This window comes from Zingiber officinale, chromosome 4B (genome assembly GCF_018446385.1).
Source record: "Zingiber officinale cultivar Zhangliang chromosome 4B, Zo_v1.1, whole genome shotgun sequence".
NCBI classification, from domain to species: domain Eukaryota; kingdom Viridiplantae; phylum Streptophyta; class Magnoliopsida; order Zingiberales; family Zingiberaceae; genus Zingiber; species Zingiber officinale.
In genome coordinates this window covers 100198860-100258464 of record NC_055993.1, presented here as the reverse complement: position 1 = coordinate 100258464, position 59605 = coordinate 100198860, and the positions used below count along the sequence as shown (strand labels likewise).

The following is a 59605-nucleotide window of genomic DNA, read 5'->3' as shown; positions in this document are numbered from 1 at the left end:
TGACAAGTTATTATGATTCTCTGACACTGTTGTCTCCGGGGTATATCTCGATCAAATTTATTAACCGGCTGACTGCATAGCCTCCCATCTTCAAGCCACGTGGTCATCTATTATGTGATGTTGGAGATCTGATACAACAGTAATATGAAGCTAAGTCTCTTAGGTTTGATCGATTATATGTTCGACCGACCATTATTAACTGGCCGATTGTAGAGTTGCTCGTCTTTAAGCCACTTAGCCATGTATTATGTGATGTTAGAGATCTAATGCGACAGCAATATGAAGTTAAGTCCCTTAGGACCGGTCGATTATATGGCCAACTGGCCATTATTAATCGACCGACTGTAGAGCCGCTTGTCTTTAAGCCACTTGGTCATGTATTATGTGATGTTAGAGATCTTATGCGACAGTAATATGAAGCTAAGTCCCTTAGGTTTGGTCGATTATATGGCTGACCAGCCATATATCAAGGTACTTGCTCCTAAAGTGATAACCTGAGTTCTGGAAGCCTGACCATGTGCACAATGAGAATTGCCTTGTACATTTATATTTTGTACATATGAGATCTTAGTGGGTGCACAATGAGAATTGCCTTGTACATTTATATTTTGTACATATGAGATCTTAGTGGGTGCACAATGAGAATTGCTGAGTTCTATAAATCCGATCGATTTTATTACCAATCGACTGTTGGATCAAACTAACATACTGCAGGCATACTAAGTGGGAAGCTGGATCTCTTGCATTCGGCCTGTTATATGGCCGACCGCACCTATGGTAGACTGGCTATCCCTTAAACCCGATTGGCCCATGGCCGATCGAATATATATATAATAGATGTTTTAGCATAGGCATTGAGCATTTGTGTCCCTTAGGTACGACTAGTTACTAGGTCGGCCACTCCGTACTAAGGGCCTTAATTAGCACTGGGCGAGGGATAAAGCTCCGTTGAGAGTGACCATTTGACTGTTACATTTCCTTTATTTTGACCGTCATCTCATCTTGATTTAGACTACCACATCATAAATATCTTGGATCCACTCGTAATATCCCGTATCACATGTGAGTTTTTACTTGCTATTAAAAAAAAAACACAAGAGAGAAGAAAATCAATTTGCTTGTGGCCAGCAAATGCATGTGATTGCAATTGTTAATTAATAATCTAATGACTTGTTTTCTTTCTAAGGACTCGTGATAACAAGGTTTCTGTTGAGCAGTATACTTAAGCCAATTTTGTTCTTTAGTTAATCATATAAACTGAAGTTTAGATATTTGCTGTAATCTAAAGTTGGATTTTGCTAATGCTTTTGAGTTTTGGGACAGTTTAGGCAACATCTAACAGATTAAAGAAAGGCTAGATTTATTGGGTGTCTGGTGGATTATCAAAACTGAGTTGTTAAGAAAGGTGTAGTACATATGTTAAAAGTGAGTGTTTACATGGATATAAGTTTGAGAGGCACTTTAAACCCATCAAATTACTTCATCTAATAATTTTTCGATCAAAAAAATATTTATTAATTTTATTTTAAAAAAATAATAATAAAGTAATTTACTGATAAAAGTGAACTGAGTTTTTAAGGACTTGATTAAGAAAATAAGTCAACTAAATCAAAGTTTTAGCACACTCAATTTGAGATTATTTTGATTTAGGGAAATGAGAGAAGCTGGATTTGAACATTTTCCAGTCTATTTGATAAATTGCCCTAATGAAGAAATCAACTCATAAGAAAACAAGGGGAAAAAAAACAAACTGTTTTCAACGAGATTATTCGATCAACCACAATGTTTCTGAAGCTTCCAAGTTTAATCATGTGTCCCCTGTGTCCTCTTACCGATCAAACACATAATACGAATGACACTTCATTTATTTTGTTAAAGTCAAAATGGAAGTTCAAACTTTGCACCAGTAATAATATGCAACCTTATTGATGAACCCATAAACACACTCCGTACTGAAACTAAGCAAACCGAAAGTGCACCCTCCATATGATCAGCTCCCAATTCTACTTTGTCATGATCTTGCGCGCCGTCTTGCTGCTCTCTCCAACTTTATCCTCCTTCTGCCAAAATCCTTCATCATCGCAAGGCCACTTATGAAGCAACTCACAATTGAATTTTTCCACGCGCTGGAGCTTCGGAAACGAAGAATGCAGAGAGCTCCATGAATCCTCCAACTTCTTGAGGTACCTCACCCGCAGCACGGTCGCTGACCAAGTTTTTCCCTCTAGTGTAAGGCTCGTCAGCATGCTCCCACCCCTCAAGTATAGCTTCTCCAATTTCTTCAACTTCTCAGGATCGATCCACTCCGGGAGTCTCTCTTTATTGAAGCACCGGAGGTCCAACTTCTCCAGATTAGGAGGGAGAACCTGCATCGGCATTGATCCCGCCGGAGTCGTTGTTCCCCTCGTCGTTTGTACCCTCTTCGCTTGATGATCTTTTGAATCGGCCACATCACGAGTCGGAGCGACAGCAGTTTGCTTGCTCTGAGAAGCTTCTGCTCGGATTTCCCTTTTGGTGGCTTCTTGAACTGAAGGTTGACCTGCGCCGCCGGCTGCGGCGGCCACCGGCTGAGATTCCTTTTGGACGACTCCCCATGTTATAATTAGTGTGGTGACCTTCTCCAGTGTGCCAATTGCTTTCAACTCTTCGTTCCTGAACTCACGACCCGTGTTGATGCTGAGCTTCCGCAGTTTGGCCAACTTCCCCAAATCTCCGAGTTGACAATGGTTCCTGTTGGTGTAATCGCCGACGACGAAGCCCTTGAGCACTTCAAGCTCCGACAGGGAAGAGAGCGTCTTCGGAATATGGTCGAGTAAGTAGCACTCTGACACGTCGAGGAACTGCAGCCTCTTGATGCTGCCGATATCCGGTGGCAGCTTCTCAAGGTTATGGCAGGCCCGGAGGTCGAGCGTCAGTAGCTTGGTGAGCTTCTCGGTGGAGTCCGGCAGCTTCTCCACCCGAGAGATGCCCCTGAAGCTGAGGTACTTCAAATTCCGGCAGTTTCCTAACCCGGCCAAGAATTCATTGTCACGGACCTCAATATGCTGCTTCTTGTCCTCCTCTGTTTGCTCCCGCCACCTCCCCAGATGCATCGTCGTCATCTCTGTCTTGTTAACAAGCCAATCCGGCGGGAGCTCGATGTATCTGTTAAAAGAATATAAACATCATCATCAAATCTAGCTCGTCGTCATCTCAAAATGATTTAAGGTTTAAATTAAGAGGATGCTACTGTTTGCTGATGTTGTAGACAGTGCGCAAGCTCCGATCTGCCTCCTCGTCGGTGGCCTTGAACAGCTGGTGTTTCCTGGACAGGCAAAAGCGGTGGCTCCTGGTGTAGTCTTCACTGGGATGGCCCGACTCGTCGTACTCAAGGAAGGCATTGGTGTTTGCGACGTCGATCAAAAGCCGGCGGATCCAGGTCTGGATCTGGCAGTAATGGTCCTTGTCGCAATGTAGCTTCTTGATTGGGATGATAAAGCCCTTGGCAATGAGTTGATCGAAGCAGCGCTTGCCGTCTTCGATGTTCTTGATGATGTCCTCGCCCATCCACCAGTGGAAGAGCAGCCGCTTCTTGATCACAGCGTTGGGGGGGAAGACAGAGATGGTGAAGAGGCACTTCTTGAGTTGCTGCTCGAGGCAGTCGACCACGAGCTTGAGGTGCCCCCACGCTGAGCTCTTCTGGATCTCTCGCTCCGCGAACGACAGCTCCTCCGGCGGCTCCTCCTCCTCCGGCACGACCTTCTGCGGATCTTTCTCAGCGACTTCTACTTTGAGCGCTTTGTTGAGGGCCTTATCGATGCTTTCGAGATTGCGCTCCAGAAACTTGGGATCTAATGATTTGCTGTCTGTGCTCATGATCTCATCGATGCAACGGGCAACTTGACCAAGTTCCTCCATGGCTTTGTTTTCCTTGGACGTGTCTTTGTCGAGCATGCTCTTCAGCTTCACCATTTCATTCCTAATATTCTTAAATTTGTCATTGAAATCTTCCGGCAGAGAGCCGCGGGCTACGGCTACGCCGTCTAAGCGCATCAGCAACCGTGAGATTATTTCGACGCTGCTTCCACTGCAGGGCCACATGCTGAGTTCTTGGTGATGAACAATTGTGGAAAGTGAGGAACTATCACCCACATATATATAGCCCTAAGCATGGTGCCTCCCCTGATCTGCAAGTAAAGAATATCAAAAACAAAGAGAATGGGTAAAGAATAAAGAAAAAGGAAAAAAGTAAATGAAAAGAAGAGAAGCTGTAAATCAAAGGGGAAAGATTGCTTGCCGTGCAGGTTTTCACTGAGCTTCTATGAACCAATTAGGAATTTGCTTGAAGAATATCATTGACAGAGCATCATCGCTGCTAACTTTGTGCATCAACATAGGGTTGGAAATATGTTTAACATGACACAACACGAAGTATGAAAAGAATTTAAGAATATTCAAAATATATGTCTCATAGAATTAGACAAAGTGGAACAATATAGAAAAGAGTTTATGAAAACTAAATAAGTAATTATTAAGCTTAAGCAACGTTAATTTAACTAGCATTGAACCAAATAAGTGATGCGGCGAATGATGTAGGGCTCTCGAAATCAAGTGAAAGTCCAGGAGATCAATTGACGTGGTGGTCAAAGTCAAAGAGGAGTCAATACTCGAAGCTAGCATAGTCGATCACCTCGACCTAGCAATTAGCCGACCGGACCCTTGGGTCGGTCGCATCCCGAGTCCCTCAGTATTGGTGAAGCCCCGAGCTAAGTCAGTACCATCCAGAGCCAAGTCCTCTTCATATCGTGGGGATAGCATGGTTAATCAATTCGGCCGAGTGGTTTAGCCGATGGGACCTATGATTCAATCAGACATACTGGGCACTTGGTCCAACTAGACTCTTTGACCCAGCAGAGAGGCCGAGCGAAGATCGAGTCTCTGATAGTATTCCTTAGATCCGACCTGGTCGCTCCTACAAGCGACATCTGATCGGATAACAGAATAGACTTGGTCGGTTTGCCGACTAAGCATATTAAGGACCCCTAACCCAGCGGCCTAACATTCTTTCTTATCGTTTTGTGTGACAACTGCCAAAGAATCAAGGAAATATCTCTTATGCCAACTGTACACTAGAAATTTCTACTCTGCGAAACGTAGAGATTGCGAGTTCATTTTAATAAAAGTGTTAGAGCACCTTTATGGTCTGTCCTTTTTTGGTAGTGCATCGAGATTCATGCATAGAGGAATGGTACCACTATAAAAGAGGATGATACTATTTTTTGGCAGTGCTTTCCACTCAATCGGTCACTGACTTAAGCATGTGGAGGTTTCTCGAGTCCTGATCTACTTGGACTCTCGATTGGTCCTTGAAGAGAGTAATGTAACCGGCAAGAGGAAGGTTGGGATGATTGTGACCGATCCGGATTATGATATGATGGGGGGGATGTTGCAGGTGAGGGCTGTGAAGCGCATCTGGTCCACTTCACCGTCATTAAAATTAAAGGTGGCGGAGGTGTTCCAGAGCCCATGGGTAGCAACAGGAGGAGCTGAGGCCCTGGAAAAAGAAGAAAGTTGAATGAAGGACGAAAGAAAACAAACTTACGAGAAAAACAAAGAGCTTGAGAATCGTCAACGATAACAGAAGGAGCAAAGAGGAAGACGACAATGAGAAAAATGTGAAAACAATAAGGGTTGCATCAACATGTAAACCTTACAAACCCTAGCGGTGGCATCCAAGAGTCGTCCGATCAAGGGAATAGAAGAGAGAAATTTAATCTAGATCGTTGAATTTGAACGTCATATGTCACATCAAATCCCAATAGTCATCTGTTACATTATATATTCTTTTCATAGGTGTGCGACGCGTGGTAGCAAGCTATGGGTTGCATTTATGAGGGATGGGAGACAATAAACAGAATTATGATAAAAAGGCATGCTCATCATGCTTAACATTAATGATAAGTGACGTGTCCGATTTCTACGGTGTCAAAGTGATGTCATCTTGAGCCAAGCAACAGTACAAGGACTGAGCATTCAATCGGGAAACAAGAAACAAGGAACCATAGAAACATCAACAGCTAAGTGTAACATTCACTTAAGTTAAGCGGCAGAACAAAGACTGAAAGTCCGATCGGAGGACAAGAGACACAAACAATACTAGTGTCTAGTTAGTCAGGATCTACAGCCTCCTTTGACTAGACTTGAAGGGAGGCTTGTGATTCGATGAATGATATAGGTGTTAGGGAATGCCAATGTGGTGCGTGCTAAAACACGTTTCAAAAACATACGCAGCGGAAATAAAAACATAATTCCTAATTATGACAACACACACACACCACACGCAAGCAAGGATATAACACAGATAGACATGATCACATAATTAAAATTTTATGATAAATTTACGCTAGGTATACCTAACGTTTCATTAACGAACCTTGTAGAGAATGTTTACTAGCCTCGCAAGGCAAGCCTCCTTCGGAATCAACGTGCAAGCGACTGATTGATAAGGAGTGGAATTGGAATCAACTAAGTGACACTAGAAAGCCTCGCCTCTATTCATATCCATGCCGAGCTATCGTTAAGACAATGTCAGAAGTCACGAGTTCCATCTTTGCAAAAGGTACTAGCCTTGTGTACGAAGACGGAGCGATCTGAGAGAACTCCCACAGTATGATTTGGAGAGCGGTGCGACACTGAAATCATCGACACTCGATTCGTTGGTATCGAAATCATCAGTATTGAATTTTTCAGCACCGAATTTGTCAACACCAAATTTGTCGGCACTAAATTCGGTGGCTAGAGATGGCTGGCGGTAACTCTTGGATGACAAGAGCTTGGGCAATGGCTAGAGAGAGGGAGAGGGAGAAGAGGATGAAAAGAAACCCTAATCAAATTAGAGTTTTTTCTCAAAAATAAAATCACTACTCTTTTATCCTCATAGAGGGTATTTATATACTTCTACATGACTTGGGGAGCAAGTCATCTCCCAAACCCAATAAGTAAAGTCATCGCAATCCATTATCATTAAGATTAAGTTTGGTTCACAACCAAACCATCTTGGTTCATAATTAAACCAAACACTTTTAATTTATTATTAAGCCTAGTTGTTTTATAAGTAAACCAAATTCTTTTTGGTTTATTATCAAACCAATATCTCCTACAATAGTCATGGCATATTCTCGCTTCTGTTCTGACAAATATCTTTCCATATTTGTTCTTTCCGTTTGGTCTAACCAAACTCTATCTCTCTCTTCATTTAAGAATTTAATTCTTAAACTCGTTTTAAGTCTCTAAGATAAACTCGTAGTGCATGTGACCTTAGAGGTTCCTGGTTATATTGGTTGTCCATAATTAACCATCAATTATGAAATGATCATGAGTGACACCTACTAATATATTATGATCCCCAATTAATCAAAAAAATACAGTTGATTCCAGAACCACTTCTTAACCCTTCAGTAGCTACAGTGAGTCGTGTCTCATTCCTTTTACTCGTCTTATATCCACTTGGTTCAAGACATGATCTATTTGTCAGTCCTCACTAGGCTGATTATGTCACACACAGGCCAAATAATACTTCCTTGTCATGCGGATTCAAATTACTCATACATGTGTCCAAGACTCCTGTACTTTGACATATGATGCTTTGGCCAAAGACTTTGAGTAATAATCTTGACAAGTGACCATAGGGTATACTGTTGGATCGTAAAGACACTAGAGGAAGGTGAATAGCCTATGTTACTTTTTCGAAAGTCAAGATTACGTAGTGGAAAAGAAACACAAAAATATAAATGCTAATACAAGTAGTTTTACTTGGTTCGGAGCCTTCGACGACTTATACTCCAAGGCCTGCACTCATTAAGTGCTTTCATTGGCAATCCATTAATAGTTTGAATAATATAGTAATGAAGTACAAGTAAACTATAAAAGGTTACCGACAACAAAGAAAGTAAGGAGAACTTGATCGCCGGTTGTCGGAGGAGCATTACAGCTTCGTAGGAGCTTTTTTGAAGCAGTCCGTTGGAACGAAAGTTGTAGCACTTGTTGTTGTGAAGCTGCTAGTTGAAGGCTGTTTTTATAGCCCCATCCGGGTGCCTGGATCGTGCTGACATGGCGAGCTCTTGTCAAAACTTCATTCACAAAGTTTATCCACCTCCAGGCTCCCGAATCCTCTCCGGGTGCTCGAACCGTTGCGTGGGTCACCCAATCGTCGCGCTCTAACTCGGCTTCTGGATGAACTTTTCTGGTTCGGGCGCCTAGAGCACCTTTGGGCACCCGGACCACTCGGATGCCTGGCTAGGCACTCATCTGGGCGAAATTGGTCCGAGCACCCAGACCAACTCCGGGCTCCCAGAGTCTGGGTGCCCAGATGCCTTCCAAGCACCCGGACCACTTTTTTTTAGTCTCTTCTTTCCTGCAAAAAAGAGTTAGTCTAGGCAACAAAAATATGTTTATTTTGTAAAATAAAGTTAGCACAATACAATAAGATAGTAGTAGTAATTGTTGGAACCCCAAGATTATTTTGGTGTGATCAACAAGTTAAGTTAGGTCCTGTTTGTTTCTAACATTGTGTCTAAGTGTGCAGGAGCTTAGGAACACAGGTAGTCGAGCGGAAGACGCAGCTAGCGAGAAGGACGACAGTCCGAGGGACGAGGTGCTGCGGAAGAGTACCCCGGTGGACGAGAAGAAAGCGTGCGGTGGTTCTGAGGGACGAAAGCCGGAGCGGAAGATAGCTCGAGGAGCAAGAGACGCAGCTAGCGAGAAGGTCCGCATGTGGTGCGACCGAGGGACGAAGACTGCGGATGAGTACGCTGGTGGACGGGAAGGAAACACGCAACGATTCCGAGGGACGAGAAGCCGGAGCGGAAGGCTGCTCGAGAAGACCAGAAGTTGGGTTCGGGTGAGCCCTTTTCCGGATGGCAGAGATCACCCAAGCGAGCGGATCCGGAGGAGAAGAACCGGACCGAGGCGGGACTGAACCAGAGAAGAAGTCCTGGACAAAAAAGTCAACAACTGTTGACTTTGGGCTCCGGGGTGCCCGGAACCCTCTGGGGCGCCCTGAGCAGTAAAATTGACCAGATCGAGTTTTGACTCGATCTGAACGTTGGGGGATAAGTTTTATCCCCCCCAGGGCACCGGAACCCTTCCAGGCGCCCCGACCAAGGCTATAAATATAGCCTTGGTCCAGAAGCTTTTCAATGAACTCTAAATTGTAATTCCAAACACTTGTGCGCTTCTGTTCTAGTTTAGCTTCTGTTTTCTGCGCTACATTGCTGTACGAGGCTTCTCCGCCTGAAGGAGATTTTTAGTGAGCTTAATCTTCCTTGGATTAACAACCACATCAGTTGTAACCAAGTAAACCTTTTGTGCCTCGCTTTTTCTTTACGCTTTTAATTTATTTGCTTACTTTATATATACAAGTGTTAGTTTAAAGAGTTCGAGAAGGGTTTGTCTTTTTCTGTTTGCAGGATATCAAACAACCCCCTCCTAGCAGGCCGCAATGGTCCTACAAGTGGTATCAGAGCCGAGTATGCCTCAGAAGGACTAACCGCCGTCTGAAACAACAAAACAATGGTCGGAGCTAGCGACTACCCACCAGCATTCGAGGGGGAGCTTGCTTCTTGGAAGCAACAAATGATGGTATTTCTTAACTCTGATATTGGTATTTCTCTAATAATGAAAACAGGTTATGAAGCACCAAAGACAACGAATGGAGAAGAACTCGATCTACGCCTATGGAACAAGAAGCAACGTGACGAGTCAATGTCAAACGGTCGGGCAGAGTTTCACATTTTAACCGCAATACCAAACGAAGACTTTGATAGAGTTGGCCAATACAACAGCGCAAAAGAACTTTGGGAAAAGTTCTTAAAACTCTACGAAGAACCGATTGAAGCCGTCCCCTCAATAGACATCGAGCCGTCATCAGAAGAATTTGAGACGGAAGAAATTACCGAGACAACCCCAACAGCCGAAGTACATCCTGAGATCGATGAAGGGGGAGAATCTTCGGAAGAAATTAATTCAACAGGGGAGAACCAACGGCCAACGAGGTAAGTAAGGTACGGTCTCTACCTTCTGAACAACCGGTTAATTTAATAGAAAAATTGCCTGAAGATTTTTGTGATTTAAAAATTGAATTACCGAAAAAGTTTTTTGAATTAGAAAATCAATTGTCAAATTTGTCTTGCAAATTAGAAATATTATCAAAAGAAATTTGTAAATTTAAAAATATTTTGACAAAAGAATTATGCAAATTAGAAGAATTTTTCGAATTACAAATTTCTCTCTCGAAAGAATTTTGCGATTAAGAAATTGAGCCATCGAAAAGGTGTTTCAAATTAAGAAATCTGTTAATAGATTCCTATAAATTAGAATTTTTGTTGTTAAAAAATTCTTGCAAATTATAAAATATTCTTTCGAATGAATTTTGCACATTGCTGAAAGAATTTTTTATATTGTCGAAAAATTTTATCAAGTTAGAATCTATGCTATTTGAATATTTTTGTGAAGTTGCAATTCAAAAAATAATAGAAATTAACATGATACAAATTATTGCATGTTTAATATCTGTGGCTTTAAATTTGAAAAAGTGTAATTTGAGAAGTTATGAAAAATTGAAATGGAAATTTAAAACTTGTTGATATAAGTATCAGTATAAAATAAATAAATAAATGCATAGAAATTTTTTTTTATGCTATCAATTTTCTTAAATTTTCTTGCATAAATTTTTGGGCTTAGAAAGATTTATTTTTGGTGAAAACTTAGAAATTTTTCAAAAGTCATTCTTTGACATAGAAATTTTTTTCTTTAACTTGGAAATATTTTTTTCTCTGAAAAACATTGAAATAGATTTCTATAATTTTTCTAAGTGTCAAACCCTTAAATTATTTTTCTTGAAACCCCATTTTTATTGTGATCAAAGGGGGAGAAGGGAAAGTATAAGTCTAGGGGGAGGTAGAAAATTGAAAATTAAAATTTGAAATGTTTGAAATTTATTTTTTTCTATCATGTTGCATGTTATTGCAATAAATTGTTTAATTTCATATCTATTTTTGACCCTAGCTTAACTTAGGTTGATCACACCAAAAAGGGGGAGATTGTTGGAACCCTAAGATTGTTTTGGTGTGATCAACAAGTTAAGTTAGATCCTGTTTGTTTCTAACCTTGTGTCTAAGTGTGCAGGAGCTTAGGAACACAGGTAGTCGAGCGGAAGACGCAGCTAGCGAGAAGGACGACAGTCCGAAGGATGAGGTGCTGCGGAAGAGTACCCCGGTGGACGAGAAGGAAGCGTGCGGTGGTTCCGAGGGACGAAAGCCGGAGCGGAAGATTGCTCGAGGAGCAAGAGACGCAGCTAGAGAGAAGGTCGGCACGTGGTGCGACCGAGGGACGAAGACTGCGGATGAGTACGCTGGTGGACGGGAAGGAAACACGCAACGATTCCGAGGGACGAGAAGCCAGAGCGGAAGGCTGCTCGAGAAGACCGGAAGTTGGGTTCGGGTGAGCCCTTTTCCGGATGGCAGAGATCACCCAAGCGAGCGGATCCTGAGGAGAAGAACCGGACCGAGGTGGGACTGAACCAGAGAAGAAGTCCCGGACAAAAAAGTCAACAACTGTTGACTTTGGGCTCCGGGGCGCCCGGAGCAGTAAAATTGACCAGATCGAGTTTTGACTCGATCTGAATGTTGGGGGATAAGTTTTATCCCCCCAGGGCGCCCGGAATCCTTCCAGGCACCCCGACCAAGGCTATAAATATAGCCTTGGTCAAGAAGCTTTCCAATGAACTCTAAATTGTAATTCCAAACACTTGTGCGCTTCTGTTCTAGTTTAGCTTCTGTTTTCTGCGCTACATTGCTGTACGAGGCTTCTCCGCCTAAAGGAGATTTTTAGTGAGCTTAATCTTCCTTGGATTAACAACCACATCGGTTGTAACCAAGTAAACCTTTTGTGCCTCGCTTTTTCTTTATGCTTTTAATTTATTTGCTTACTTTATATATGCAAGTGTTAGTTTAAAGAGTTCGAAGAGGGTTTGTCTTTTTGTGTTTGCAGGATATCAAACAACCCCCTCCTAGCCGGCCGCAATAGTCCTACAGTAATTAGATCATGTCTCCTCGAGACCAGGATCTAGTCAACGTCTCGGCTTATATTTCCCAAATGGACTTAAGTTGGATCAATGTCTACTATTCTCTTAACCGGGAACGTGTTCTCACTGGATCTCTCCTCTAGTAGCTTACCTTTTACTTACTAATTGTAGTCGCTTGACTTACCTTTGAGCCACCAGGTCTTCTCGCCAGTTGTCAGGTCCGCAGACCCAACTACACTTCGGTCAGTTATCAGGTCTCACAGACCTAATCAGACTTCAGCCGGTTGTCAAGTCCCACAGACCCAATCGGATTTCAGTCGATTGTTAGGTCTCGTGGACCTAACTGGATTTTCCACCAAATATTGGATCACTCCTTGACATATCTAGATTTTATACTAGCTATCGGGCCCCATAGACCTAAATGGATTTCAGCCTAGTGTCAAGTCCTCCAGATCCATCAACTCCTGCACACTTAGTAAAGCAATTAGACTGCAAACACTCTAATTTTAATTCACTTGTCATTCATTAGCGTAACTTGCACCAACAATCTCCCCCTTTTTGATGCAATGACAACCTGGTTTAAAGTTAGAAAAAAATAATATTGAAAGACGATTTGCTAAATGCAAACAAATGACTTAAGTTAGTTTTGAATTTGATTTACTTGATAAGTTTTTGCTTGTTCTTTTTCTATATTAACCCTTACCTCCCCTTGGCATTCATAAAAAAAAAAATAAGGTAAAAGACATGCATAATATGGGATAGGTAATACAAGACATTAATGCAGAAATATAGCTGAAAGTATATACTTTGTATGTATAGGACTTAGGGAGAAATTTGAACAAAAGTTCAACTTAGCATAACAAAAAATTGTAAATATTTTTTTAGAGCATTTTTTATGTAAAGCTTTGTCAAAATTGTGTTCCAAGTAAAGCTTTGTCAAAGAATTTTCCAAGTAAACCTCTTCAAAAAATTTTAATTAATTTTTTTCAAAAATTTCTAAGTAAATTTTTTCAAAGATAAATAAGAATTTTTAAAAATAATTGTAATAAAAAAAATTTCTAAGTAAATATTTTGCAAAGGAATGATATTGTAGTAAATATTTTCAAATAATTTTCTAAGTAAAGATTTTCATAGTAAAAAAAATTTGCTAAGCAAGATTGTTAAAGTTAATTTTAAAGAAAAAATTTCTATGCAAGATTTTTAAAATAATTTTTTTAAAAAAATCTAATAAATATTTTCAAAGTAATTTTAAATAAAAATTTTCCTAAGAAAAATTCTTTCAAACAAATTTTTAGGTAAATGTTTTCAAAAAACTTTTAGTAAATGTTTTTAAAAAAATTTTAAGTAAGACAGATTTTCACAATAATTTAAGAGTAAGGATTCAAAATAATTTTTCAAGTTTTTTTAAAAAATTATTTAACTTTTCAAAAAACATTTTAAATTATGCATTTTTCAAAGCAAATAATTTTCCAAGATGTTTTCTAGGAAAAGTTTTTTCAAGAAAAATTTCTCTAAGTAAACATTTTAGAGTTTTTGACAATTGATTTGAAATTAGATCCTCCCCTGAATCTGTTATCTTTATCTTAAAATAATCATTCAACTATCAATATTCTTAGTACATATCTAATCGTTAGTTACTAACTATCTATTAGAAAATAGTAGTATTTACTTTGTTAGTCAAGTTAAGCAAAATTTAATCCAACTTATTATTTATTAAAAAGGATTGCTTAACTTGATCAATATATTATTGTATTTATAGTCCAAATTTATTTTGATGCACTGATATAAGCATATAAATCACAGGCAAAAGACTTACGCATCTCACTCCATTCTACGTTTTGAATCCACAATCAAGGTAGACCTAGTGTGTTTGTGAGATGCTCATCCCTGAGATCTATAGGATCATGCTTTCTATGGGTTCAATCTAAACTAAAGCCAAGATGATTTTTGTAACACTAGAGAAATGAAAAATTTTAGAAAATACAAGTAAATAATTTTTCTAGAATTTGAAAATTACTTGAATACGTATCCTCCCTTTAACCTAAGCTTTAACCTAAGGTCTTAATTTTTTTTAAAAAAAACTTACTTATTATGATTTTACTGTATTTACAAATGTGATAAATTTTAAAATAATTAATTACTAAGTTAAAATATTTATTTTATATTCATTAGTATTATTTTAATTAAGCTTGATTATTTAACTAGTATTACTTTTGTTATAAGTCATTTTGAATAAATAAATTATTAAATAAGTTTTAAATTTAAGTTAATTAAATTTCAATTGATTTTTTTAATTAAGATTTAAGTTTTAATTTAGTTTAATTTTAATTTAATTTAATATAATTTAATTTAATTTAATTTTAATTTTAATTTATTTTGATGTTTATTTTAATTATAATTTAATTTTAATTTTAATTTATTGCTTAATTTTAATTTAAGTTTAAGTTTTAATTTAATTTTAATTTAATTTAATTTTAAGTTTATTTTTAATTAATGTTAATTTTAATTTAATTTATCTTTTAATTTGAATTTAAGTTTAATTTTAATTTTATTTTAAGTTTAGTTTTTATTTATTTTTAAATTTTAATTTATTTTAAATTTATTTTAAGTTTATCCTTATTCATTTCACTCATTCTAAGTTTTCAGACAAAGATATGCTTTTATTTTAATTTTAGGGTTTTGGTTTAACTAATATTAGATTCAAGTTTAGTTTTAGGCTCAACAAGAAGACATTCTTTGGCTAAACGTTTAAGCTGTGGTGAGTCACCTAGGTATCATTAGAGTAATCACGCCTTCAAAATTTTTTAAATAGTCCTGCCCACTGAACTTGGTATAAAACTTTCGTCTAACCTGCTAAGATTAGTAAGAGATAGCTTCAGTTACTTCCAATAAGTCAAATGTACTAGGTCGAAGTCATATCTTTCTAGACATACATAGACAGAGTTTTCCTAACCTACTATCATCCAAAACTTCTCCAATACTGTTTGTCAAGTTAAACTTGTATCCTTGTTAACCTAGACCTAATTACCTAACCTGATTAATTATTATTTTGGAAGTGTCAACTAATTTGGAGGCTTACCCAGAATTATTAAACTTTGGGTTTATGTTTTAGGTTTATGTCGATTAGTTTTATAGTTGTAATAAACTTGATTGTAACTTGTGTTTAAATTAAATTTGTAGTTATTTGATTTAAATTTAGTTTTTTTATTTGAGTTTGATTCGTTTGATCTCATTTTACATTTTAGGTTTGGGTTGTTGGTGCAACATCCCTCAGGTCAAGGTTGACCTGGTTAACCAAGCTGAGTCTTGGTTTGGGTTTGGATGTTTGACAATAAGATATTGATCGAAGAAGAGTCAAGTAGGTCAAGGTTGACCGGATACTTGACTGGGAAGTCCTAGTGAGTGAAGCTAGGCAGAAGGAAATCCTGGTGAGTGAAGCCAGGTGAAAGTCCTAGTGAGTGAAGCTAGGCAGAAGGAAATCCTGGTGAGTGAAGCCAGGTGAAAGTCCTAGTGAGTGAAGCTAGGCAGAAGGAAATCCTGGTGAGTGAAGCCAGGTGAAAGTCCTAGTGAGTGAAGCTAGGCAGAAGGAAATCCTGGTGAGTGAAGCCAGGTGAAAGTCCTAGTGAGTGAAGCTAGGCAGATAGAAAACCCTAGTGAGTGAAGCTAGGTGAAAGTCCTAGTGAGTGAAGCTAGGCAGATGAAAAACCCTAGTGAGTGAAGCTAGGTGAAAGTCCTGGTGAGTGAAGCCAGACAAAGGAAATCCAGATGGATCAAGGATGATCGGACATCTGGTGTTTGGAAGTCCAAGTAGGTCAAAGGATTGGCTGGATACTTGGCAAGGAAGGAAATTCAGATGGATCAAGGTTGACCAGACATCTGGTGGAAGTCCAAGTAGGTCAATGGAGTGACCGGATACTTGGCACGACGAGTAAAAGTCCAAGTGGGTCAAAGGGATTGACCGGACACTTGGTGGGGAGTCCTAGCAGGTCAAGGGAGTGACCAGATGCTAGGCATGATGTACCAACAGGTCAAGGTTGACCGGATGTTGGTTAGGGAGGTTTGGGACTTGGTTTTGGGCAAAAACCAAGTGCTGGATCGATCCGTGGATCGATCCAGGATCTGGATCGATCAGTGGATCGATCCAGGTTCTTCCCAGCGAACAGAGAGCTTCTGGATCGATCCGTGGATCGATCCAGAGGTCCTGATCGATCAGCCGATCGATCGGGACGATGCTGCTTCGCGCGATAAGCGCTGGATCGATCCGTGGATCGATCCAAAGCCTCCCCGATCGATTCAGAACATTTGAATCGATCGGGTTCCGACCGTTGGCGTCGATTTAAGCTGCAGGCGTGCGATGGCTGCGGCATCCCTTTACCGATTCATTCCAGCTCTTCACCAGCTTCTCCACAGCTCTCTACAAGCACGTGATCGCCAGTTCTTGAAGGTTCTTGGAGGCTTTCCAAGTCAAGAGGCGGATCCATTGCAAGAGGAAGAAGTTAGGGTTAGGGTTTTCACTGCATTTCTTGTAAGCTTTTACTTAATCTTTACTACCCTTTCTTCTTCTTGTACTGAGAGTCTTGTAGGGCTTCTCCGCCCTCGGTAGTTACCGAAAAGGAGTGTTTCATAGTGGAGGGTGCGTGCGTGGTGTGGATCCTTGGATTAGTCACCTCCTTTGGAGGTGGATACCAAGTAAAATCCTAGTGTTAGCGTGGTTGTATTTGTTTCTGTATTTTCCGCTGCATATCCTTGAAGAAACAAGCCACGCCGAGCGACGAGCACGCGACGAGCTATTCACCCCCCCTCTAGCTACTTTTGGTCCTAACAAGTGGTATCAGAGCAAGGCTGCTCTTCACCGAAATCATCGCCGGAAGGGTCAAGCATCACAAGAAAAGCTAGAGGGTAAAGAAGTTGGAGCAAATTCTTCAAGTTCAAGATTTTATCAAGCTCAACTTCAAGATGCAATTCCAAGATGGACTTGGATTTGACACAAGGGTGGCTCCACCATACACATCCACAAGCTTCGATTCTTGGAAATCAAGAATCGAAACCTTTCTTATGATGGAGATAGAGCAATGGTTTGCTCTAATGGAAGGCTTCGAAGCTCCAACAAACTCCAAGGGCAAGCTTCTCAAGAAAAGCAAATGGAGCTCGGAGAAAATCCAAAGGTGCGAGGCCAATGACAAAGTGACCAAGCTTTTGGTCAATTTATTGCCAAGCACCATCCTTGCAAATTGGGGAATTTGAAGATGCAAAGGACTTATGGAGCAAATTGGCTAAGCTTCATGAAGAGATCCCTCCACTGTACAAGAGCAGGAGAATCCCGAGAGGGTGACTCTTTGGAGCAAGACCAAGAGGAGGATTCCGAGGTTGAGAGATGCTCAACCTCCGAAGAAGAAATCCAAGAAGAAGCTTCATCCTCAAGGGAATGCAACGAAGGGAACAAGGAGGGAGCATACTCCTTGTTTCATATTCAAGATGATGAAGCCTCCACCTCTAGGATTGAGGGGGAGCAATCCTTGGTGACACCGGATCAAGAAGAAGGAGAAGCTTCTACATCCGGGTCAAGAGAAGAAGAGGAGGAAGAAGCTTCTACCTCCACAAGTCAAGAAAAATCAAATGGAGGAGAATCAAGGTCCGATCAAGAGGAAGCTTCTACCTCCGGATCCAAAGAAAAGATGCCACCCCTACAAGCAAAGGTATAAATATTTCAATTAATAATAAAAATCATATTATATGCTTTGAATGTAGGGAACATGGGCACTACAAGAGCAAGTGCCCTAAATTAGCCAAGAAGAAGGGCCAAGTGGCACAAAAGGGCAAGGTGAAGCCCAAGGAGACCATCCCCAACACAAAGAAGAGCAAGGAGCATATTATATGCTTCTCTTGCAATCAAAAGGGGCATTATCGTAGTCAATGCCCCAAGGGGAAGAAGAGGGTCAAGGCTCAAGGAGGCACTAGTCAAGGGGAGCCTCCAAGGTAAAGAAGAAGGTAACATTTATTGAGCCTACTCCTTTACATTATGGTAAAAAGCATGATAGGTCTAACTTTTATCATTTTAATGCAATTTACCATAAGAATAGAAAGCATGAGGGCTTTAAGGAAAAGCATGTGGCCCTACATGCTAAGACTATCACTCCTAGGGTTAGGAATGTAGGTAAAAGTCTAGGCAATAACTCTAAGGATTTTAGATACAAGCCTAGAAACCAAAATGCTCATGGACTTAATGAAAAACCAAATTCTAAGGATTTAATGATAGAAAATCAAGTCTTGAGATCAAGACTTGATAAAATGGAAAAGACCCTAAAAAGGATGGAAAATATCCTAAAAGGGCAAAATGAGCAAAACCTAGGGCTAGGAAAGTCAAAGCCATCAAATAGCCATAGAGGTTTGGGATACAAACCAAAGGCTAAGAAGGATGTGCCTAGTTATCATAGGGTTCCATATAGTTATGGAACAAACCCTAGGTTTGGTGGTCAAGTCAAGAATACTAGGGAAGTCATCCCTAAGAGTATTTTTGCAACCAAAGTGACTAAGACTTCTAAGAAGTCTAAGAAAGTCACTAACAAGGTCACAAGGGAGGCTATCCCTAGGGTTGACCTAGAAAATGTGACCAAGGCTTCTAAGAAGTCCAACAAGGTCACTAGGAAGGTATCTAGGGAAGTTATCCCTAGTGAGTACCTAGAGCATCCAAGGAGCACCAATAGGGTTTGGGTTCCTAGGAGCATCTTCTCTACCCCATAAATGGGTTAGAGAGTGTCAACTCCAATTAGAAGGGTAGTTAACCCAACTTTGAGGAAATTGACACTCAAGGAGCATTTTCAAGGTTTTGTTAACCTTTGAAAATGAAATGGAACTATTATTTACTCCTTGAAAGAGTAAAATGTGCCTAGTGGTGAAAATTTGATTTTAATCTTAAAAGGCACATATTGGGAAATTCATAAGAGCTACCAAGTTGGGATTTTGGTATGTTCTTAGGAAATTTAAGGCAATCCGGGCCTTAACTTTAAAGTGCTACTCTTGTGGAAAAATGAAATATGCCAACATTTGAGGAATATGCTTAATTTCAATTGGCATAAATTAATCAAGGGAATTAGAAATGCCAATTTAGGTTTTGGCGTTTTCGTGACGCACTTAAGGGCAATCTAGGTTTAAGTTGTAAGTTTAGCTAAGGTTTTAAGGATACTTAGATAGTTAATCTAGGTATATTTTATTTATGCTAAATCTTGCCATGATTGTTTGCCCATCATATGCCATGACATCATGTCTACTTTTGCATTCATGACTTATTATGAAAAATACAAAAATACCATGTCATGACATTCATACATCATGTAGTTATAGGATATTTTCTTTTGAAAATTATTTCCTGTTGATGTATGCCATAATATTATCATGCATTAAGTTTAATTCCTTGTAATCAAGGACAAAAGGCATTTAACAACACTTATTAACAAGTGACATCCTAGGTGGGTGTCTAATATCTCCAAAATGCCTAGATAGTATGCATGATCCCTAGATTAGGGCAAAACCAATCTCTACATCTCACAAAGACCTATAAGATGACTTGTATGTGTTTTAGTGCACATTAGATACAAGTGAGATGTTAGGATGATGAACAAAAACTCAAGATGTTGATTTAGTGCATTCTTTTGAGTTTTAGTTTCATCAAAACACATAGATATGTGTTTTCCCATCATTGGGAAAGCTAATGTACAAGTCATGTGCATTAAGCCCAAGGAATATGGTGGGATATTGGTTTTGAAAAAGTTTTCAAAATGACTTTGGAAAACCTTGGTGAAGGCTATCTTTTGATAGTAATCACCATTGGATAGTTAGACACAAACTTGAAGAAAACACTAAAGTTTTTGCAAGTTTTCAAGTTTGTGTCAATCTTTGAAAATATGATGTATTTTCATAGAAAACTATTTTTCCTTGATAATATATGCCCTAAACAATGTCTACACGAAATTTCATAATTTTTGGATTTTTGTAGAATTTTCTAGGGGTTTCTGAAGTTGACTGAAATGGAATTTCAGCAACTATCAGAGCTCCGATCGATCCATGGATCGATTGGAGTGCCTGAATCGATCCATGGATCGATTCAGAAGGCAAATCTCGTGAGCAGTAGCTCGCTGGATCGATCAGCCGATCAATCCAGGTAGTCTGAATCGATCAGTGGATCGATTCAGAAAGGTTCAATCGATTGGAACCTAACTTCAATCGATCCAAGTTGCTGATTTTGGCTGGGAAAGCCTGATTTCAGCACTTTGAACCTATTTTAGTCTAGGTAACCATTCCAAACCCTTAAAATACATTTGTATACATAAAAAGGGTGTTTTCGTGTTGAAAACAAGGATGGAATGGTTAAGGAAGACTTCATTGAAGTTTAGGTTGAGGTTTGTTTCAAATTTTGAACATTTGAACCTCAAAACTTCTAAATCTGGGTTTCCTAAAGGTTTAGGGATTCCAAGTCATTGTTGGTGCAATGACAGAAGTTACCACCATGTCTTTAGGGGGAGGGACTCTTTAAAGACATGAAAAGTTATTTTTTTTGAACCTTGGAAGGTGGTTAACCTTCTGTTTGAAAATGCTCAAGGTTGAGCGATTAAACTTTAATGGGGAGTGGATATCCTCATTGTTCAAGTGTTTTTAAAGGATAATGCTCAAGGATGGGCATTTACCTACATTGGGGGAGAATGTAGGGTGAGGATAATGAAGGGTATGGGACCTTCAGTATCGTGTTGATCACAATAAGTGATGTTGTGAACAACGATGTGCAACTCTTCAGGGGGAGAGTTTTTCAACAATGGATTTGTTGAAGTGTGCCCAAAATTGGAGCATCGGTTGATGTGTGTCCAAAGATGGGTTGATGTGTTTTATTAGTAAGGGGTTGATGTGTGCCAATAGGGGGAGAATGAAAGGGCTTGTGAAAGGGAGTAAGTTAGGCTTTCATTACCTAGAGGGAGTTTGCCCTCTTAGGGGGAGAATGAAGAGCTTAACTTATGCTTTCATTACCTTGTGGCATGAAGAAATCGGCTATGGGATTAGCCTAACTTACATGTGGTATTGTAAGCGTGATTGTAGTATTGTCAAACATCAAAAAGGGGGAGATTGTTGGTGCAACATCCCTCAGGTCAAGGTTGACCTGGTTAACCAAGCTGAGTCTTGGTTTGGGTTTGGATGTTTGACAATAAGATATTGATCGAAGAAGAGTCAAGTAGGTCAAGGTTGACCGGATACTTGACTGGGAAGTCCTAGTGAGTGAAGCTAGGCAGAAGGAAATCCTGGTGAGTGAAGCCAGGTGAAAGTCCTAGTGAGTGAAGCTAGGCAGAAGGAAATCCTGGTGAGTGAAGCCAGGTGAAAGTCCTAGTGAGTGAAGCTAGGCAGAAGGAAATCCTGGTGAGTGAAGCCAGGTGAAAGTCCTAGTGAGTGAAGCTAGGCAGAAGGAAATCCTGGTGAGTGAAGCCAGGTGAAAGTCCTAGTGAGTGAAGCTAGGCAGATGGAAAACCCTAGTGAGTGAAGCTAGGTGAAAGTCCTAGTGAGTGAAGCTAGGCAGATGGAAAACCCTAGTGAGTGAAGCTAGGTGAAAGTCCTGGTGAGTGAAGCCAGACAAAGGAAATCCAGATGGATCAAGGATGATCGGACATCTGGTGTTTGGAAGTCCAAGTAGGTCAAAGGATTGGCTGGATACTTGGCAAGGAAGGAAATTCAGATGGATCAAGGTTGACCAAACATCTGGTGAAAGTCCAAGTAGGTCAATGGAGTGACCGGATACTTGGCACGATGAGTAAAAGTCCAAGTGGGTCAAAGGGATTGACCGGACACTTGGTGGGGAGTCCTAGCAGGTCAAGGGAGTGACCAGATGCTAGGCATGATGTACCAACAGGTCAAGGTTGACCGGATGTTGGTTAGGGAGGTTTGGGACTTGGTTTTGGGCAAAAACCAAGTGCTGGATCGATCCGTGGATCGATCCAGGATCTGGATCGATCAGTGGATCGATCCAGGTTCTTCCCAGCGAACAGAGAGCTTCTGGATCGATCCGTGGATCGATCCAGAGGTCCTGATCGATCAGCCGATCGATTGGGACGATGCTGCTTCGCGCGATAAGCGCTGGATCAATCCGTGGATCGATCCAAAGCCTCCCCGATCGATTCAGAACATTTGAATCGATCGGGTTCCGACCGTTGGCGTCGATTTAAGCTGCAGGCGTGCGATGGCTGCGGCATCCCTTTACCGATTCATTCCAGCTCTTCACCAGCTTCTCCACAGCTCTCTACAAGCACGTGATCGCCAGTTCTTGAAGGTTCTTGGAGGCTTTCCAAGTCAAGAGGCGGATCCATTGCAAGAGGAAGAAGTTAGGGTTAGGGTTTTCACTGCATTTCTTGTAAGCTTTTACTTAATCTTTACTACCCTTTCTTCTTCTTGTACTGAGAGTCTTGTAGGGCTTCTCCGCCCTCGGTAGTTACCGAAAAGGAGTGTTTCATAGTGGAGGGTGCGTGCGTGGTGTGGATCCTTGGATTAGTCACCTCCTTTGGAGGTGGATACCAAGTAAAATCCTAGTGTTAGCGTGGTTGTATTTGTTTCTGTATTTTCCGCTGCATATCCTTGAAGAAACAAGCCACGCCGAGCGACGAGCACGCGACGAGCTATTCACCCCCCCTCTAGCTACTTTTGGTCCTAACATGGGTTTGAATTAATAGGTTTAGATGGATTTGGTTTTAGGTAATGAATTTCATTTTTAGGTACATAAAATTGATTGATTCGTACTTGCTTGGTTAAACAAGCTTTCGGAACCCAAGCTTTGGTTTGTTTTGAATTTTGACTTATTAATGAGATAAAAGTTTTATTTGTCGAGCTAGACTTATAACCAAGCCCGGGCATATTGTATATAGCTTTTTGTGATTTAAGGATTAAGTCTAAATTCTTTGATCTTGCGATGAAGGTTTCTAATAATCCTTTAAGTTTATCAATTTCACCTTTTAAAATTATATTTTCCTCCTCAAGTTTTATAGCTTGATTTAGATTTCTATTTCTAATTTGAGTATTAATTTGTTCTTTGAGGTATTGATTTTCCTCAAGAAGTGTTGTAGTTTATTTTTCAAATCTAATTAATTTTTTATTAAGACATGCAATTATTTTAAAGAATTTAGCAGTTAAGATAAATGATACCTCATTCAAACCTTCGAAAATGAGTGCGGACTCGTGGCTTGATTCATATTCAAACTTGTCATCTTGTTCCGCCTCACTTTCTGATTCCAGTCCCGATGCTATCAACACGAGATAATTGTGATGCTTCCGATTTTCGATATTCGATTCTTCGAAAGATGCCTCATTCCATGTCACCTTTTCTCCTTCCTGCATTTTTTATGTTAAGTAACTTTTTGAGAGGTGAATCCTTCTCGGTTACCTTTGCATCGTTTGTTCCTTCGTGTAACTTGATGAGTTTATCCCAAAGTTCCTTTACATTTTCGTGCGGGACAACGCAGTACAGTTCCTCCTTCGTGAGTTTGCACTAGATCATGTTCAATGCCTTGAAGTCAGTTTGCGCCTTCTTTTTCGTCTCTAAATTCTAATTTTCTGGGTCCATCGGAGTTCCAGAGTTGTTGTCGATCGGATGTTTTTATCCTTTGTGTATGTTGGACCATTGGTCGAAGTTTATCTTCAAGTATACCTCCATCTGATTTTTCCAATACGGGAAGTTATCTTCGTTGAAGAGGGAGGGGGGGGGGGGGCAGACAATGTTGTACTCTCGTTTTGGGCCACTAATTTCTGAAAGAGAAACTTTGAAATGTTGCCAAGACTTGGTTTGGGGTAAGTAGTGTGGGAGAAAAGAAATACTTGTTTGGTGTTGCACTAATTCAAGATATTGTAGAAAGAGACGAGAAAACTTGTCCAAAGTGATAATTGTACCAATTTGGGCTTTATCCAAAAGCTCAAAACTGAAAAGAAAGATTAAATAAAAGTTTGAAAGTCATCCCCTGCTTGATTGGTGGTTACACTAATTCAGAGCCAACTTGGCTCTGATGCCACTTATTGGATCGTAAAGATGCTAAAGGGGGGAGTGAATAGCGTTCGTTGCTTTTTTGAAAGTCATGATTATGCAGTGAAAAAGAAATACGAAAATACAAATGCTAACACAAGTAGTTTTACTTAGTTATGAGCCTTCGACGACTCATACTCCAAGGCTCACACTCATTGAGTGCTTTCATTAGACAATCCACTAATTGCTTGAATAATACAATAACGAAGTACAATGAACTAAAAAATTGTTACCGATCGACAACAAAGAAAGTAAAGAGAACTTGACCTCCGGTTGTCGGAGGAGCGTTACAACTTCGTAGGAGCTTTTTTAGAGTAGCACGCATGAGTAAAAGTTATAACACTTGTTGTTGTGAAGTTGCTGGTTGAAGGTTGCTTTTATAATCCCGTCTGGGCGCTTAGATCCCCTCTCGGGCATCTGGATCGTACTAATGTGGCAAGCTCTCGTTGAAACTTCATCCCCGAATTTTATCCACCTCCAAGCGCCTGGACTGTTGACGTGAGCCACCCAATCGTTGTGGTCCAACTTAGCTTCTGGATGAACTTTTCTGATCCGGCGGCCTGGAGAACCACCAGGCACCTAGTGTTGGATCGAGACGCGCTAGAGGGGGGGTGAATAGCGCTCGTGGCTATCTTGTTCGATTCGTAAAACTATCGGAGTAAAATATGCAGCGGAAAATGTAAATAAACACAAACACATAGACACGGTCGTTTACTTCGTTCGGAGCCTAAGGTGACTCCTACTCGAAGGCCCGCGATCCTTGATTGCTTCCGGTGGGCAACAACTATAAGCTCGATAAAAGATTACAAGTCGAAGTACAATAAACGACAGTAAATAATTATACCAACGACAAAGAAATGAAGATTCGGAGCTCTTGGTCGTCGGGCACAAGTAGCAGCACTTCGGAACGTCGTTTGGAGCAGCACGTAGCACTTGAATCACTTAAAACTTGATGTCCTGAAGTGCTGGTCGAAACCCCCTTATAAAGGGTGTTCAAGGCGCCTTGAAGGCTGTTCAAGGCGCCTCCATGCTGCCGATTCTTCCGCACGGATCAAACTTGATCTGGTCGAACTTCATCTACTTAAGGCGCCTCCAACCCTGCTCAAGGCGCCTTAAACCCCCTTCAAGGCGCCTCCATTGAAGCTTCGCAGCCAGCTCATCCTTTGCACCCGAGGCGCCTCCAAGCTCCATGGAGGCGCCTCGGACACTGTTCATCCGAGGCTTTAGGTTGTTCCTTTGCACCTGCAAGATACGTTAGTCCCAAACACTATTCTGCAACACAAAGTTAGCACAATAAACATGATAAATGAAGTATAGACAGTCTCCGGACTGTCCGAGTCTGACTTCGGGTTTCCAACCGGAAACCCTAGGTCGACCCGACGCCTACTGTTCCCTCTACGGGGAACGCGTCCTCACCTACTCCACTCAGGAAATTTACCTGTTGCCAGTGCGATCCTCCAGATCGACTGGACTTTTGCTCAGCACTCGATGCTTCCGAACTTTCTGCTGGACATCCGCTTCCCGGCTAGTCCAGACTTTCACCTGGTTCGCGACACCAGGACTTTCCACCAAGGGTTACCACCCCCTAGGACTTTTGCCTGAAGCCATCGACCTGCCAAGACTTTCCGCATAGGGTTACCACCCCCTATGACCTAGGGTTACCACCCCCTAGGGTTTTCCCTTTTGCCTAACCGCAGCTAGGACTTTCCTGACATTCTCAAGTAGACTTGTTAGATTACAAAACATCTTAACTTTGAATTCTTTGCCATTATCAAAACACGAGTTCGATCGTCGGATGCTTCCCGCACCAACACCTAGATCACCCGGCTACCTGGTCAGGCACCCATCTGGGCGAAATTAGTTCAAGCGCTCGAACCAACTCCGGGCGTTCGGACCCCTTCCGAACGCCTGGACCACTCTTTTTCAGCCTCTTCTTTCCTAAAAAAAGAGTTAGTCCAGACAACCAAAATATGTTTATCCTGCAAAACAAAGTTAGCACAATGTAATAAGATAGTGGTAGTAATTAGGTCCTATCTCCTCAGGACTAGGATCTAGTCAAGGTATCAACTTAGATTTTCCAAATGAACCTAAGCTGGACCGATGTCTACTATTCCCTTAATCGAGAACGCATCCTCACTAGATCTCTCCTTTAGTATACTTACCAACTACGATCGCTTGACTTACCTTTAACCCATCAAGTCTTCCCGCCAGTTGTCGAGTCTGCAGACCCAACTAGATTTCAACCGGTTGCCATGTCCCACAGACCCAATTGTACTTCGGCCGGTTGTCAGGTCCTACAGACCCAACAGAACTTTCTGCCAAATATCGGGTCACTCCTTGACCTATCTGGACTTCGCACTAGTTATTGGGTCTCGTAAACTTAGCTAGATTTCAGCCTAGTATCAAGTCCTCCAGACCCGTCAACTCCTGGACACTTGGTAAAGTAATTAGACTATAAACACTTTAACTTTAATCCACTTGTCATTTATCAAAACTTAAGTTAGATTATTAGTGCAACTTGAACCAATATATATAACTCCTTATAAGGAGTGGTGAATCCTTTGTTAGTTATTCAAACATCTTCGAATACTTTGACTTATACCCAATTATCTCAGGTCCACACCTTCATGGAGATGTTTGCTTAAAATGTCAAGATATGTCTCCATGACCAAGGTGACTTGAATATCTCAAGTCGAAGAAAACTTACACTCGAGCAGCAATGAGATCTTCATTGACATATTAGAGAACCATATAAAGTCTCAATGAATTTATTACTATAACTAGAATCTACGCTTAACTCTTGACATCCCAATGTTTGATGTCTCCAGCTAGTGAGGAACAACTGCTTAGATAAACCGAGTATAACCCATGCTAGTCTCGCAGAATCGATGATGTCCAAACTCATCAATTCAACGACTAGGGATTATTTCAATACATTTATCATTGCACATGTAAAGATGCTCATTAGTTGTGATCCAATCATAAGTTCTCTCATGATATAAATCGTATTGCAGACATTCAGTAAGTGAGTTTAAGATCCAATCATACACATAGGGAATGTGCACTCAAATAGTAAATTTCATTTATCTAATAAATGATACAATATCTAAGGTGATTTCCTTAAGACATCTCTCAAATATAACAATAGGGCCTCCGAAGTCAAGTCAAAGTCCAGGAGGTCGACTGACGTAGCGATCAAAGTCAAGGAAGGGTCATCACTCAAGGCCAGCATAGTTGATCGCCTAGACCAAGCGGTTAGCTGACCGAACCCTTAGGCCAATCAGATCCCGAGTCCCTTAGTATTGGTGAAGCCTCGAGCTGAGTTAGTACTATCCAGAGCCAAGTCCTCTTCATCATTCAAGGATAGCACGGTCAATCAATTTTGCCTAGTGGTTTAGTCGATCGGACCTATGATTCGATCGGATATACTGGGCACTTGGTCCAACCAGACTCTTTAACCAAATAGAGAGGTCGAGCGAAGGTCGAGTCCCTGATAGCATTCCTAAATCCGACTTGGTCGCTCTTGCAAGGGACATATGATTAGACCATAGAAGGTACTCGGTCGGTTTACCGGCTAAGCATATTAAGGACCCCTCAACCAAGCGGCCTAACATTCCTTCTTGTCGTTTTGTGTGACAACTGCCAAAGAATCAAGGGAATATCTCTTATGCCAATTGTACTCTAGAAATTTCTACTCTACGAAATGCAAAGATTGCAGGTTTATTTTTGGGAAAGATGTCAAAGCACCTTTAAGGTCTGTCCTTTTTTGGTAGTGCATCAAGATTTGTGCATAGAGGAACAGTACCACTATAAAAGAAGGTTTCCATCTACAGGCGTAGGTACGCTTGCATTACGCAAATGCTATACACGCATTCACTGTTCATTTCACTATTGTTCATTTGCTTTCCACTCGATCGATCGCTAACTTGAGCGTTGGAGTATTTGTGTTGGGGACCCCCTCCCTAACCTAGTTGCTAACACTCATTTTGACATGTAGCAGTGTTTTGCGACATTTTCTGCCATCTTAGAGTTTTCGCGCATTCAATATCAGAGCCACATTCTCAGTGAACCATCTTCTCCGCTGAAGGATCAATAAGCATTACCATAAAACAAAAAAGTTAATATCTGAACATCTTCCTATTTATCGATCATAAAGGTTAAAGAAAATAAATGATGGCTCAATCACTGCACTAGAACCAAGCAGTTAAACAGAATCTTTGACATCACAACTCATCAAAACTAACAAAAATTCAGTTAGCCTCATTGACTATCTCTGGGTGACCGACCCAGTCCTACGAATGTTTTCCACCAGCCACCAGGATAAATCGGGAAGCATACGCAGTGGTCAGTCCAAAAGCCTAGCATCCTTTGGTTGCGTGTCCCATTTGGAGGAAAAATTTCTACAAATACGCCATAGCTAGGGATCGAACTGCGGGTGTCTGAATGATAACCTAGATGTCCTACCGCGGTATCATAGTCTCGGGGACCACAATTCATCAAAACTAGCACAAAGTATCAAGCGCCCATAACCCAACTACCTAACATTCCTTCTTATCATTTTATGTGACAACTATCGGATAATCAAGGGAATATCCCTTATACAGTTGTACACTAGAAGTTTTTACTTTGCAAAATACAAAGGTTGAGGGTTCATTTTAAAAAAATATCAAAAACTTTTTTCATTGGCTTTTTTTTTTGACAGTGCATCGAGATTCATATAAAAAAGATAATACCATTATAAAAAGGTCTCCATCTACATGCGCATGTACGCTTACATTACGCAAACACTACATGTTCACACTGTTCATTTCACTACTGTTCATTTACTTTTCACTTGATCTATCATTAACTTGAACGGCAGAATGTTTGTATTGAGATCCCTCCCTGGCTTAATTGTTAATGCTCATTTTGACATATAGGAACGCTTCACGACATTTTTTGCTATCTCAAAGTCTTCGCATGTTCAATATCAGAATTGTTGGTCCCTTTGGAGGCCGGCAAGAGGGGAGGGGTGAATTGCCCTACAAAATTGAAACCAAAAACCCTTCTCAGATATTCAACTAACTTAAAAGAACTTGTAATTAAAACGGCAGAGACTAATTAAGACAAAAAGTAGACACAGAGGAATTACTTGGTTTGCAATCAGAGGATTGCTAATCCAAGGCAAAGAAGGCGCACTAATTGATTCTCCTCTGGGCGGAGTAGCCTCTTACAGCGTTGAAAGCACAGAAAGAAATAACACAAATGAAAGCACTGGATTACAAGTAGTTCGTTGTTTTTAAGTTTCTGGACCAAGGCTATATTTATAGTCTTGGTCCGGGCGCCTGGAAGGGTTCCGGGCGCCCTGGGGGGGATAAATTTTATCCCCCAACGGTCGGATCGAGTCAAAACTCGATCCTGTTGAAAAGTCGATTCCGGGCGCCCGGAAGGGTTCCGGGCGCCCCGGTCGGTTCTGGGCGCCCGGAATGGTTCCGGCCGCCCGGAGCCCTAAGGTCAACATAAGTTGACTTTTCGACTCTGGTTCATCTCGTCTCAGTTCGGCTCGTCTTGGTCCGGGTCTGTTTGCTCCGGCTCCGCTAGCTTGGGTGATCTCGACCTTCCGAAATAGGGCTCACCCGAACCCATGTTCCGGCCTTCTCCTCGAGCAGCCTTCCTTCCCGGTTTCTCGTCCCTCGAGCGCCGCGCACGCTCTTCTCGTCCACCGGTGTACTCTTCCGCGGACACCGCGTCCTTCGGACGCACCGAGCCCGTCGGCTCTCTCCCGTGCCGTCCTTCTCACTAGTCGCGTCTTCCGCTCGACTTCCTGTGTTCCTAAGCTCCTGCACACTTAGACACAAGGGATAAACAACGCAGGACCTAGCTTAACTTGTTTGATCACATCAAAACACCTCGGGGTTCCAACAATCTCCCCCTTTTTGATGTGAGCAACCCAAGTTAAGCTAGGGAAAAACAGATGCAATAAAACCAATTTATTTGCAATTAAGTACAAAGATATTTCATAAAAAAATTTATATACCTCCTCCTAGACTTAACATTCTTCTCCCCCTTTGATCACATTAAAAATAAGGGTTCTTTAAACAAGTCTAAGGTAAAAAAAAAATTAAGTGAATTTTCATAAAAAATTTCTAAGGCAATTAATATTAATTTCTAAGGCAATGTTTTAAAAGAGAATATCTAGTTTTAAAAAAATCTAAGTCAATATTCAGAAAATTTTTAAGTTATTTTCCATAAAAGATTTCTAAGGCAATTTTCAAAGGAAAATGTCTAAGACAATATTCATAGAAAAATTTCTAAGTTAATTAAAAAATATCTAAGTCAGTAATTTTCAGAAATTTTCTAAGTCAATTAAAAATTTATTCTCCAAAAAAAAATTATATATATATTTTTTTAATTATAAATTAATTTTAAATATTTTCTAACACAAATTGAATAACTCTTTTAATGCAGTAGGTAAATTAAGTTAATGCTTTTTCAGTTAGTCAATTAAACTTTTCATTTCGATACTTGGCTTCCAGGTCGTGGCGAGGCACTAGGCCTTCTTGGTTATTGGAGCAACAACCACTTCCTTAGACAAAGCCTCATAATGAAATTAGTCGTTTAATTTCCTTGCTGAAAATGCTAAGTCTAATTTTAAATTACACAGGTTTTTGGAACCCAGTAGAGGTTCCTACCTGCAGGGTTAACCAAGTATTTCCTAGGTACATAGATTTTTGATATATTTCTAATTTGACTTTGATGAAATCTATAATACCAATTTAAACCTCTATAATTTCTAAAAGTAGAAATATTTGAACTTTTATATTTTTTCATTCTTTCTATTTCTTCTTTTAGTTTTTCATTTTCAATTTTTAATTTATCAAAATCCTCTATAAGACATGATTTTGCTAAAATTCTTTTTGTTTCCAAAATTTCATTTTTTAATTTGATATTTTCATTTTCTAATTTATACATGGATTTAGTCATTGCCTTAATGCCAGAATAAAGTTGATCAGGGGGTAAGAGGCATACCTCACTTACCATATCGGACTTGAAGCCTGAATCTCCCCCTGCTTCGCTACCTTCATCTGAGGTCGCTCCCCCTTCATTGATGCTAGGTTCTGATGAGCTTTGCCCTTCGTAACTTGCCATCAGCGCTATCCCAGCATATTCTTGAGCTTCTGATTCGGATGAAGAAGTGTCGTCCCAAGTTGCTTTTAGGTTGTGTTTCTTGGGTGTCTTCATTTTGACCTTCTTGAGTTCTAGGTAGTCTTCCCTTAGGTGTCCCTCCTTCTGACACTGGTAGCACCGTACCTTTCTTCTACCTTTTTGATTCTTTTTATTCTACATTTTAAATTTATTAGATCTAAAAAACTTTTTAAAGTTTCTTACCATGTACGCTTCTTGATCGTCTTCGGAGTCTGACTCGGGTTCATCCTTGTTGGTTGCGTTCAGCGCCATAGTCTGGGTTGTGTCCTTTGATATCTCTGCATATCTAGTTTCGTGTAATTCAAAGGTAGAAAACAATTCTTCTAAAGTACTTACCTCCAGGTCTTTTGAGATGTAGTAAGCATTGACGATTGATGTCCACTCCGGAGTTCTTGGAAACGCGTTGAGCGCGTAGCGTATAGTGTCTCGGTTTGTTACCGTTTCACCAAGGTTTTTGAGACCAGTAACTAGTTCTTTTACCTTTGCATGTAGACCGGCTACTTTCTCACCTTTCTCCAGACGGATATTCATCAGTTTGTTGCGGAGGATGTCCCTTCTTGCGAGCTTTGCTTCGGGCGTGCCTTCATGGAGTTCCAAGAACTTCTCCCAAAGTTCTTTAGCAGATAAATAGTTTCCGATGCGGTTGACCTCTTGAGGCGGTAACACGCTCAGCAGGTGATGTTTGCTACCGACTCATTCTGCTCCTTCTTTGTCCAATCGCTCTCTTCTTTTTCTTTTCCATCTTTATCTATTGGAGCTAAAAAACCATATTTCATAATAAACCGAATTTCAAAATCTGTTTTTAGGAATACCTCCATACGACGCTTCCAATCTGCGAAGTTCCCCTCGAATTTTGGTGGGACGATGCTTGGTCCGGCCATCTTGTTGCTTCGATCGGCGGTTAGTCCTCCTGAAGCGTGCCTTGCTCTGATACCACTTGTTGGTCCCTTTGGAGGCCGGCAAGAGGGGAGGGGTGAATTGCCCTACAAAATTGAAACCAAAAACCCTTCTCGGATATTCAACTAACTTAAAAGAACTTGTAATTAAAACGGCAGAGACTAATTAAGACAGAAAGTAGACACAGAGGAATTACTTAGTTTGCAATAAGAGGATTGCTAATCCAAGGCAAAGAAGGCGCACTAATTGATTCTCCTCTGGGCGGAGTAGCCTCTTACAGCGTTGAAAGCACAGAAAGAAATAACACAAATGAAAGCACTGGATTACAAGTAGTTCGTTGTTTTTAAGCTTCTGGACCAAGGCTATATTTATAGTCTTGGTCCGGGCGCCTGGAAGGGTTCCGGGCGCCCTGGGGGGATAAATTTTATCCTCCAACGGTCGGATCGAGTCAAAACTCGATCCTGTTGAAAAGTCGATTCCGGGCGCCCGGAAGGGTTCCGGGCGCCCCGGTCGGTTCCGGGCGCCCGGAATGGTTCCGAGCGCCCGGAGCCCTAAGGTCAACATAAGTTGACTTTTCGACTCTGGTTCAGCCCGTCTCAGTTCGGCTCGTCTTGGTCCGGGTCTGTTCGCTCCGGTTCCGCTAGCTTGGGTGATCTCGACCTTCCGGAATAGGGCTCACCCGAACCCATGTTCCGGCCTTCTCCTCGAGCAGCCTTCCTTCCCGGTTTCTCGTCCCTCGAGCGCCGCGCACGCTCTTCTCGTCCACCGGTGTACTCTTCCGCGGACACCTCGTCCCTCGAACGCACCGAACCCGTCGGCTCTCTCCCGTGCCGTCCTTCTCGCTAGCCGCGTCTTCCGCTCGACTTCCTGTGTTCCTAAACTCCTGCACACTTAGACACAAGGGATAAACAACGCAGGACCTAGCTTAACTTGTTTGATCATATCAAAACACCTCGGGGTTCCAACAAGAATCACCTTCTTAGTGAGTCGCCTTCTCTACTTTTAAACAGGATCAATAAATATTACCATAAAACAAACAAGTTAATATCTGAACATCTTCCTATTTATCGATAGTAAAGCTTAAAAAAAATAAAAAATGTCTCAATCACTACACTGCAACCCAGCAGTTCAACAGAATATCTGACATCACAATTCATCAAAACTAACACAAAGTATAAACACCCTTAACTCTACTACCTAACATTCCTTTCTATAGTATTACTCAACTGCCTAACATTCCTTCTTATGTGACAACTATCAGATAATCAAGAGAATATCCCTTATACCAGCTAGACACTAGAAATTTTTACTTTACAAAACACAAAGATTAAGGGTTCACTTTGAAAAAGGTATCATAACACATTTATCATGTCTTTTTTTAACAGTGGATCGAGATTCATGCACAGAAAAATAATATCACTATAAAAAAAAATCTCCATCTACATACGCATATACGCTTACATTACGCAAACACTACACATACATCCACTGTTCATTTCACTACTGTTCATTTACTTTCCACTTGATTGGTCACTGACTTAAACGTCAAAATGTCTGTTCTAGGATCCCTCACTGGCCCAATTACTAACGCTCATTTTAACATGTAGGAGCGCTTCACGACCTTTTTTGCCATCTCAAAGTCTTCGCACATTCAACATGACAATCACCTTCCCATTGAGTCGTCTTCTCTGCTTTTAGACCGGATCAATAATCATTCCCATAAAACAAACAAGTTAATATCAGAACATCTCCCTATTTATCGATCGTAATGGTTAAAGAAAATAAAAGATGGTTCAATCACTGCACTGGAATCAAACAGTTAAACAGAATCTCTGACATAACAATTCATTAAAACTAGCACAAAGTATATCATTGTAATCAGGTCATTCATGTTCACTTAACATCTATCGCAAGAATTATACTGCAAGAACCAACCTACTAATTACTAATGGAATTGTTACAAACAGAAACAAGCCAAACTACTGAATGCCCAAAGCTTCACATTCAGATCTCAATGGCGCAACACCGCCATCATCATTTGTGTTGTTCATGCCTGCAAGAATCAAAATCAACATAGAAAAAAAAAATTCTGAATTAATGTCACAGTACACATGGAACAGTGTAATCATAAAACAAGAAACTCTTCAGGCAAACAGCGAAACAACGATGAATCAACATCATCCCCAAAGCCATGGGATGGCTTTGTGCTGAAGGCATGTTTTTCCCCAAAGTTGATTAACAAGCATATAGTCAAATTCCCTACTTGATTTTGTAATAAGACAAGTTTACCTATTGATTTATGAAATCAGGCCAGCCATATAATATGCAAGACGTTATAAAAGGATGAAAAATGAAAGCAGAATTTGATATGACCAGGATCAAGATTGAGGGTTCCATACAATATGATCACCAGGAATAGCATGCAACTCAAATTTAACTGCAAAGTGGAAACACAATTTTGCATGAAAAAATGGATCCTTGGTGGTAACGACATGCCAGATTATCATTGCACAAGTGATCACTTGTAGTAAGATGATGGTGTCACATGAAACGACATTACCAACAAGGTTTTACCCGAGGAGGCGGTTGTTGCTGATAGTTACTATATCCTGGATATGCTGCATAAGCATACATATTAGGATCTTGAGGAGCAGCATATCCATAGCCTTCGTATCCTTGGTTGTAGCCGTAGTAGCTGCCATTCCACTGGTTGGGATCTTGCTGTGGCTGATAAAGAATAAAAAGAATAAATGAAAAAAAAAAATTAAAAGATTTCTAAGCCTTTAGAACCTGAGAATATTCAACCTGTTTATTTGTTGGAGTGCGACCCCATGAAAGCCGGATGTTTTGTCCACCCAATGACGCCCCACTAAGCATCTTCAAGGCTTCCTCAGCACTAGTTCTGAGAAAAACAAAATAAAGACAAAATACTACATAAAAAATTAATAAAAAAATTACCCTGTTTCCCAAGATGCCTAATTCAATTATAAGTTAACCTGTTAGCAAATTGAACAAAGCCACAACTCTTGCCAACAGGTATTTTAACATACAGAATCTCTCCATATAGACCAAAAGTATGGCGCAATAGATCATCTGTGACATTTGAATCCAGCCCGCCAACAAATAACTGCAAATCAATTCATCCATTTCAGATTATTAAAGCCTCATGAAAATTTAAACCAAGTACTTACAGTGGTATTATTTGGATCATTGTCATACTCAGTATTTGGTGTAGCATGGTATGAAACTGCAAACAAAAACAAAACATTTCAATACAATGAATCTTAAATCACAATGATGAAGACAAGTAATTGAAAGCTAACCTACAATGAACCACAATTAAATGTGGACTACGAACACTTCAAGTATTGTCCATTCTCACAACTTACATATCACAAGTTATATGAGGTTTGTAATTAAGGATTTTTAAGTGTTGTGCTTAATGAATGAGGATGGCTCAACCTCTGAAGGTAGAAATTGGCTTGGATAAAAGCCCACAGCACTAAGCACCTTCTATTTTCATTGAGCATCCACAGATTAGTTGATGTCAATCAACTGATGCTGGCCTAACCCATGTTGAATCCCAATGTGAGTCTTCAAACTCCAAACAGACATAACTTTTGACTTGGGAGTCAGAATCAGGTTGTCTGTCGTCACACGTGCAGAATTCAAAAACCTACGTTTGTTACTAGTGAAACCGTAACCATCAAATTTTCAGCCCCAAATTCCACAGTTTAAACCATTTTCAGGGTCTTTTTGCTATTTTTGATAATTTTTATTTTTCAGGTATTTAGAGTAATTTTCATATTTTTAGTATTTTTTAGAGAGAATTTGTCTTGATCCGCGTTTTGATTTGAGTTAAGATCGTTTTGATAATTACTTTCCTTTTCAGGTAAAAATCTATTTCCTTTCTTTACAAATTGAAATTAAGATATGTTAATTGTAATTTATTTGTTTATTTGAGTCTTAGGTTATAATTTATATAAGAGTCATGTTTCGATGTTGAGGGATTAACTCGAATTTTAATAAAAAGTTTCCTTCTTAGAGGGTCCTCTTCTTGTCTTCCCCTCAATCTTTCCTCTTCTTCTCAGCCCTCAGGATAGCGGCGTCAGTTGGTATCAAGGCGCGAGAAGGTCATCAACATATCCAATGGCGGGTCGTCGTGGTCGTAGTCGCGATCGCAACAACAGGCAGGCTTCAGCAGAGGAAGCTGAGCACCGTGGTCATAGCGTCAAGGACATAATGACGATTGAGGATTTACGGAGGCAAGTTTCAAATTTAACCTAGCGTATGGCGACGCGAGATCTCGAAGATCGTGTGATTTCATATCGTGGATCTGAGTCTTCTTTCGAGAACTCATATACGCTATGGACGAGGAGTCTGTTGGAGACTTTGGATTTCGGGATCTGCCAAAATTTTCTGGTTCGTTGCTAGCAGAGAACTTCATCGACTCGATCAATGAAGTGGAGCAAATCTTCGACTACAAGCAAGTTCCAGATTGGATGAAAGTGAAGTTAATTGCCATCAGACTCAAAGGGCGAGCATTAGCATGGTCGAAACAAATGCAGCGCTCTCGGGACAAACAAGGTAAATCCCACATAACTATCTGAAGGAAAACATAAAAGAACACTTCCTTCCCTTCACCTACACCCAAACTCTGTTCCAACGACTTCACTCATTAAGACATAAAGTTGAACACTTCCTTCCCTTCGTCGACGAATACACAGAAAAGTTTTTTGGTGACCCGAAATGACCTATCCGAGACTGAGGAACATTACTTAGGGGGTCAGTGTTTGGCCTTGCAAGATACCCTCAGTCTTCATTTATTCTTGACAGTGTCAGAGGCCTTTCAACGTGCACTGGCGGCTGAAAGGCAACAAAATAGAAAACCAGCGGGGAGAGGTGACCCGAACAATCGGCAAGTTCGCCCTCAAAATTCTCATCCTTCACAGCAACAGCTACCAAGGCAATCATCGCAGCGACCACCGCAGCAGTTACCACAGGTTTACTCTAAGGCCCCTATCATATGTGGTGAACAAGGCCATATGGAGCACAAATGCCGGAAGCCCTCTTCTACTAATCCGAAGCGCAAAAACTTGTTGATCAAGGAAGAAGTGATAGAAAATACAACAACAATTGGCGATCCGATGCATGAAGCATCTGACGAAGTGATTTATGATGATGGTCATGAAGACTTTGGTCGTTCGTAAAAGTGACTCCCAAGGGCGATTCGGGGGGACGATTGGTTGAGAACCAATATTTTTCATACTACCTCCACCATCGCAGATAAAGTCTATAAGATGATTATTGACAGCGGCAGTTGTGAGAATGTAATATTCGTAGAGGTTGTCCAGAAATTACAACCGAAGACAAACCGTCATTCTAAACCCTACAAGTTATCTTAGGTGAATAAAGATAGCAAGGTAACAATCTCGATTCTCGTTTCTTTTTCAATTGGCAAATATTTTGATAGTGTCTGGTGTGACGTGGTGGTCATGGATGCATATCATGTATTGTTGTTCATGATGGACGAAAGAATACCTATACCCTTAACGTCAAGGGAAAAAAAATTGTGTTGGCGTCGTGGTAGGAACTACTCCAATCCCTGTAGCTAAAAATACTCTATATCCAAATTTTTAAATGAAGTGGAGCATGGAGTTGTATATACTTTGCTACCATGCCAAAGTATTGCTCCGACCATGGACGCTGAGTAACTAGCCAAAGTACAACAACTGCTAGCGGATTTTGATAAGCTGATGTTGAAGGATCTTCCTTCTAGGCTACCGCTTATGCAAGATATCCAACATTAGATTGACCTTGTTCCGATGTCGAATTTGCATAATCGGCCAACTTATCGCCTTAGCCCTAAAAAAGCAAAAGAATTGCAGCATCAGGTGGTGGAGTTGCTGGAAAAGAGACACATCCGAGAGAACATGAGCCCCTGTGCAATTCCTACCCTACTAGTACCGAAGAAGGATGACTTATGGTGTATGGGTGTTGATAACAGAGTCATCAACAAGATTACAATGAGGTATAAGTTTTCAATTCCCCGCTTGGACGACATGTTGGATCAACTTATCTGGTTCTAAAGTCTCCTCAAAAATTGACCTTAAAAATGAATACCACCATATCAGAATAAGGCTTGGTGATGAATGGAATGCGACATTAAAGACACAGCATGTGCTATATCAGTGGATGGTTATGCATTTTGGACTGTCCAATGCGCCCAGCGCCTTCATGAGGTTTATGCATCAAATCTTTTGCGACCCGAAAAATTTGTGGTGGTATACTTTGGCGATATCCTCGTTTACAATCTGACAAGGGCATCACACTTCAATCATCTCCATGTTGTCTTCGAAAAGCTGAAAATGGGGTGCTTATTTGTAAACAAGAAGTGCTCTTTCTTTACTACATCGGTAACTTTCCTCGGCTTTATTGTGTCTACTGATGATGTATATGCAGATCAAAGATAGATGCAGTCCGGGAGTGGACTCAACCGATGACCTTGCACGATGTCAAAAGCTTCCATGGCTTAGCTTCTTTCTACCGTCGATTCATAAGAAATTTTAGCACTCTGATTGCTCCTATCACTGAGTGTCTCAAAGGAAGAGAGTTCAAGTGGTCTGAAGAAACAGAAGCTAAGTTTCAACTAGTCAAACAATGGATGACAGATTCTAGCCCTTCCTAATTTTGACAGATTATTCGAGATCAACTATGATGCATCCGGCATAGATATCAGGGGTGTTCTGAGTCAATCTGGGTGACCAATTACTTTCTTCAGCGAGAAACTCTCTGGGTCTAAGAAAATTTATTCTACCTATGACTTGGAGTTATATGTCATTGTGCACTCCTTAAAGCATTACCGACAATACCTAATCCAGAAGGAATTCATCATGTTCACTGATCATAAAGCACTAAAGTATATCAATGGTCAACACAAGCTGAGGAGGCGGCTTGCCAAGTGGGTGGCTTACTTGCAAGAGTTCACCTTTACACTAAGGCACTAAACTGGAAGTCTGAACCATGTCGCAGATGCCTGGAGTCGGCGTTCTTCATTACTCACCATCATGAGTACTAGCATTGCGGGGTTTGAGATTTTTCCAGATATGTATGCAACTAACCCATCATTCGGAAGGATATTCCAGAAGGTACATGATGGTTACCGACATGATTTTATTTTGCATAATGATTATCTGTTTCGTAGGTTGCAGTTGTGCATTCTAGATCGCTCTCTAAGACAGTAGATTATGATCGAGCTTCATGATGAGGGGCACTTTGGACGTGATAAGACGTTGGCCCTCATCTCTCCCAATTTCTATTAACCCAAGTTGACCAACGATGTGACTCATTTTTTTAATTGATGTTCTGTATGTCAGCGGTCTAAGAGGGTTCTAACCAATGCAAGCTTGTACACTCCCCTACCCGTTCCTAAAGCTCCTTGACTCGATGTCAACATGGATTTCGTATTGAGATTACCCCGCACCCAACGAACCTCAGACTCAATTCTTGTTGTTGTTGTTGAGAAATTCTCAAATATGACATATTTCGTAGCTTGCAGGAAGATTATGAATCCTGCGCGGATTGTCCATCTTTATTTCAAGGAGATCATGCGTTTACATGGCGCTCTTCGGTCCATAACTTCATATCGATATACCAAATTCATCAGTCGCTTCTGAAAGAGCTTATGGGAAAGTAGGAACACAGTTAAATTTTAGTAGTGCTTATCACCCTCAGACAGATGGAGAAACCGAGGTTTTGAATCGGAGACTAGGCAATCTTCTAAGATGCCTTACAGGAACTACTGGGCAAACCAAGGTGGCGAATCGAAGTCTAGGCAATCTTTTGAGACGCCTTACAGGAACTAAACCAAAGCAATGAGACTTGGCGTTACCCCAAGCAGAGTTTGCCTAAAATAGATCGAAAATAGGACAACGGGATTGAGTCCTTTTGAGATTGTCTATGGCCGAAATTCATCAGCAGTTCTAGACTTAGACATTGTTCCACGTGTAGGGCGAATTAGTCCTAAAGCAGATGAGATGACAGAGCATCTTCTAGTAGGGTTGTAAACGAGCCAAGCCGAACAATAAGAGGCTCGAGCTCGGCTTGAGTTCAATTCCAGCTTTAGTTCTTAAGCTCGAACTCAGCTCCTAATAAAATTAAATAGCTCGAGTTTGGCTCAAGCTCGGCTCGAAAAAAGCTTGTTTAAAAATTAAATGAGCTTAATTTGAGCTTGTTAAGATAATTAGCTATAATAATTAATAATATATTAATATATTTATTATTTGTGTGATATTTAATTTTATATATATATATATATATATATATATAAATGAACATGTTCGCGAGCCTCTTAACGAACACGTTCACGAGCCTCTAAACGAACATGTTCGCAAGCTAACGAACATGTTGACGAGTTTACGAACCAAATACTGTTAAGTTTGAGCTCGACTAGATAATGTTTTCGATCTCGAAATCAGACTCGAGCTCAGCTCGTTAACTCAATCGAACGAACATTTTTTTTTTAAGCCGAGACCTGAATAGCTCGGGAGCGGTTTGGCTCATTTACACCCCTATCTTTGAGGTATTCATGAGCAGGTGAAACTACAATTATAGAAAACAATACTAAGTATAAGGCTCAAGTCGATCGTTATCGTCGACAGATACTTTTTGAGATTGGAGATTTTGTCTGGGCTGTATTGACTAATAATCATTTTCCTGTTAGAGAATATATTAAGCTAAAGGATAGAAAAATCAAACCATGCGAGATACTACAGAAGATTAACGACAATACCTATAGGTGGTGCCTTCCTAGTCATCTGAAGACTTCTGATGTCTTCAATGTGAAGCGCCTAACTCCTTATTCAACGGTTGCTAATGAAGTTGATTTGAACTCGAGAGCGAGTTCTTTTCAAGCCGAGGAGACTGATGCAGGCCCAACCCATGTTGAAGTCCAATATGAGTCTTCAAACTTCAAACGAACATAACTTTTAACTCAGGACTCGGAATCAAGCTTTGTCTGTCGTCACGCGTGCAAAATTCAAAACCTACGTTTGTTACCAGTGAAACCATAATCGTCAATTTAAGTTAAGATCGTTAAGATAATTACTTTCCTTTTCGGGTAAAAATTTATTTTCTTTCTTTATAAAATTGGTATTAAGATCTGTGAATTGTAATTTCTTTCCTTATTAGAGTAGATGTTGAGGGATTAACCCAAATTTTAATAAAAAGTTTCCTTCTTGGAGGGTCCTCTTCTTGTCTTCTTCTCAATCTTTCCTCTTCTCATCAGCCCGCAGGATACTCTATCCCGCCCGGCGTCATTAACCCATTAAATCTGGTCACATGATGCATTATCCAAATATGATAGATACCATTAAAGCAATCCACTGACAAAAACCAAAAAGAATTCCAATTTGTACTAAATGTGTAAATGAAATCACTATGGAAAATCTAGAAAAGTATTATTCCATCGTTTGACTAGTTTAAAGCTATTAAAACAAAAGACAATGAGGAGAATAAGATGTTGTGTTGGTTAATCACCTCTATAACCACTTAAATAACAGTAATGCAGTTGAATGATGAAATAATTTAGAAATAAAGTAAATTCATGCTACACAGAAAAAAGCAGGTAAGAGAATCTGCTAAACAAAAGACAAATATGCGCGCTTCGTTGGCTTACTTCGCGCTTCGTTGGCTTACTTCGTTGTTGTTGATATGTAGCGGAAGGACTCGAAACAAGACTCACAACGCTAACACGAGAATTTACTTGGTATTCACCTCGAGAAGAGGTGATTAATCTAAGGATCCACACACGACACGCGCATCCACTATGAAAACACTCTTTTACGGTAACTACCGAAGGCGGAGAAGCCTTACACGAACTCTAAATACAACAAGAAAAGAAAAACAAACTTATACAATACAAATCTTACAAGATTTACAAAACCCTAGCTTGCTTCTCCTTGTGGAACGTCTCTTGACCTAGGAAGTGTAGCAACACTTTGCTCCAAGAAGCTTCAAGAACTGGCGGAGAGTTGTGGAGAAGCTCGCGTGAAGATCGGGAAGAAGCTCACGAAGAACTGCTGAAGAGATCGCTCGCCAACAGCTTTAATCCTGCGCAACAGTCACTGCCCAATCGATCGGCTGATCGATTGGAGAGGCGACTGATTGATTCAGCCTTCTTTTGTTCTCTCACGTCTGCGCGAGAAACCTGGCCCCAATCGATTGACCAATCGATTGGGGAGCCAATCGGTCGGTTGATCGATTGGGGAAGCTACTGTGTGCGCAATATAGGTTCCCAATCGATCGACTGATCGATTGGGCTGCCATTTGTCGCAGCACTGTGCCCAATTGATCGGACCGATTGAGGTTCGGTTCAATCAATCGGCTAATCGATTGACCTCCTTTTGACTTGCTTAACTCAAGTCTAGGGTCCCCAAATCCAACATCAGGTCAATCGTGACATGTTGGAACTCCTCATGCCTAGCATACAGTCAACCTTGACCTGCTGGGACTTCTCGCTAAGTGTCTGGTCAACCCTTTAACCCACTTGTACTTTTCTCCTCGTGCCAAGCGTCCGGTCAACCTTGACCCACTTGGACTTACCGTCTCGTGCCAAGTGTCCGGTCCTCCATGACCGGACTTCCACCAAATGTCCGGTCACCTTTGACCTATCTGTATTTTCCTCGTGCCAAGTATCCGGTCAATCCTTTGACCTACTTGGACTTCCCAACACTAGGTATCCGATCAACCTTGACCCACCAGGATTTCCACGTGTCTGGTTTCACTCACCAGGTCTTTCCTTCTGCCTAGCCTCACTCACTAGGGTTTTCACCTGGCTTCACTCACCAGGATTTTTCCACTGCCCGATTTCACTCACCGGAACTTTCACCTGCCTAACTTCACTCACTAGGTCTTTCACCTGGCTTCACTCACCAGAATTTTCCCACTGCCCGGCTTCACTCACCGAGACTTTCACCTGCCTAGCTTCACTCACTAGGTCTTTCACCCAGCTTCACTCACCAGGATTTTCCCTTGCCTAACCTCCCGTTAGAACTTTCTCAATCAAGTATCCGATCAACCTTGACTACTTGACTCTTCTTCACATCAAACTGGTCATCCCTTGACCAGATGAGAATTGTATCAATAATCTTCCCAATCAGACGATTGCATCTACAATCTCCATGTATTGTCAAACATCGAAACTCAAACATCAAGACTCAAGCTTGAGCCAACTCAAGCTTAGTCAACTGGGTCAATCTGACCCAAGGGATATTACACCAATAATCTCCCCCCTTTTGATGTTTGACAATACCTTTAAGTTAGGATAATCTCATAGCCTCAACTTCTTCTTCATGTCAATGCTTGAATGAGGATTTCCTTCATTCTCTCCCTTTCCTAGAGGGCAAACTCCCCCTTTGGATAATGAAGGTCTAACTTAAACCCTACATTTCTCCCCCTATTGACACACATCAAAAACTTTCCCCATGAAGAGCTACTCAACGTTGTTCACAGCCTCACATGTTGTTCACAACACTACAATGAAAGTCACATACCCTTCATCCAATGCTCACCCTTGAGTATTAATCCACTTCATACTGCTCATCCTTGAGCATTCACAACTTAACAACGAAGATATTCACTCTTCATTGTTTTTCAATGCTCAATCTTGCGCATTTACACTAACGAAGGTTAACCACCTTTCAAGGTATTTGAAAAATTAATTTTTATGTCCTTAAAAAGTAACTCCCCTAAAGAGATACATCAAACTTATGTCATTGCACCAATAATGACTTGGAATCCCTAAACCTTTAGGAAACTCAAAAATTTGAAGTTTTGAGGTTTAAGTATCAATATTTAAAGGCAAACCTCATCCTAAACTTCAACCTAGTGTTCCTTAACCACTTCTCCTTATTTTCATCATGAAAACTCCCCCTAAATATATATACATATAATTCAGGGGGTTAGGAATGGTTAAAAAGACTAAAAATGATTTAAAGTGCTGAAATCAGACTTTCCCAGCCAAAATCAACCTTTTCAATTGATTAGGTTGGGACTCAATCGATTGACACTAATTTTAAACGATCCACTGATCAATTCCGCGAGTTTCTGTTCACAGAAATCACCTTAAATTTATTGCTTGATCGATTCAGCATTGTTGAATCGATCAGCTGATCGATCCCACAAGCCTCTGCTCGCTAGAAACTCCCATCTCAATCGATCGCTCAATCGATTGAGACACTCCAATCGATCACCCAATCGATTGGAGTTCTGATTTCCTTAAATTCAATTTCAGCAAAATTCAGAAACTCCCTAAAAATTCTACAAAATTCTAAAAATCATGAAACTTGTTGTACACATTGTTTAGGGTATATACTATCATGGAAAAATAATTTTCTAAAAAAATACATTTTATTTTCAAAGATTGACACAAACTTAGAAACTTGTAAAAACTTTAATACTTCTTCTAAGTTTGTGTCTAACTTTTCAATAATAATTGCTATCAAAAGATAGCCTTCACCAAGGTTTTCCAAAAGCATTTTAAAATCATTTTCAAAACCAATTTCCAACCATGTTCTTTAGGCTCAATACACATGACTTGTACATTAGCTTTCCCAATGATTGGAGTACACATAACTGTGTTTAGATGAAATCAAAACTCAATAAGACGCACTAAATCAACATCTTGAGTCTTGTTCATCATCCTAACATCTCACTTGTATCTAATGTGTACTAAAACACATACAAGTCACCTTATAGTCTTTGTGAGATATGAATTTTGGTTTTGCCCTAAACTAGGGATCATGCATATTTATCTAGGCATCTTAAGAGTTATGAACATCCACCTAGGATGTTACTTGTTAGTAAATGTCATTGTCCTTAATTGCAAGGAAATTAAAATAATACATAATGATTTTATGTCATACATCAAAATATAAATAATTTTCAAAAGAAAATCTATTATAGCTACATGATGTATATATGACATGCCAAGGTATTTTTGTTGTTTTTCATAGTAAGCAGGAGTGCAAAATATGATGTCATGGCATATGATGGGCAAACAATCATGACAATTAGCATAAATAAAATATACCTAGATCATCTATCTAAGTATCTTAAATCCTTAGCTAAACCTAAAATTAATCCTAGATTGCCCATATTTTTCTCAAGAAAATGCCAAAACTCAACTTGGCATTTCTTTCACTTTTCTCAAGTGTGCCAATTTAAATTAAGTACACTTCCTCAAATTTTAACACGTTTTACTCTTCCAAAGAGTAAACACTTAACTTAAGACTTAAATTTGCCCTTAACTCCTTAAGGAAATACCAAAATCCCAACTTGACATTTCTTATGTTTTTCTCAAGTGTGTCAATTCAAATTAAGTTCAATCTCTCAAATTTTGGCATATTTTACTCTTCCAAAGAGTAAACAATAATCCATTTCATTTTCAACGGTTATCAATAACCTTGAAAATGCTTTCCAAGTGTCAACTTCATCAAGGTTGGGTTAACTACCCTTCCAATTAGAGTTAACACTCTCTAACCCATCTAAGGGGTAGAGAAAATGCTTCTATGAACCCAACACCTATTGGTGCTCCTTGGATACTCTAGGTATTCATTAGGGATAACTTCTTTAGATATCTTCCTAATGACCTTTTTAGGCTTCTTAGAGGCCATGGTCACTTCCACTAGATCAACTCTAGGGATTGCTTCCCTTGTGACCTTTTGGTGACTTTCTTAGACTTCTTAAAAGTCTTAGTCGCATTTGTCTTGGCAAAAATACTTCTAGGGATAACTTCCCTTGTATTTTTACTTGACCGCTAGACGTAAGGTTGGTTTCATAACTATATGGAACCCTATGATAAGAAGCCACATTTTTCTTGGTCTTAGGTTTGTATCCCAAACTTCTATGGTCAATTGATGGCTTTTGTGTTCCTAAACATAGGTTATGCTCATTTTTCCCTTTTAGAATATTTTTCATTCATTTTAGGATCTTTTCTATTTTATCAAGTTCCTTAAGACTTGATTTTCTTTCCATAAATCCATAGATTTTGATTTTTCGTGATTCCTATGAGCATTTCTATTTCTAGGCTTATAACTAAGAGCCCTAATGTTCTCGCCTAGTTTATCTACCTTCCTAACCTTAGGTGAGGTAGTCTTGGTATGAAGAGCTACATATTTTTCTTTAATCCGATCATGCCTTCTATTTTTATGATAAATAGCATTAAAATGATATAAACTATTTCTCGCATGCTTTTTAGCTCCCCCTTTACTTGTGCTTCCTCCTTTAGGCTTGATCGATTTCTTCCCCTTTAGACATTGGTTTCCGTAATGTCCTTTTTTGTTGCAAGAAAAGCACACAATGTGCTCCTTGCTCTTCTTTGTTGTGGGGGCGGTCTCCGCTTCTCCTTGCCCTTTGGTGCCACTTGGCCCTTTTTCTTGGCCAATTTACGACATTTACTCTTATAGTGCCCATGTTCCTTACACTCAAAGCAAATGATATGATTTTTATTATTAACAATTGAAATTGTTATACCTTTACTTGTAGGGGTGACACATGATCCTCCATTTGATTTTTCCTGACTTGTGGAGATGGCATCATCTTCTTCTTCTTCACTTGATCCGGAGATAGAGGCTTCTTCTCGCTCCGGAGTCAATGATCTACACTCCCCCTCAATCCTAGAGGTGGAGGCTTCATCATCTTCATCCTCTTGCACATGAAATAAAGAGTATGCTCTCTATTTGCTCTTTTGGTTGCACTCCTTTGAGGATGAAGCTTCTTGGATTTCCTTTTCGGAAGTTGAGCATTTCTCAACTTCGGAGTCCTCTTCCTCTTGGTCTTGCTCTAATGAGTCACCCTCTTTGGATTTCTCTTGGTTTGGTGCGGTGGAGGGTTTTTCATGAAGCTTGGCCAATTTGCTCCATAGTTCATTTGCATCCTTGTATTCTCCAATTTTGCAAATGATTGTGCTTGGCAATAAACTAACCAATAATTTGGTTACCTTGTCGTTCGCTTCGCACCTTTGAATTTGCTCTTTGCTCCATTTGCTTTTCTTGAGAATTTTGCCCTTTGAGTCTTTTGGAGCTTCAAAGCCTTCCATTAGAGCAAACCATTGCTCTATCTCCATCATGAGGAAATTTTCGATCCTTAATTTCCAAGAATCGAAGCTCATTGATATGAATAGTGGAGGCACCCTCGTGTCGAATCCAAGTCCATCTTGGAATTCCATTTGAAGTTGAGCCTTTTGATGAAGTCTTCGACTTTTGAACTTGCTTCAACTTCTTCTTCCTCTAGATCGTTGTCCCTTCCGGCGATGATTCCGGTGAAGAGCAACCTCGTTCTGATACCACTTGTTAGGGTCGATTTGTAGCTAGAAGGGGGGAGGGGTGAATAGCTCATCGCGCTTCGTTGACTTACTTCGTTGTTGTTGATATGCAGCAGAAGGACTCGAAACAAGACTCACAACGCTAATACGAGAATTTACTTGGTATCCACTTCAAGAAGAAGTGACTAATCCAAGGATCCACACACGACACGCTCATCCACTATGAAAACACTCTTTTACGGTAACTACCAAAGGCGGAGAAGCCTCCTTACACAAACTCTGAATACAACAAGAAAAGAAAAACAAGCTTATACAATACAAATCTTACAAGATTTACAAAACCCTAGCTTGCTTCTTCTCCTTGTGGAACGCCTCTTGACCTTGGAAGTGCAACAACACTTTGCTCCAAGAAGCTTCAAGAACTGGCGGAGAGTTGTAGAGACGCTCACATGAAGATCGGGAAGATGCTCACGAAGAACTGCCGAAGAGATCGCTCGCCAACAGCTTTAATCCTGCGCAACGGTCACTGCCCAATTGATCGGCTGATCGATTGGGGAGGCGACTGATCGATTCAGCCTTCTTTTGTTCTCTCACGTCTGCACGGGAAACCTGGCCCCAATCGATTGGGGAGCTAATCGATTGGGGAAGCTACTGTGTGCGCGATATAGGCTCTCAATCAATCGACTGATCGATTGGGCTATCATTTATCGCAGCACTGTGCCCAATCGATCGGTTGATCGATTGAGCTTCGGTTCAATCGATCGGTTAATCGATTGACCTCCCTTTAACTTACTTAACTCAAGTCTAGGGTCCCCAAATCCAACATTCGGTCAACCGTAACCTGTTGGAACTCCTCATTCCTAGCATCCGGTCAACTTTGACCTGCTGGGACTTCTTCGCCAAGTGTCCGGTCAACCCTTTGACCCACTTGGATTTTTCTCCTCGTGTCAAGTGTCCGGTCAACCTTAACTCACTTGGACTTACCGTCTCGTGCCAACTGTTCGATCCTCCATGACTAGACTTCCACCAAATGTCTGGTCACCTTTGACCTATCTGGATTTCCTCGTGCCAAGTATCCGGTCAATCGTTTGACCTACTTGGGCTTCCCAACACTGTGTCCGGTCAAGCTTGACCCACCTGGATTTCCACGTGCCCGGTTTTACTCACCAAGTCTTTCCTTCTGCCTAGCTTCACTCACTAGGGTTTTCCTTCTGCCTGGCTTTACTTACCAGGACTTTCCTTTTGCCTGGCTTCACTCACCAGGACTTCACTCACTAGGGTTTTCACCTGACTTCACTCACTAGGATTTTCCCACTGCCCGGCTTCACTCACCGGGACTTTCACCTGCCTAGCTTCACTCATTAGGTCTTTTCACCTGGCTTCCTCACCATGATTTTCCCAGTACCCGGCTTCACTCACCGGGACTTTCACCTACCTAGCTTCACTCACTAGGTCTTTTACCTGACTTCACTCATCAAGATTTTCCCTTACCTAACCTCCCGTTAGGACTTTCCCAGTCAAGTATCCGGTCAACCTTGACCTACTTAACTCTTCTTCACATCAAACTGGTCATCCCTTGACCAGATGGAAATTGTATCAACATCTCCCAATCAGAGGATTGCATCTGCAATCTCCATGTATTGTCAAACATCGAAACCCAAACGTAGTCACCAACAAAATCATTTAATAACAACTGTTGAATGTTTCAGATCCAAAATTACTACCATTGAGCAACAGGAAGCAGCTTGATAACTCCAAAAACTTCAATGATAATAAATGAATGCATAGTTGTAAAAGAATGCCAGCAATATTGAAGAAAATCACTTCCTTGCTGGACGCTAGTTAACAACCAGAGGAAAGTTATTTGACAAGCTAAACATTGTCACTGAATCATCAAGAAGATCAATTGCACTTAAATTTTTTTTAAATATCTTTTTTTAAAAAAAAAAGAAGAAAAATGATAAAGAAACATAAGAGACATTAGTAGAACTATAACTCTCAAGTAATAACTTTAGTATTATAAAAGCAAAGATTACAAAAAGACAGTAGAACAAGGAACACAGGTCACTGGACCGAATTATAAATATTGGCAATTTAAAAAAAAATATAACTACATAGATTGGTATTCCTTCAGTAATAGACCGAAAACTAGATGCATCAGGAGAAAAAAAAAATGTGTTGCAAAAAGATCAGAAAGCCGATTCAAAAGGCTTGATTTGCAAGATTATAACAATAATAAGTTCAACCAGCAGGTGCCAAATGCAAGAAACAGAGGGAACTAAAATATAGAAACAAGCACGAATCAAGGTATGATTCAAAAGGCTTGATTTGCATGATTATAACAATAATAAGTTCAACCAGCAGGTGCCAAATGCAAGAAACAGAGGGAACTAAAATATAGAAACAAGCAGGAATCAAGGTGTGATTAAAAAAAACTAATTTGCATTAGTTACATAAAAGGTTAAAAAAAAAATTGTAGCAAATAATGCCACAAAAAAAGGACTAACCAAATTACGACATTATCAAAACACTGACCTAACCAGGGTCACCACTATAGGTGATATGCATCTCAGTTGAAGTCAATTCCATGCCCTAAATGAAGGTAGTATGTAATCCTGCTTTGAGACAATATGAGTTTCTATAAGTGATCTTCACTAAATACCATATTTAATGAGCCCAAGTTATGAAAGATAAGTACTTGAAGAAAACAACTTCTACAGGAGAGCAATAATGTCAAGATCAATCTTGGAAGTTATAATAGGTTGAGCTTACTTGTCTTATCTCAACTAAGCATGAATCTGATATTAAAAAGAGCAACTATGAATTCAATATGCATTCAATAAAAATACAATGGGTAACTTTGGATTCAAATAACAGGACACCTGCAAAATTAGAGATCAGCTGCACAATACACACAAATTGAAGCAAAAGAACTAACAATGAGTACATACCATTTGTAGATAATTGTTGTTGGGTCCCCAGATTTTTCTTATTTGCAGCTGGACCAATTCTCATGGCCCTGGTTGAACATTAAACACCATTCATTTCAGTCATGGCTCTTGTTTGCTCATTTGGATCACCAAACTTAACAAAGCCATAGCCTTTGGAATGCCCCGTCAATCTATCAGTGACAACTTTAGCACCTTTCACAGATGTGTAGTGCTTCTTGAATGTCTCTTGTAACAAATAATCAGTCACATCTGCAGCCAAATCCCTGACAAAAATCGTGTATTTTATGCCATCATTTCGTTTCTCACCTGCTCCACATGTTGCCCAATTCAATCTGAAAACTTGTTCTGAGTTTGGCATCCCTTGACCATTATATATTTGAAGAACTCGATCTGCAGCAACACGAGTTACAAACTCAATAAAACCAAAACCTTCAGAATGCCCAGTATGCCTATTGCGGATTAATTTAACAGAAACCACCTGCATCATTAGGAATATGAATAAGGAAATCATAAAAATAATACATAGATAATAAAGTGTGGTATGCAGAAACCAGAACCATAGGCAGAACCATTATGTAAGGCACATGAAACAGATCAAAAATTACAAAAGAACATTCTCAAAAACATGATTAGCATGAGCAATTACTGCCCTAACATTATATAAGAATACATACAATCTGATAAACCTTATGAAATTTCACTAAAATTTGGGCAGAGCTACGTTGAAACCTATTGCTGAACAAACTAGGCAAATTGATAACTAGACATTTAAATAAAATGAAATTTCTGATTATGAAAGCCTATGCTCAATACAAGAATCAGTATGTCAAAATAGTCCTACACAGAAACATAAACAGCCCTTTGATTCATGATGAAAATTATGTTGGTATTTAATTTACATCTATGGTTTAAATTGTTGACGAATCATAGTATAAGGAAGTCAATACAATTTCAGTATCATCTCGAGTGACTAGTTGGAAACATATGCATCTCAAGGCAATTATTGGCAGCTGTGTTTCTAAATACAAATTAGGGAATATAGAACTTATGATACCAGAAAATCCAACCCACAGAAAAAAGATTACTCAATAAACTGATCATGGAGAACACCATATTAATTACACTGCTATTCATTCACAAAAAAAAAGTTCAATCGAACAGTCCAAAAATGAAAGCAAGACATTAGTTTCCAAGTGAAAACTTAGTAGTGCCTGGTAGAATGGTGGAAAAAAAAACATATTTCGAAACTAGTCACGCAAACATTGTGAAATCAACATAATTTGTAACCTGCTACCCGCACTGAGATTAGCAGAGAAGAAGAACAAAATCAGAGAAATCAAGTAGATAAAAGTGGCAGCGGGAAGAAAGGAAAAGCGATGAGAAAGATACTTCTCCGGTTTGAACAAAGCAACTGTAGATGTGTTGGAAAAAATTGAATGAAAACGCGACGTGTGGATTGTAGTCCCACAACGATTGAAAGCAAGGCTTTCCGACTGATTCGTAACAAAGGGGGTTGGAAATCCAGGGCCCGGATGACATCAACCCGAGGGGTATTTTTGTGAACCCCATTGTTTGTTACATCAGTCAGACAACTTGTTGACCAACATACAAGATAAGGAAGGTCGCCAGCTTGCTTACACGCCACGTGGCACGCTTGCTTGTGCCACATGGCAAGCAAGGCCACATGACAAGCAAGCTTGCAAGCCACAACGTGGCTTGCTTGCAGCCACCAACAAGCCACGTTGTGGCTTGCTGGCAAGCATGCAAGCCACAACGTGGCTTGCTGTGCTTGCAAGCCAAGCTTGCATAAGGTCTATATAAGACCTTGAGCACAGAAATGAAGAAGAACACAGTTTCAGTGAGTTTCGTGTGGAAAACTAAGCTTTGTGTGCATGTGCTCTTTCCTTCCTCTTTGACTCCCATGTTTTCTTCCCTTTTGTTGGGCATTTCTTTTGCTCAACAAAAATTGTGATAGTTTTCGGATCTAGTTCAGATCATCACGACAACCAGTGCTCGGTTGTGTTCGTGATCCTGCCGTTTTATCCTGGGAGACAGACGTCCACCTAATCCTCTGAGCACCGTGGAGGGGCCGAATATGTTTTAAGGAGACAGCGCTCTGTTGGACTCGGCATCCACTTTGAGTTCGTGTTGCAGCTCCTGACATCCTGTCAACAACTCTCGGCAGCAACTTGGCGCTGCTCGACAACTCACGGTGTCCGCAACTCACCTACTCGGCGCTTGGATCGACTCACTAGAGTCGACAGTTTGAGATTATCTGCTCAAACCTTCTTGATTGTAAGTACTTGTGCATTTGGTATGGACTCAGAAGCGTGAAACAGAGCTTCTGAGACGATCACACAAAGATTGTAACGGGTTTATTCCCAACAATACTTAAAACAGATTCGTTCTGTTACGATGGCGGCAGAAAATGTTGAGATGCAACAGGCTCAACATGTGTCGGCCTCCTCCGCCCCGATTGGGAATGTGCCAATCAATCACGGGGAAAAGCCAGAAAAATTCACAGGAGTGAATTTCAAGCGGTGGCAGCAGAAGATGTTCTTCTACTTAACCACGCTAGGTCTGGCACGTATCTTGACCGAAGAAATTCCCAAGGTTGTTAAGGGTGTAGATGAGGTGAACACCCTCCTTCTGCTTGACAAATGGAACGAATCTGAGTTCCTCTGTCGAAACTACATCCGTAACAATCTTGCCGACTCACTCTATCTTGTGTATTGTGAGATAAAAACGGCAAAGGAACTGTGGGAATCTCTGGACAAGAAATATAAATCGGAGGATGCTGGGGCCAAAAAGTTTATTGTTGGTCGTTTCCTGGACTATAAGATGAGTGACTCGAAGTCTGTAATCAGTCAAGTCCAGGAGCTTCAAGTACTCTTACAAGAAATTCACTCAGAAGGTATGACTCTGAGTGAAACCTTCCAAGTGGCAGCTATCATTGAAAAGCTACCAACTGGCTGGAAGGACTTTAAGAATTATCAGAAGCACAAGCGGAAGGAAATGAACCTGGAGGAACTTGTTGTTCGCCTTCGTATAGAAGAAGATAACAAGAATTCGGAGAGAAAACTGTTCTCTCAGGCTACTATAAAAGCCAATGTTGTTGAGCACGGACAAAGCTCAAAACGGAAGCATCCAAAATCTTCCACGACGCAACCCAAAGGACAAAACATGAAAAAGAAGTTCTTAGGGAAATGCTACAATTGTGATCGTATGGGTCACAAGGCTTCAGACTGTAAAAGGCCAAAGAAGAAAAAGCCTGAGGCCAACCTGGCAGGAGAACAGGATATGGATCTCTGCGCCGTGATCTCTGAAGTGAACCTAATAGGTTCCAATCCTCGGCAATGGTGGATTGATATTGGAGCCACCAGACATGTGTGCTGCAACAAAGAGCTGCTCCACAACTTCGAAGAAGTCACTGGAGATAAACTGTTCATGGGGAACTCAGCAACCTCGGATGTCATAGGCCAAGGAAAAGTGGTGCTGAAAATGACCTCGGGCAAGGATCTCACTCTAAACAATGTGCTGTATGTTCCGGAGATTCGAAAGAATCTAGTATCCGGCTCACTGTTGAGCAAGCATGGCTTTCACATTGTTTTTGAGTCGGACAGAGTTGTATTGTCCAAAAATGGAGTGTTTATAGGAAGAGGCTATGTATCTGATGGGCTGTTTAAGCTCAATGTAATGGCCATTAGGCCCAAGATAAATAAAAATGAAAGCTCTTCCACTTATATGCTTGAGTCTTCGTGTTTATGGCATGGTAGACTAGGACATGTTAACTACGATGTGTTGCGTAGATTAATAAACATGCAAAGCATACCTACATTCCACCTTGACCCAAAACACAAGTGTGAGATTTGTGTTGAAGCAAAAATGGCAAGGTCATCCTTTCAACATATTGAAAGAAGTAATAAACCACTTGACACAATCCACACTGATGTGTGCGACCTAAAAGGTACGCCAACACGTGGTGGTAATAAATATTTCATCACTTTTGTAGATGATAACACAAAATACTGTTATGTGTATCTTCTCAAAAGTAAGGATGAAGCTATAGAGAAATTTGCTCTCTATAAGAACGAGGTTGAAAACCAGCTTAATAGAAAGATTAAGGTGGTTCGAAGTGACCGAGGCGGTGAATATGTGTCACCGTTGGCTGAGTTGTGTGCTGAACATGGATCAGACACGAAACAACAGCTCCTTGTACTCCTCAGCAAAATGGAGTTGCTGAGCGAAAGAACCAAACGCTTAAGGAGATGATGAATGCTCTTCTATTAAGCTCTGGATTGCCAGAGTCCATGTGGGGGGAAGCTATGTTAACAGCTAATTGTCCTACAAATATTTACGAATGTGGGGGTGTCTTGCCAAAGTATTAGTACCTGATCCGAAAAGGATTAAGATAGCGCCAAAGACTGTTGATTGCATATTTATTGGATATGCACAAAACAACTCTGCGTATAGATTTTGTGTGTTTGAGTCACACATACCGGAGATACACAAGAACTCGATAATCGAATCAAGAAATACCTCATTCTTTGAGCATGTATTTCCTTTAAGACCCGAGAGGATGCTAGCTCCTCAAAACGGGCATATGAAACACAAGACAAAGAAAAAGATGCTGAACCAATGGAGGTTGAGCTTAGACGGAGTAAACGAGCTCGAGTAGAAAAATCCTATGGATCGGAATTTATCACTTTCATGCTGGAAAGTGAGCCCCGGAGTTACTCAGAAGCAGTAAGCTCGTCTGATGGACCTCACTGGAGAGAGGCAATTGCATCTGAGATAGAATCTATCTTGCAAAATCACACTTGGGAACTCGTGGAGCTTCCTCCGGGAAGCAAATCATTAGGTTGCAAGTGGATCTTCAAGAAGAAAATGAAATCAGATGGCACAATCGATAAATATAAGGCCAGATTGGTAATCAAAGGATACCGACAACAAGAAGGCCTTGATTACTTCGATACATACTCTCCGGTATCGAGAATCACTTCCATTAGAGTATTGTTGGCTATTGCTACTCTATGGAATCTCGAAATACATCAAATGGATGTCAAGACAGTCTTTCTAAACGGGAATTTAGAAGAGGAAATCTACATGGACCAACCTGAGGGGTTTTCTGTGCTAGGACAGAAAAACAAGGTCTCTAGATTGGTGAAGTCATTATATGGCTTGAAACAAGCACCAAAGCAGTGGCATGAGAAATTCGATAATGCCATGAAGGAATGTGGATTCAAGATCAATGAATGTGATAAATATGTCTACATGAGAGCCACAGAGAGTGACTATGTCATCTTGTGTCTCTATGTAGATGACATACTTATCATTGGGAGCAATGATAAGATAATCAAATCCACTAAAGATATGTTGAACTCAAGATTTGACATGAAAGACATGGGCCAAGCTGATGTGATTCTAGGAATCAAAATTCTTAGAACGACAGAAGGACTTGTTCTTAGTCAGTCCCATTACGTGGACAAGATTCTTGAGAAATACACCAAGGGTGATACTGCGTTGGCACGAACGCCGATAGATACGAGTCAACATCTATCGAAAAATCAAGGTGAAAGTATCTCGCAGATAAAGTACTCTCGAGTTATTGGAAGTTTGATGTACTTGATGAGTTGTACTCGACCAGACTTGGCCTACGCAGTAAGCAAACTGAGTAGATACACGAGTAATTCCGGTGTTGAGCACTGGAAAGGGATAACAAGAGTACTGAGGTACTTAAGGTATACTCGTGAATATGGACTGCACTATTCGAGATATCCCGCTGTGATCGAAGGATACAGTGATGCAAGTTGGATATCTGATATAAAAGACTCTAAGTCTACGAGTGGATATGTATTCACTCTAGCTGGTGCAGCCATTTCCTGGAAATCTTCTAAGCAAACTGTAATAACCAGATCCACGATGGAATCTGAGTTTGTAGCTCTTGACAAATGTGGTGAAGAGGCTGAATGGCTACGACAATTCTTAGAAGATATTCCACGATGGCCAAAACGGCAAAACCTGTGCCGGCAATTTGCATACATTGCGATAGTCAATCAACAATTGGTCGGGCACAGAGCCTGAGAGCCATCTGTATAATGGTAAGTCTAGACATATACGTCGTAGACATAATACCATTAGACAACTACTCTCAACTGGAGTTATCAATGTTGACTATGTGAAGTCAAAAGATAACCTAGCGGATCCGCTAACCAAAGGGTTAAATCGAGAGTTAGTTGCAAGCTCATCACAGGAAATGGGCTTAATGTCGTTATCAGCGATCAGTACAGAGGACAGCCAACCTATGCTGACTGGAGATCCCAAGAACTAGGTTCAAAGGGACAACTAATCTGCACTGACTAGACACACTGTAGGGGAAGCCCCATGAAACAGTGACGAGACCAGGATAAGCCGATGGGCTTTTAATGATCAAAAAAAAAAAGTAGATGGTAACTCTTGAGGGATCACCTATGTGAGAAAGAAGTGAGGCCGCTTCGAAGAGAATTGGAGGCACAATTCTGAGAGCTTCTCACAGAACCAGGCATGTTCATAGCTAGGGGTGTCAATCCGGGTGGGTCGGGTTGGATTGGGTCGGGTTGAGTTTTTTTTTTTTTTAACCCAACCCGAACCCGAGTTCAACCCAAAACACCTCAACCCGAACCCGAACCCGACCAACCCAATCAACCCGAACCCGACCCACATAACCCGAAAATCCGATTCAAAATGACTTTTTTGGGCTATTTTCCCTATAATTCTTCACTTTTATCTCAATATTCCATCATTATCATACAAACATGATATTAATATACATAAAAACATCTAAATTTTTAAAATAAAATTTGATTTAACCCCAAAAAAACCCACAAAACCCTATATTTAAGTCAACCCGGGTCAACCCGAACCCAACCCGAGACTCTTTTACTCTCCAACCCTCAAACCCGAACCCGACCCGAACCCGAAAATGCCCAACCCGAACCCGATTTTTTTCGGGTCGACTCGGGTTGGGTCGTCTCAGGTCGGGTTCATTTTTGACACCCCTATTCATGGCCAAGAACGAACACACTCATGAGACCTGAGCTATATCAGGGAGAGTCTTGAGTAAGATCTGTCCATGCTTACACCAACGGCCAAACAGTTCAAAGACATCACGTCTACTAATCAGCCAGTGAGCAAACAGAGTTTACAAGGGAAGGTTCAAAGGGTAACACCTACCTATCCTATACTCGACTCAACTGTCGAAAACTATCACAAATCCTTGTTTTCATTCATGTGGGGGATTGTTGGAAAAAATTGAATGAAAACGCGACGTGTGGGTTGTAGTCCCACAACGATTGAAAGCAAGGCTTTCCGACTGATTCGAAACAAAGGGGGTTGGAAATCCAGGGCCCGGATGACATCAACCCGAGGGGTATTTTTGTGAACCCCATTGTTTGTTACATCAGTCAGACAATTTGTTGACCAACATACAAGATAAGGAAGGTCGCCAGCTTGCTTACACGCCACGTGGCACGCTTGCTTGTGCCACATGGCAAGCAAGGCCACATGGCAAGCAAGCTTGCAAGCCACAACGTGGCTTGCTTGCAGCCACCAGCAAGCCACGTTGTGGCCTTGCTGGCAACTTGCAGCCAACAGCAAGCCACGTTGTGGCTTGCTGTGCTTGCAAGCCAAGCTTGCATAAGGTCTATATAAGACCTTGAGCACAGAAATGAAGAAGAACACAGCTTCAGTGAGTTTCGTGTGGAAAACTAAGCTTTGTGTGCATGTGCTCTTTCCTTCCTCTTTGACTCCCATGTTTTCTTCCCTTTTGTTGGGCATTTCTTTTGCTCAACAAAAATTGTGATAGTTTTCGGATCTAGTTCAGATCGTCACGACAACCAGTGCTCGGTTGTGTTCGTGATCCTGCCGTTTTATCCTGGGAGACAGACGTCCACCTAATCCTCTGAGCACCGTGGAGGGGCCGAATTTGTTTTAAGGAGACAGCGCTCTGTTGGACTCGGCATCCACTTTGAGTTCGTGTTGCAGCTCCTGACATCCTGTCAACAACTCTCGGCAGTAACTTGGCGCTGCTCGACAACTCACGGTGTCCGCAACTCACCTACTCGGCTCTTGGATCGACTCACTAGAGTCAACAGTTTGAGATTATCTGCTCAAACCTTCTTGATTGCAAGTACTTGTGCATTTGGTATGGACTCAGAAGCGTGAAACAGAGCTTCTGAGACGATCACACAAAGATTGTAACGGGTTTATTCCCAACAAGATGTAGCTCTCATCCATCCAATACTGCAAGTCACCGATCCAAAGCGTGCGTCTCTCATCAGCCAAAGCAGATTGTGGAGCCAAAGCCTGGGCCGGTGGAGGAGCTGGCGCCGCCTGGTACTGAATCTGGGGAGGCCGAAACGGAACCGGGGGCTGGTACTGCGGCTGCGGCACAGGCGGAGGGACCTGGGATGGCTGCTGGCTCCACATAGGTGGCGCAGGGCCAGTCTGGTAGTACTGCGCTTGGGGAGGCGGCGAAGGAGGCATCATCATCCACGGCTGGGGAGGCTGCTGCTGTTGCTGCTGTTCCATGGCGGCCGGTGCCATGGGAGGGGCCTGAACCATACCAGCAGCCGGCTGCATCATCTTTGCTCAACAGAAAGGCTCAACGATCGCGAAATCAGGCGACGAAATCGGGCGCAGGAGTGTACACGTCGATCGAAGAGAATGCAATAGGACAAACCGTGCGTTTGGTTCAAATTATCATGTATATAATTATCCGGTAATCACATAACCAATATTATGGGGAATAAAATATAATCAAATGTTATTTGATTCAATTTAGGTAATGCAACAAAAACATGTTTGTTTGAATATTTTAATAAATAACCTAGTTTATTATTTTACTAGATTACCTTTAGTTACAAAACCAACTATACATAATAATAATAATAATAATAATAATAATAATAATATTATTATTATTATTATTATTATTATTATTATTATTATTTAAACTCTATTATATTTTACTATATTTTCACGATTTTTTTATATTTATATATATATATATTTTTTTATTTTGCTTTTATGTTTTTTTATTTTTTTAAGTTTTTTTTTTATTTTTTTGCTTTTTTATTTTTTTAGTTTTTTTTATTTTTTAGGGGTTTTTT

General features: G+C 40.6%; 1 protein-coding gene and 1 pseudogene across 1 annotated transcript; both read right to left on the bottom strand.

The window, feature by feature from the left end:
• Positions 1-1776: 1776 nt before the first annotated feature.
• On the bottom strand, positions 1777-4119 carry LOC121975717. Its single transcript, XM_042527535.1, has 2 exons — positions 3230-4119; positions 1777-3144 (listed from the first exon to the last, which is right to left on the bottom strand). Exons 1-2 carry the CDS (start codon positions 4078-4080, stop codon positions 2004-2006), a joined length of 1992 nt encoding a protein of 663 aa, XP_042383469.1. The 5' UTR covers positions 4081-4119; the 3' UTR covers positions 1777-2003.
• A 29960-nt stretch (positions 4120-34079) lies between these two features.
• On the bottom strand, positions 34080-59137 carry LOC121977776 (annotated as a pseudogene).
• Positions 59138-59605: the final 468 nt, after the last annotated feature.

Excerpts from the sequence above, each read along its gene's own strand:
- LOC121975717 (XM_042527535.1), bottom strand. The coding sequence starts at position 4,080 with ATGTGGCCCTGCAGTGGAAGCAGCGTCGAAATAATCTCACGGTTGCTG. Across the intron at positions 3,145-3,229 it reads GTCTACAACATCAGCAAACA|ATACATCGAGCTCCCGCCGG; the intron begins GTAGCATCCTCT and ends TTCTTTTAACAG.